The sequence below is a fragment of the Herpailurus yagouaroundi genome, unplaced genomic scaffold (assembly GCF_014898765.1).
Source record: "Herpailurus yagouaroundi ecotype Mexico unplaced genomic scaffold, PumYag 100, whole genome shotgun sequence".
NCBI classification, from domain to species: domain Eukaryota; kingdom Metazoa; phylum Chordata; class Mammalia; order Carnivora; family Felidae; genus Herpailurus; species Herpailurus yagouaroundi.
This window is the reverse complement of record NW_024412391.1, coordinates 16,971,609-17,042,998: the sequence shown is the minus strand read 5'-3', so window position 1 is coordinate 17,042,998 and position 71,390 is coordinate 16,971,609. Positions and strand designations below refer to the sequence as shown.

The following is a 71,390-nucleotide window of genomic DNA, read 5'->3' as shown; positions in this document are numbered from 1 at the left end:
TAATTATATTTTAGAGGAGGAAAATCAGAATATTTAAGAATGAAAATATATTTGTACCCTCAGGGTGAGATGGGGGCAGAGAAGAGGGACCATAAGAAACTGTTTTTGCTTCATATCAATCCCCTCATGTCTTTTTTTAATAGCTTTATTGAGATGTGATTCACATATCATACATTTCATCCATTTAAAGTGTATAATTCAGTATTTTCTAGCAAATTCACAGGGTCATACAACCATCACAACAATCTAATTTTTTTATTGAAATATAATTCATATACCATACAACTTACAGTTTTAAAGTATACAGTTCAGTGGGTTTTAGTGAAATTGTACAATATCTGATTCCAGAAACTTTTCATCACCCACAAAGAAACTCCACACCGTTAGCAGTCAGTGCTCATTCTTTCCTCTACCTCTGCCTGGCCCTAAGCAACCACTAATTTCCCTGTTTCTATAGATCTGGCTATGCTAGACATTTCATATCCATAGAATCCTACAGTATGTGGTCTTTTGTAACTGGCTTTTTTCACTTAGCATAGTGTTCTAAAGTTTCATCCATATGGTAATATGTGTTGATATTTCCTTCCTTTTTCTTGCTGAATTATATTTCATTTTAAGGATATAACACACTTTATTTATTGGTTGATGGACACTTGGGATGTTTTCGCTTTTTAGCTATTTTGAATAATGTTGCTATTGTGAACATTGTGCATAGTGTTTTTCTGTTAACATGTTTTCCGTCCTTATGAATATATATACCTGCCTACATATACCTTGGGATCGCTGGAATGTATGATAACTCTACTTTTAATATTTTGAGGAATTGCAAGCTTTTTCAAATAGACAGCACCATTTTACAATCCAGCAAGAATGTGTGGGGGTTGCGATTTCTCAACATCCTTGCCAATGCTATTATTGTCTATTGTTTTTATTATAGCTATCCTAGTGGGTGTGAAATGGTGTTTCGCTGTGGTTTTGGTTTTTAAAGATTTTTATTTCCAAGTAATCTCTACTCCCAATATGGCGCCCCAACTCACAACCCCAAGATCAAGAGTCACACGCTCCACTGACTGAACCAGCTAGGAGCCCCTCATTGTGGTTTTGATTTGCATTTCCCTAGTGACTAATAATGTTGAACATTTTTTTTTTTAATGTTTTATTTATTTTTGAGAGAGAGACAGAGCATGAGCAAGGGAGGGGCAGAGAGAGAGGGAGACATAGAAGCAGGCTCCAGGCTCTGAGCTGTCAGCACAGAGCCCAATGTGGGGCTCAAACTCACAAACTGTGAAATCACGATCTGAGCCAAAGTTGGACACTTAACCGACTGAGCCACCCAGGTGCCCCAATGTTGAACATCTTTTCATGTACACATTAGCACATCTTCTTTTGTACTTCTGCTTTTGAGAAATGTCTACTCCGGTCCTTTGCTCATTTAAAAATATTTTTTTTTATTATGTTTGTTTGTTTATTTATTTATTTATTTATTTAATTTTTTTTGAGAGAGAGAGAGAAAGCATGCCAGAGAGGGGCAGAGAGAGGAGAGAGAAATCCCAAGCAAGCTCCACACTGTCAGCACAGAGCCCAGTGCAGGGCTTGAACTCACATACTGTGAGATCATGACCTGAGCAGAAATCAGCAGTTGGACACTTAACTGACTGAGCCACCCAGGCACCTCCCTTTGCTCATTTTTAAATTGGGTTATTTGTCTTTTAAGTAAGGAGTTGTAAGGGTTCTTTATAAATTTTGGATACAAATCTCTTATCAGTTATATGATTTGTAAATATTTTGTTCCATTTATTTGTTTGTAAATAAATATCCCAAAATATGGGTTGTCTTTTCATTTTCTTGGTGGGGTTGTTTGCAGCACAAGTTTATTTTTTCTTTGGTTGCCTCTGCTTTAGGGGTTATAGCTAGGAAAACCATTGCCTAACCCAAGTTCACAAAGATGTATTCTTATGTTCTGCTAAGAGTTTTTTTTAATGTTTATGTATTTATTTTGAGAGAGAGAGGAGAGAGCTCACGCGCATGTATCAGCAGGGGGAGGGCAGGGAGGGAGATAGAGAATCCCAGGCAAGCTCCGTGCTATTGGTGCAGAGCCTGATGTGGGGCTCAATCTCACAAACTGTGAGATCATGACCTGAGATGAAATCAAGAGTCAGACGCTTAATCAACTGAGCCACCCAGGCGCTCCCTGCTAAGAGTTTTATAGTTTTAGCTGTTGTGTTTGGTCAGGTGAAATTTCACATATGGTGTGAGGTAGGGGTCCAACTTTATTTCTTTTCGTGTGGATCTCTCTTCTGTTTTTAAGGTAACAAGAATGTGGTAACCAGAGAGCACTTGGACCGTATGAAGAATAGCTGCATCGTTTGTAACATGGGACATTCCAACACAGAGATTGATGTGGTAAGATTAAGTAACTCATTATTGAGGCCTTTTTTTTTCTCTCCTTCCCAAGAAACGTAAACAGGAAGAAGAAAGGGAAGAGTCACCAGCCATCCTAAACATGACTGTCCTAGCAGAGCTGTCCACAGTCTGTTCACTTACTAGCCCTGTGACCTATGCTTGTGGATACTATAAAGCTTCTTCATCTCAATCATTTCAAATGATTATTTTCTTCCACCCCAGCTTGATACCTACTTACACTGTAAGCCATTTTGGTTCTCTAATTTGATTATATTCACCCTCAAATTATCCAATCCAACATAACACTTGGTCCTACCAAGTTGCCCAAGTAATAGTTAATAGAAGTGTTATTTATTTCTTTTCAGACTTACCAAAGTATCTCTCAGTGTGACTTTCACTCTGGTTTTAAATTTTTATGGCATTTTTCTGGCACAACTGTATTTCTCTCTGGGTAAATGGCTCAAGCAAAGCATGCTTTCATCTCCCCTGAGGGCTGCTCTGATTGAGCTCCAGCATTGCCAGGTAAGGATCAGTTGATATATTGAGAGCCTGTTGGATAATATCTATTTTAAATGATTTCTCTTTTTAACTTGTGCTGTATTCTTCTGTTATTAAAAATAGCTGGAAATACTGAAGCCTATTTCTGCCCTTAAGGTTTCTGAGTGGCATGGCTCCATTACTCTGTTTTATCATCGTAATATTTTGCTCATAAAGAGTCATTTCTTTTTTTCTTTTTTTTTTTTTTTTAACGTTCATTTATTATTGAGAGACAGAGAGAGACAGAGCATGAGCAGGAGAGGGGCAGAGAGAGGGAAGACACTGACCCAAGCTGTCAGTATGGAGCCCGATGCGGGGCTCAAACCCACAAACCGTGAGATTATGACCTGAGCTGTAGTCGGACGCTTAACCGACTGAGCCACCCAGGTGCCCCAAAAGAGTCATTTCTTTTTTCAATATTGAAATTTAAATATTGAATGGGTTTTTTTCTTTTGTTAAGTTTCACTTATATGCCATACTCCCTTTTACTAAATAGTCAAAGATATTAATATTTCTAAAACTGTCTAGCACATGATTGTCCTTTTCTGGATTAACCTGCTTATAGAGCCCCCAGATGGGAAAAGGCTTAAAGGAAGTAGTCATGCTCTGAACTCTAAAAAGAAATCTTCTGAGTAAGGGAAGGGGGAAGGAATTTTCTCTCCTAAACGCTCAAGTGCTTAAATAAAAACAATTCCAAATGCAATCATATAATTTTTACATTTTTACTTAATCTTATTTCATCCTCTTGACAATCTCACAAGGCATTATTCTAATCCCTGATTTTCATTTGGGAAACTAAGAACTTAAGTCCATTGTTGTCATATACATTGATTCAAAAATTAAATTGGAGCCCAAAATTCAGTTTTTTTTATTCTAGTCCAGTTTTTGTTTTATTTTGTTTTGTTTTCCTGTACATTGTATGTAGTATTACCTCCTCATGATTTCTAGGTTAACTTCAAAGTGTGATGGTAATCCCTCTTCTAAAGGCAATCCAGACATAAGTAATCTTGCAGGATAAACGCCAAGAAACTCTACCTTCAGTCATAAATATTTATTGTGTGATTGCTATATGCCAGGTGCTATTCTAGATGCTTGGAGTCAGTGAACAAAACAGGCAAAGATTCTTGCCCTCAGAGAGCTTATTACATTTTAAAGGATAAAAAAGACAATAAACATAGTTCATGTAGTATGTTAGAAGACAAAAGCACATGGAAAAAAGAAAAAGTGGCGTATAGTAAGAGGAATCAGGAGTGCCAGATTGTAATTTTAAAGAGTGGGATCGGGGGGCGCCTGGGTGGCGCAGTCGGTTAAGCGTCCGACTTCAGCCAGGTCACGATCTAGCGGTCCGTGAGTTCGAGCCCCGCGTCAGGCTCTGGGCTGATGGCTCAGAGCCTGGAGCCTGTTTCCGATTCTGTGTCTCCCTCTCTCTCTGCCCCTACCCCGTTCATGCTCTGTCTCTCTCTGTCCCAAGAATAAATAAAAAAACGTTGAAAAAAAAAAATTAAAGAGTGGGATCAAGGTATAACCCTCATTAAAAAGGTGATGTTTGAGCAGACTTGAAGGAATTAGCAAGGTGGACTTTTAGGTGAAGAACATTTTAAGAACAGCCAGAGCAAACGCCCTGAGGCAGGAATATGCCTAGTCTGTTTGAGGATCAACAATGAGGCCAATGTGGTTGAGATAAATGAGCATGGGGCAGGGAAAAGTAGATGAGGTGAGAAAGAAGGGGCCGGATCTTACAGAGCCTCACAGGCCATTGTAAGAACTCCTGATTATATTCTGAGAGAAATAGGGTGCCATTATAGGATTTGTAATAATCTGACTTTTAAAAAAGGCTCACCCTGGCTGTTGTGTTGATACTGGACCTAGTTTTGTATGTATTGCTAGGTAGCCTCTAATATCTGGCACTGACACTAGCCAAGGGCCATGCCTCAATTCTCTTTGTGCTTTTCTTAGCAGAAGGTATATGACTAAACTGAATGGTCCAGAAAGGGACAGGCTCAGAAGGACTTTGGAAAAGTTAAATTACTCAACCTTTGATGGTAGTGTCCTGGGCATATAAAATGAAATTTAAGGAAATGGCAAACTCATCTAATTGAAATCAATGTTCATTCACAATTTAATTTGTATTGAATAATATGAATTGAATAATTTCTCTGCTCTGTGTTGAGTATTTACTGGCTGAAGAAACAGTGAACAATATTCCTGCTCTCGTGGTACTTATATTCTAGCGTGGGATACAGACAATCAACAGATAGTTTTGTCAGTTAGTGCCTCGTATGAAAGAAAAACAGCAAAGTGAGGCCATTGAGGATGCTATTTTAGTTAAGGTGATCAAGGAAGGTCTCTTTGAGGAGATAACATTTGAACAAAAACCTGAATGAATGGAAGGAACAAGGTATCTGAACATTCTATTCAGAGAGAATGGTGAGTAAAAAGATGCTGAGTTAGAAACGTGCTTTATGTTTGGGGAACAGGAAAAAGGCCATCATGGCAGGAACAGGATAGGCAAAGGATGAGAATAAGAGGCAGCTGAAGGAGGGCAGTGGGTTATGTAGGCCTTTGTAGGCCACAGTAAGGACCTCAGATTTTATTCTGGGTATAGTGGAAGCCATTGGAAGCCATTCCAGCGGCACCTAGCTGGCTCCGTCAGTAGAGCGTGTGAGTCTTGATCTTGGGGTTGTGAGTTCAAGCCCCATGTTAGACGTAAAGGTTACTTAAAAAAAAGGTGGGGGTGGAAGCATTCCAATTGGAAAGTTTTAACCAGGTAACTGAAAAAAATATGACTTGTTTTAACAGAATACTCTGACTGTGGTATAAAGAAAACACTTCTGGGGCGCCTGGATGGTTCAGTCGGTTAAGCATCCAACTTCGGCTCAGGTCATGATCTCACGGTTCGTGGGTTCGAGCCCTGCGTCGGGCTCTGTGCTGACAGCTCGGAGCCTGGAGCCTGCTTCGGATTCTGTGTCTCCCTCTCTGTCTGCCCCTCCCCTGCCCATGCTCTGTCTCTCTCTGTCTCTCAAAAATAAATAAATGTAAAAAAAAATTTTTTAAAGAAAACACTTCTGGAGCTTGAGTAGTGGTAGGGACAATAGAGGCTCTTTCAGTATTTCCAGTTATGAGAGAAAGTGGGAGCTCAGATGACATGGGTAAGCAATGAAGGTAATATATTGTGAACGTAGGACCAGTGGGACTTGCTAAGTGGCTTGGGTGCAGAGAGTGGAAAAAAGAGGAGAATCTGTATAAGTAATCTCAGTGAAACTGCAAAGGAGAATGATTCAGTAAATTTTACCCAGATATTTTTAGCAATCAAAAATGTAAGTGTTTTGTTTTGTTTTGTTTTGTTTTGTTTGTAGGAATTTATAGTTTTACCTAACCTAGAGATGTTGACTGCTGTGTTTCTTGGAAGGAATAGCTCATCAAAAGAGTTGGACATTTAGAAAACTGCATTTTTTTTTCCTGTATATTAATGCTGTGAAAACTTAGGGAACCTGTGACTGGATTGCGCTCCTAGCTGCCTTTTGGCCATGTCTTTCTTTAATGTGTTTCCTTTTCTCTTGAAAACAGACCTCCTTACCCATATACATCACATAGATGGCCTTTATGACTGTAACCTTCACACTTCAAGTGGCTAAACCATTATGTACACATGCTTTAAAAGTTTCCACCAGCCAAAGAATTAGAACCTGAGACTTGCTATTTTTGCAGCACTAGAACCACAGTTGTTTCCCTAAAAACAAATTGATGTGTACTATCCAAAATCACATAATACCAGTTTGTGCAAGCATGGTCATTCACAGTGAGATATACACCTTGTTTGGGAACATAGTCTCTGTAAGGAACCTTTTTCCTGGTAGGTTGCTAAATGACTGTAAATCAACAGAAAAGACAATTTGATGCCTTTAAGAGAAATTCATATAAAACTATGCTGGCCATAGGAAATCCTTCTTTCAAGGACTGTCACTGTCAGATAAACTTACTAGGTTGTTGGAGCTGCCCGGGCAGTGTTAGAGATCATTTAACTTCGTGTCTCTTTGAACCCTGTTTTAAACTGACCCTCAGGTCTTTTTCTTGCACCATAGCCATTCCAGTGCTCCAGCACACTGCCTCAACAAAGCATTGATCATTTTATGATGTTCATAAGAAGTGTCTCTTCCTTGATTCCACCATATCCTAAGACAGGAGACTCCTTTTATCATGGTGTCACCTCTTTACTGCCCATCCAAGATTGCTTGTCCTCTGGAAAATTATGACTGTGAGACACTAAGAACCTAAAATACTTTAAAGTTCCAACATCTCAACAAAAAAATGCTCGTGTTACCAAGGAGTATCTTTTGTCTCTTGCCCTCTATGTTGTTATTTCTAAAGGCTAATGGATTTACTTTGTATATCCTTAACTTCCCAAAGTGGTCTGTTTGCTTAAATTCTTTTTAACTCTATTTACAGTGTTGATTTATTTAAAAAATTAATTCTAACTGTAAAGTAATACTTCCTTTTTTTTTTAATTTTAGAGAGAGAGAGAGAGAGCAAGAGCATAAGTGGGGGAGAGGGACAGAGAGAGACAGAGACGGAGACAGAGACAGAAAATCTTAAGCAGACTCCACACTCAGCATGGAGCCAGATGCAGGGCTTGATCTCACGCCTCTAAGATCATGACCTCAGCCAAAATCAAGAGTTGGACTTGAGTCACTTGGCTGACTGAGCCACCCAGGTGCCCCAATAGTTGCTTGTTTTAAAAATTCAAGCAACATAAATATGTTTAAGAAGTAAAACATTTACAAAATTGAGGTTATAGTATATTGTTCTGCAACTCTGTGTTGTCACTTAACAATAATGAGTGGTTTTCATGTTAACACATATAGATCTACTTTTTTATATAATATTTGCATAACATTCCATTGTATGAAATTATCCAGACTTACTTAGCTATTCCTTTGTTAAATTAAATTTTTTGCTAATACAGATAATACTGGATTGAACATTCTTGGCACTTATATTTATGAACTTGAGCAAGTGTTTCTATAGAGCCCTAAAGGTGAAACTGATTGGTCAGAGATTAGGTACATATAAAATTTTGTTAGCTACTACCAAATTGCTCTTTCTGTTGAACCAAATTATGAAACTTGGTATTTCAAGACTTTTTGTTTCCCATGTACCTAATAAATGGTACATTCATTCATTAATACAGTCCTGAATATACTGAAACAGAATTATGTTTGTCTTTCCCACTAGATTGGTAATTAAAAGATGATATAGTCCCTGTCCATAAATAGCTCACAATCTAGCAGAGGAGCCCACAGTCTTGTCTATAATAGTGTCATTTACTACATCGCCTAGAATGTAGAATGTACCCAGCAAATGAGTACTGTATAACTGAAGTGTTTCTCTGTTTGTCTGAAAACTACTGTTTGGCAGATCTTCTTAATTTTACCAGCTGAGCCATAGGGTGGTTTTAGAATATGGACTCCCTTTCTATTTTAGGAATGGCCTATTGGAAGAAGGAAGTTGTTGTCTTAAGTCTAAACCCTGTGACTGTTATTTATTTGATTGCTGCTATTAATAAACTTAACATTTCTTCTCTTGTTCTCCGAATACACAATATACAGAAATGGAAGGAGGGTGAGCTGTTGGGAGCTTTACTCTACCATTAAGCATTTCTCTAAAGGCTACCTCACATTTGCACTTAGGTCACAAAGCTTCTGTAACTTTAAGGTGAACCACCATCATTGAGAAGGTGGAACCTGGGATATGAGGATGTGAAGGCAGAACTTCGGGCCCCAGCATGCTATATTTAGGACAACCAGCTTTCTCTAACAAATCTCACTTAGCTCCGACCCTCCTTTTTTCTGTTTCTCTTCAGCATTTGTGTATTCAGTTTGCTTTGTATCAATTTGCACTTGTTTGCATGTTGCTTTATAAGTAATTTTAGAGGCTTTTTCCTCCTCACGTATGCATCGTTTTGTGTCCCCACCTAAAGTATGAGCTTTTTGAAGGCAGAAACCATGTCTTTGGTTTCTTTTGTATTTCCCATAGCACCTTTTACTGTGCTCAGCAGAGAGTAGGCATACAGTGTATGTTGTGGAATGACATCCTGAGTGATCCCTCCCTGGCTGGGCCTAAGATTAAATACCTTGAAATGGAACAGTCCTAACCAACCTGGGAAAGGTATTCTCCATCTGGCATGTTGGTTGCTCCTTTCAACTTGCTATTTGAAATGGCTCCCTTCAACATCTTTCCATAAAGTGGGACAAGTCGTGGCCGATGATGTACTTGCTGTGTGTGTGTTCCAGGCGAGTCTGCGGACACCAGAACTGACCTGGGAGCGAGTGAGATCCCAAGTTGACCATGTAATATGGCCTGATGGCAAGAGGATAGTATTGCTGGCAGAGGTAAGACCTAAGACTGATAAGAGAAATTCACCCCTGACAGGAAAGACTGCAATATCCACGTCCCCTCCTCCACATGTTCTCTCATTTTTTGAGCACAAGCTTAACTACTTTACCAGTGGATTTTACATCTGATTGTGAAAGGTCTTTTCATTCAGCAATTAAGAAACTATTTTGGTTCCTTACTTTTCCGCAATTATCCTGTCTCTCTGTGTCAATCTACAGGTAGCGTCAGATAATGACTCTTACTGTGGAAGAATTAGCAGATAGAGTCAATGCCACTTTGAGCGATGCCTACAAAGAGATAATGTCATTTGCGGGATGGCTTAATCAGTAAGCACAAAGCAGATATTCCTGACTGTACCTAAGACTATTGTAGGCAAGCTCTAGGACAGTCTTTGCTGATAGATCATGTTTTTGAGTGACATTCCTCTGAGTTGAACCAGATGTGTAGTAGGCACCCAGCTGTCTATTGGTCGTATGATTAATATTTCCCTGTCCTGACTTCTTCTGGCTCAGACTTACTCTTCACTTTCATCCCACTTAGCCTTCCGTGTCAATTTTGGCTACTTTTCCTTTCTTGAAAGCTCCTCTTCCCTAGTCTTAGATTCCTGACGGCAATATCGATGCCCGCTGTTCTTACCTTGACAGTTTCTCTTCTTCAGAAGAAAGATACCAAAATAACAAGAACGATAATAATACGTTTCTTGAGGTTTGATTTTCTGTCAGTTTTCCTTCCTTTTTTTAAAATTAAGGAAACTTTTAATATGAAGATGTAAAAGATACACCATCTTCACGGAGGGACCCTTAAATTTATGCTGGAGTACCCTTACTGTTCTCTTTACCTTTTTCCACCTTATCTCACCTTCTCACATACTTTAGGGCATCTGTAAAGGGACTGGATTACTCCTTCACGAGAAAGGAGCTTGTACAGGGAAGGGATGAGCAGGTTGTTAAATATTCATTAATTGCTTTTATATCAGCCAGCTGTCTGGTGACTTATTTCTAGTTGCCCTGGGAGGTCCCATCTAGTGATTTTGGTGACAAAAGCAAGCACCATGGTTTTTGGCTACTATGTTTCAGAAAAAAAAAAAAGGTGGTCAAGCTTCCTAGGGAACAAAATAGGAAAGAATAGCAATCTCCAGTAGCCTCCAGCCCTTGTATTCTCTGAATCATCCACTAGAAATACAAGAATACCCTTGCATTCAGGAGAACCAAACTGCAGAAGAAGCACAGAAATCATCACAGCTTACTAAGTCCAAAGATACCTCCCCTCACAACCTGGAGAGGTTGCCCCTGGACTTGACTACATCCTTGCTTACAACAGTCTTTCAAAAGAATGCCAATGCCTCTGAAGGAGGATATTCTGTTGCAGAAAGTATGAAATTCAAGAGAAGCATACCCTTCCTTGGCATAAGCCTCAGTATCACGTGACCGTCTCTATTCCTTTTTACATAATCCCAGAGATCTTTTATCCATTACCTTCATCAAATTTTCCAGAAGTTTTTAATTCCACTTAAATGTCGACCAATTCATTTCTATTTATCGAACACCTACTTTTTGTCCAGCAATGTTAGTTGGAAGTATTTGGAAAATTGCAGTTGTGTGCGTCCTTCGCTCCTCAAAGGCTAGAGACTTTGTCCTAACTCATCTGTGTCTTAACCCTTCTCTCCAGGGCCGTCTGCTGAACCTAAGCTGCTCCACAGTGCCTACATTTGTGCTCTCAATCACCGCCACTACTCAGGTAGGGCCATCAGAGCGGAAAGCAGTGGGCTGGAACGGGTCATCAGACCATCAGGGTTTCACTTGATATGGCACATCAGCATCCATCTCTCTGCTTTTCTAGGCTCTTGCCTTGATAGAGCTTTACAATGCTCCTGAGGGTCGCTATAAGCAGGATGTCTACCTGTTGCCCAAGAAAATGGGTAAGCATGCGCTCCTCCATCCCAGTCCGTTCCCAAGTAGTTCAGAGTGAGACGCTAAATGAAGTTTGGGGCACTAAATTTCTTATGGAAAGGGGGTGGGGAAGATATCTGTGCCTTCTAAAGTAGGAGCTAGGATTCCTAGGTTTCATTACTGATTGATTTATCACATTTTCCACATGAGTTGTCCTAGTGAAGTCATTACATTTTGCTATGATTTGCCTACCTGTGAATTTCAAGGATTTTTTTCTCTTAAAGTATCTTATATGCAAGAATCTCAAAGGAGAAAAAAATCTTCCCCTAAGAAAGAGGACTCATCTTCCACCTCGTGACATCTGACTTATTCCAACTCTAGGCTGCTGCATAGCCCCTTCCAGACTTTCCTCAGACTGAGAAGACTTTTCATACTACATCTTCTAACTCTGGCCTCATTGTCAGGGCCAAAGGAAAGACTGAATAGCTTCTGTTAAGACTAGTCATGCGGGTGTTTCATATAAGGGAAACATTAAACTCTTGAAAATTTAAAGAACCCGCCTCAAGCACCTGAACTGATACAGCGTGTTTACAAACTCCTGAGGCAAAGATCAGGGAATAAATCAGCTTCTGGTTTTGTTTTGCTTTAGCACTTGATGCATAGCAACTGTTAGGTGTTGACATATTTTCCCTTTAATATATCCTTTGGAAGGATATAAAAGAAATAGAACAGTCTATATTTTGGCTGAATATATAATGAAGTTAGGAAGACCAAACAAATAGTTAGAAAAATTACATAAAATTCTGAATAATATGTATTCAGGCAATGGAATATAGACAGAGCCCATAACTAAGGATACTAAAAGCAAAGCAAACAGTGTAGTATCATTCTTAGACATTCCTTTCCAGTTTCCTCGGGTGTTAGTTTTTCTGAGTCGCCCAAAGTACAGAGTTTCCCATCTTTTATTCCCTTGCTATCCCATCCTTTCTTTTAGACCCTAAGAACTATTGCTTCTTTCACGTCTCCCTTACCTTTCTGGGGAGAAGGAAAGATTCAAGGATGAAACAGCTGGTAAGAAGGAAGTGTTACAGTTTTGAAAAACACTGGGCTTGAAGCTCAAGCAACCACTCCTTAGAATTCTGGGCCGGTGAGCCAAAGTTGAGCATTTTTCTTTCGGCTCCGAGAATTAGAAGGTGTCTCCCAACTTTTTAAGGCCTAGCCTGGCGAGCACAGCCAGACAAGAGGCATGAATGTTTATACCAGGGCTTCTGTGGTCTGTTCCAGATGAGTATGTGGCGAGCCTACACCTGCCCACCTTTGATGCCCACCTGACGGAGCTGACAGACGAACAGGCCAAGTATCTGGGACTCAACAAGAATGGGCCTTTCAAGCCTAATTACTACAGGTGCCTTGGCCCCCCCCCCCGCCCCCCGCCCCCCAGAAAACAGGGAAACCCGGGTAGTAAAGAGCTTTCTGCACTGAAATTGGTCTTTACAACTTTTACTACATTTACATGAACTCAGAAAAATAAACCCACTCCCCCCTCAGTACCACCCCCAAAGGACTCTTTGAGGCTTTCTCCAGACATTAAATAGTGTTCCCTTTTCTGAATTTGCCTTTCTCCATTTCATCTTAATATTATTTTTACCTCTTTATAGAGAAATACTGGGCATTTTCACTCATGTGAAAAAGCACCACAAGTATTTACCCTCACCATCCACTCCAGAAAAGTCCCTGTCTACCTGCTGTACCTTTAGGTGGGCTCTTCATGTCCCAGCATCCTCATAAGCTGATAACATCATAGTCTCATCTTTCTTTCTCCCTCTAGGTATTAAGTTCCTGTAATTCAAGCCAGAAGAAGTTCTAAGGAATAGAACTCCAAGTCTTTTCTCCACTCCTATACAGGAAAGAACCCAGCAAGCTGCTTCTCCAATCAGCTGCTCGCCGTGCTCACCCTATATGTTAGGTTATTTATTTATTAAAACCTAGAATCCTGTGCCTGTTGCCTTGGCCCAAAGTGTGGTTACTGCCCGGAAGGCTGTGAGAGCCACAAGGGACAGGCTGAGGAAGGAAAGAAATGGGGTAATCCTTCCCAGTGCATTTTTTGCATCATTCCCCGTTGACTTGGAATCCTCAGCAATGGTCATATGTCTCTTGTCCAGGTTCAGGAGTTAGTCCAGGGATTCCAGACTCCTTGTTCCCTGGGTTTTTTAGAATAAATTTCCTGCAGCTGCCTTTCTCAGCTTTGGCCCTTCCCTAGGTTAGGCCTTTTGGAAGCTACCGAGTCAACATGGCCTAAGTTCCCAGCCTTGACCATCACTATCACTGCCTTCTTGATAGAATGACTGGGAAGGAAGGAGTACATGTTATGGCTTTGGCAAGCTACACCAAAAACTTAGCTATGCCTGTGCTAACTTGGAGTCTTCTTCCTTACCCAGGACTCCTTTCTTCCTTGAATAGTCATGTCTATTTTAACACTTTCTGGGTCCAAGAGGGATGTGCCTCCATTATTTCCTCAGCAGCTCTGGTGTTTGTCAGATATTTGTCTTGCCATCTTTCTAACCCAGCTAACCCCTGCTCAGGAAGTGGGGGCTAGCCCCAGTGGGGCCCATAGTTTTACTTGTCATTTAACTGGACAGTTTCCCGGGAAGTTCCCTCTAGACTGGCACTGTCTCAGAAAAGGAGAGAAACTCTGCTTCCTGAAATTTCCTCTTACTGCCTAAAACTGCTTTTGAAACTGAGCAAGGAAAGATGAACTTTCCAATGGATCTGGGGGGTGTAGGGCTCTGGAAGTGGGACAGGTCACTCACGCCCGCAGCTTGTCACTCTAAAGAAGCAGAATGTATTTATTTGTCTCCTGGGAAGGGCTCTGCAGCTAAACTGGGTAAGCTATACAGAGTTGACACTGTAAACTGTGTCCAAATAATTAAAGCTAGTTTGACTAGTTTCAACTTCATCAGACATTTCATTTCTTTGGCCATTGCCATTGATGAAACTGGGATCTGATGTCTCTACGATTTAGTCTGTGGTTTTTCTTCTCTGCTGGGATATATTTTTATGTTCTTGCCTCTTCCATCTTAAGACTCTATAATTCAGAGGTAGTTTCTTGAGTAACTCCAACATTACAAAAAACTAGTAATGCAAGCAGCCTGAAATTTTATGTCCCACGTAAGAGTTGGATACCTTTTGGAGACTGACATGTTGGTCTTAAGGGTTTCACTGGGACCAGACTTGTTCTAAGAGTTAAAGTCTGGAGTGGCCCTAGAAATCTTGAATGAAATGAGTCCCTTTCCCCCGCTGACAACTTTCTTTAACACTCTCATGTTTGTTGGTTTGTTTCCCCCCCCCCCCTTTTTTTTCCTACCCTGGTCTGCCTCATAGTCTCAAGACCAAGGTAACTCAAGGAAACACCACCAGACCACCCAGGATCACTATAACCTTCCCACCCTGATTCTCCTCACCTACCTCCACTTTGTTCAACTTCCCCTGGCGTTCATATATACTTTCAGAGCTAGTCTGGAAGAGACCTTCCTTTTGGAGGTAGAGAGGTGGCCTTTGGATAAATGGCTGTTTGCTTCATTAAATAGTATGCAGTCTCAGCCTAGAGAGTCTGGTTCCTCAGAGGCTTTATGTCTTAGCACATACCGGAAAAGTGCCACATATATGGCTATATTCTTTCATGAGGAAGATTGTAAATGCTGAAAATTCTACTAGACCTCTCAGTTCTTCCTTTTGCCTACCCAGTTCTGAGTTTTGTATTAATTGCATCTCTTTTGTATTAGTTAACTGGATACAGGTCTTTGTAACTTTTACCAAGGGCAGATTCCATTAGGTAGATATCTGGACTCTAGCCTGTTATGTTCATAAGCCAAAAACCATAACTTGCTGTTTCTCAGTAAAGCCGAGTTCTCTAGGGAGCAGTATTACTTAGTTACTGATCCTGACAGAGCACACCCTGCCTTGTTATAGTGAAGAGACCCATTCCAAATAAAAAAGGAGCCACCTTTGGGCCTCTAAGTTTGATTGCCAGTGTTGCTGCCCATGGTGAGATATTTGCCTCTGAGTTTCAGATGACCCCCTTTCCTTTCTCTCTAGGGACCCCATGTCATCAACCATTAAGAAGAAGGAGGCCCAGGCCTCCTGAGTATTTGGGTTCTACCTTAGTGTTGGAATTTGGTCATTATTCCCTCTACCCTTGGAATCAGAGAACAAAATGTGTCTTCTTCCCTCAAGCTCTCACCTTAGATGCATTCAGGTATCTGGAAGCATAGGAAAGAAGACGAATTATCTGTTTGTATATGGCCCTGGCTGGTGGAGATACTTAGCATTTTTTCTGCAATGAATTTCTGCTAGTTTTCAAGGTCTCATTTGCCTTCTTAATGGAAATTCAGGGTTTTTGTTTTTTGTTTTTTGTTTTCCTCGTTAAAAAAAGAAAAAAGGTATCTGGTCTACCTTCTGTCTGCCCTCCTACCTCCTCAACCTACCCTCCCATATGAGCACGGCTTCCCATGGCCACATACTCCTGCAAAGCTTTTTTGCTGCTTGGCTTTTCTCTGAACAGATCTGAAATTGCTGCTCCTGTGGTTTTCTCAAAATTAACTTTGTCATGGTTTTAAAAAAAAGAAATCAAAATGCATTGTTGCATTAAGCTTTTTTAATAAAGGAAATTATGGAAAGAAAATAGGCAACACCAGCAAATTATATGTAGAGAATAAACTAAACTATATATATATAATATATATATATTATATATATAATCATCTAGTTCTTATTGTCATCTTACTGAAAGGAAATAAAACCTCTAAGGATCACCGTTTCTGAGAGGATCTTGGAAATCTTTATGTCTAAGTGATTGTATTAGATCAGCAATAATGACTATGTAATCTCAAAACATAAATAAAATATTCTTAAAATGGATTCTTATCTTGAGAGTATTGCTTGCTTCTGTGAACTAGGAATTCAAGAGATGAGTGACGTTTCTTGGCAACAGGCTGGAGAGCCTACTGCAGGGCAAAGATGTGAAAAGTTGAAGTGGTTAACAATAGCATATTTGAATGGCCTTAGCCTTGGGTCCCTTATTCCATGGTAGGCCATTCCACTAATATCTTTCCCCCAACCCACCCCCTGCTATGTGTGTAAAGAACCTGCTTTCTCAGAACCATCACCCCCGGGAGTTGAAAAGTATAGAGAAACTAGAGTGTGGTTCTAGGTCCCCCAAGCCCTCTGTGTTCTGCCCTTAGCTGGACAACACAAGATGCCAGCATCCATGGTTTGGGATTAAAGGGTCCTGACACCCAGAACTTGACTACATCCAGCCAAAGGGAAGAAATAAATTACTCTGACAGAGATTTGTTTCCAGATCAGCTTTTGCTTGACTAAATCGGAAACTAAAGGGCGAATCCAACTTCCTCTTCTTCCTCAACTACCAGTAGAGTGGCCATTTTTGAGCCAGTTTTCTAATAGCCACCTCTCTTAGTTGACAAATTAAACTAGTTCTTCCTGTATTCAAGATGTTTTCTTCCCCCTAAGAATCTTCTGCTACTTTGACTTGTCTTTACCTAAACTAAGGGCTAAAACAGTTTGGGTAGTTGGTAATGGCTCAAAGCTGGTGCCACTCCAGTTGCGAAGGAGAATGCAGGGGCCAGCAATGAAACCTATGAGCCACTGGCAGGTTTCACCCCCCTACAGCAGGGCTTGGCTCCTCTTCTGTGAAAGATGGGAGCATGGGTGCCTGGGTCTTAGTTTCAGACTCACAGGGTAAGCCCTGACTATGCACTGCTGTGCAATTTCTCTAGCCTGTGGTCCTGTGGAAAGAGACTGGACCTCTTAAGTCAGGCTCACTTGACTAGCTCTTCCATTTACAAGTTGTATAATTTGACCAATATTATATAATGACTCAGAGCCTTGGTTTTCTTGCCTTTGAAATGGGTAATGCTTTGTCTCCTGGGGTAAGGACTTAAAGATCTGATTTAATTTTTAAAATGCTGCTTAAAAATCTGGCACACACTGTGCTACACAAACATCAGTTTCTTATCTCAGTCTAAGGGTCCTAAATCCCCTGTTGCCTCATTACACCTACATGTGCAGCATTGATGGGAGAGGAAGATATTCTGTCTTTTTTCTACCGCATCATTCCGGCTGCCCAATGCCCTAAAAAATTAGATACTGTAAGACTTTCTGCACCTTATGTTTTTTGAAGTGTTTGTTTATTTTTGAGAGAGAGACAGAGCGTGAGCAGGGGGAGGGCCAGAGAGAGAGGGACACAGAATCCAAAGCAGGCTCCAGGCTCTGAGCTGTTAGCACAGAGCCAGACACAGGGCTCGAACCCACGAACCATGGGATTGTGACCTGAGCCGAAGTCAGATGCTTAACTGACTGAGCCACCCAGGCACCCCTCTACATCTTATTTTTAAGTTCTATAACAGGTGCTGTCTATTTAGTCAAGTATCTGACCTCCATGCTTACATGGGGAAAGGAATATGTTCAGTCCTTGTAATTATACCTATTTATACCTCTGCCAGGAGCCCCCAAATGCCTGAGTTTGGGAACAAGGAAAAGTGGTAGTATTGATTTAAAAATAATTCAGCACGGGAGCCATCTCTGCAAGATAGAAAAACTTGTAGACTAGCCCCTGACTGATTAGCCCTCAGGTGTATGTATGGATGCCTCCGTGGTCAATGGTATTGACGGCTAGCACATCTTTGCTGACAAATAAGCTAAAAGAAGTTCAGTGTGTACCAAGTCCATGGCCTATAATTTCAAAGTTTTCAGTTCATCCGTGGTTTCTTGTCGACTTCTTCCAGGAGTTGTTTCCAGATACCTTCTTCCTTATGACCAGTTCTGAAAGTGGGACTATAATGAGCAGACAGATGTCCGATCTTCACTGTCTCCCATTCCACAGGGTGTAGAGAAGATAATGGATTGAGGTCTCTTGTGTTGATCCTTTGCAATCTCCATAACACCCGTTTTTCAAACCCCTTCTCTGAAAGTGAAGCCAGATGGAGCTCTAGGCTTAGCAATTAGCTTTGCATAGAGGCCAGAGAGGACTTGAGAGATACCCTCAGTCCTCCCCATTGAAGCCAGCTTGAGGCTTTGTTCTTTCGCCCAAGGTATACACTGGAAAAGGAAGAAAGCCTCAAAACTGGCCACCACTGACTGTTTGGGGATCCTGATGATTGACTAAGCTCACAAAAGAAACGATGAAGCTCTGGGCCTATCAATCCTAGAACTCTGACTGCTTAGGAGGACAGGAATTGGGAGTAGGAAGATAGAATAATTAATTCTTTTATTAAGAAACCCTAATGGGTTGTGCAGTGGCGGGTTTACCACACTGCAGCAGTGATGAGCTAGGCGTGGGTTGTGAATTTTAAAGCCGAGTGTGACTCTTTTAGAGTTTAACAAATTATACCCAAAAAGAAAATTCCAAAATCAAATAGCTGAGGCCTCGAGCCATGAACTTTCTTGGAAATTCGGGTCATTTCAATTCTGTTAAGCCAGTAGGTCTCAACTGCAGAAGATATTGCCCCTCAGGAAACATTTTTGCCACATCTGGAGACACTTTTGGTTGTCACAACTTGGGGGAGGGTACTACAGGCATCTACTATGGAGAGGCCAGGGATTCTGCTAAACATCCTACAATGCATGGAACAGCTCCCCACCACAAGTTTTTCAGTCCCTATTACAGAAATCTTGTGTTAAACGTACATATATGAGGTATACAAAATGAACAAAACTTGGCCCTACTCTCAAGAAACTTCTATCCACGTTGGTGGGAATGGGAGAGGAAAGGGAAGTACAGTACATGAGTACGGTAAGGAGATGTTGGGGACAGAAGAGAAAGTAACTGAGAAAGCTCCAAGGAGTTCTCGCTCTCAACTCTGCCTTCATCCATCACCTACTGACTAGCAGAGTAAATTCTGAGGGAGACATACGGTTAAGAAAGGGACAGCGCTGTCCATAAGACACAGGAAGGGGGAGCAGTCATTCCTTTGAGCCTCTTACTTTGGGGAGACAGTAGAAAATATAAGAGGGGCGCCTGGGTGGCTCAGTTGGCTAAGCATTCGGCTTCGGCTCAGGTCATGACTTCACAGTTTGTGAGTTCGAACCCCGCCGTCCGGCTCTGTGTTGACAGCTCAGAGCCTGGAGCCTGTTTCAGATTCTGTGTCTCCCTCTCCCTCTGCTCCTCCCCCCACTCGCACTCTGTCTCTCTCTCAAAATAAAATAAAGACATAAAAAATTTTTAAAAAGAAAGAAAATAGAAGAGTTTTGAATCCAAGCAGACTTGGCATGACACACACCCAGCCGGAGCGGGTTGGGAACGGTCAAAAGGATGGCTCTCTGGAAGAGGAGGTAATAATGAAATAGAATCTTTATGGAACAATAGAAGCTAGCCAAGAAGAAGAGCAGAAAGTTTTTTCCAGAAAGAACAGCAAATACATTTAGACACGATGGAACACCTTGGGAACTGCGAGGAGTAATCTCTGAGTCCTGGTTTTCTCAACAGTAATACAGGATTAGTGGAAACAACCTGTCAGAAGTAGCATAAGATATCTGGAGAGTTTCAAGTGCAAGGCCTAGAACAAAGTGGCAGTTCAACAATTCCCTCAATCCCATCCTTTTGATCCCACCCATTCCCCTCAGGCTGCTTTTTGGGGACTATTTACTGTCAACAGCGTTTCAGATAAATTGGCTGACCAGAGAGCTTCCTTTGTATCAAGCCCTCAGGAGGGATCTTAGAGGAAGGAAGGAAAGTGCTAGGGAGCATACGGGGGTTTGCTCTCCATTCAACGTTTCTCCCTAGCTCACACTTGAGGAAGGTGCCCTACTTCACAAGAGAAAGGCAGATGACCAGAAGCAGCCCTGAAGGGCACCAGCGATTTCACTGAAGTGAAAATGCCCCATCCCACCCCTCAACCCACCATCTCCCAGTCGAGCCCTCACTCCAGGCGGGATAAGTTCTCGAGAAATCTGAGAAGGCGAAATCTCTCGTTGCCTTCGGTGTGCCTGACCACCCGGCGGTGCCATGCCTCCCCTGCGATTGAATCGGGCCTAGGGGCGTCATGCGGGAGCTAGGATAGGACATCTGTGGTAATGGGGAAACCGAGACTGCAGTGGAGCAGGAGGCGGAGACTAGAGCTCCCCGAAAAGGTCGCTATTTGGGAGCGGGTGAGTGCTGAGCGAGAAGCAAAAAGATAACCCGCCAAACTCCTAGGCCCAGAATTGGGGAAGTAATGCCGGCAGCCTACCCCCGAGCCTAATGCTACCAGCAACGCGGCAGGACTTAAAAAAAATAGGAGGGGGGACGTCCCGTAAATGAGCCCCCTCCGAGTCCCGCTCGGAACGGCCGAACAGCCAATCGCGATGCGGGGCGGGGCTGCGGAGCGCGGCCGCAGCCAATAGCTGTGGAGAGGGCGGAGCCTGGATCCCAGCGCGCGGCGGCGGGGTCGCCCCGGGCAGAGATCGCGGAGGGGCTGAGGTAGCCGCTGAGTAGGGTGGCATGGAGGACCCCGCGGTGCCCGGGGCCGGAAGCGCGTCCACCAATGGCAACGGCAACGGCGGCGGCAAAGGGAAGCAGACGGCACCCAAGGGCCGGGAAGCGTTCAGAAGCCAGCGGCGGGAGTCGGAGGTGAGAAGCCGGGAGAGCTTCAGTTGGGGCCGGGAGACGCCCGCGGGCGGGAAGCCGTGGCTGAGGTGATTGGGCCCGGTCCCCCTGCCCTTCCGGAGCCCCCGGAGCGTTCGGGGCCGCCCCTCGGAGCGGGCGTCTGCGGGGTCTGCCGCAGCCTGGGCTCTGCAGCCCCTGACCCCTCTCTGCCTGTCTCCTGGTCGGGGGCTTCTTAGCCTTCTGGCCTTTCCTCCGGGGACGTGAAGATGTAGCGCGATCGAGACCATACCTGATACTTTTCAAATATTTATCGCACTTAGTCTCTGCAGCCCCTTGAAGTGGGGATTCGTGTTTTAGATTTACGGGAAGAAACGGGCGCGGAGAGGTTCAGCGACTGGCCTGAAGGGGTGAGGGGCCAGAGCTCCGCCGCAGTGGAGACGGGCCGGCGTGGGGGGCAGCCGCGCTCCCACCCCTGGGCCAGCGAGCAGATCCAGATGTGCCGAGTGACTTCTGCGCGGCCCCTTCCCCCGTGTGTTAGCAGGCGGTTTAGGGAGTGCCTTCCACGGACATCAGGACCCCTACCCGTAAGGGTCAACGAGAGGCTTCAGGCCGGGGCTATACCGGAGGGAGTGGATGGAACTGCTCAGGATACAAACCCACAGATAGGAATATGAATGTTTGGGCTACCTCCTCGTCTTCTGAAAAGGAATCCTAACTGGGAGGATGAAAGGAGTGAATTATTGGTCTCTGACTGCCTCATGCAGCCAGTGTCCATTAACTAGCCAAGAGTAGAATTGGATCTGAGTGGGGATCAGGAGGATAGACCCCAAAACGTCAGGTGTGAAAGGGACTGTAGAGATCATCTGCTTTAGCCATTTCTCTTCCAGAAGTAAGAGAAGTCACTTGCCCAAGATCACGCATCTGGCATAGTGGCCAGGAGCACCGAGCTTTGGGGTCATCCAGACCAGGTTTTCAATCCTAGCCCTATCACTTACTCTCTGTGTGACTTTTGGCAAATTGCCAAGCCTCTCTGAGCTCCAGTTCCTTCTTCTGTAAATGAGGTTAATGCTACCTACCTCAGAAGGTTGAGATAAAGTCAAATGAGATAATTGAATGTCAGATGTTTAATTCAGTGCAGGCACAGGCCATGTAATTGGTCAGTACATAGTAGCTCATAGGGCCAGACCTGGTACTAGAAGCCAGGTCTTTCTTGTCCCAGTCGGTTTACCATTTGAATAGTACCTCGCAGCTTCCAGAGGGATTTCATGTAGGTTTTTCGTTTTGATACAGAAAAGTAGGAATCCCTCCCATTTTTTAAAAGAGAGAAGTGGAGATGAAAAGACTAGTCCAAAATCACACCCCCTTTCAGAGACAGAGCTCAGCTCTGCTGTCTGGCTAGATGAGGGTTCTGTCCACATCATCTCCCTCCCTGCCTCACTATGAATCTGGCCTTTTAGAACACCCTGTGCCTCCTTCCCCCAAGGCGACATTGTTTTTGCTTAAATGTTTTTTTTTTTTGGGGGGGGGGGGGGGGGCCCCATTCATTATTTCAAAAATTATTGAGTCCTTTCTACATACCCAGCACTGTTTAGGTGCTAGGGATACAATAGTGAACAAGACAAGGTCTTTTTCTGTGGCGCAAACATTCTAGCCAGGGTGGAGAGACAATATGCAAGTAAATAAAATAATCAGTTTCAGAATGATATGTTCTTTGGGAGAATTAAAACTCCTGACGTAGGAGGGCTTTTCCCTGCCTATCAAGTCTCCCATCAGGGAAAGGACTCTGATAGTACTTTCCTTTTGCCACTGAGTCCAGTATCCAGAGACTCAGAGCTTTCCACCTGCCCCACAGTTTTACCTCCTGGTTGTCTGCAGCTGTACTTTTTATGCACGGAAACGGACAACTGCAGTGATCCTCTCCATCTGGGCTCATTGCCTGCCAAAAGGCTGGCTGGAAAGATTAGCTTTCCTCCACCTTCCACTGCAGCAGGAAAGCTGCTTTTTACCTGTCAGTACATTCCCAGACTCAGATGACTATCTGCCTTTCCTTCCTTCCCTCCTTTTGCTTTCCTGTGAGAGACAGTCCTCGGGGGAGATGGTTTATCCGCCGCCCCCCCCCCCCCAAACCACCACCTTGGGCTTCTAAAGGATTACTGGAAGAGAATTACTGTTGGCACAATTCAAGAGAGCCTCCTCATCCATCACTGTGCCTGTAGGGGACACTGGTTGACCTACCCTCTCCCAACGGTCCCAACGAAAATAGGAAGCTAGAGAATAATTGTTTGCTTAATAAGAAGATTCTTCGGGTGCCTGGGTGGCTCAGTCAGTTAAGCGTCTGACTCTTGATATCCACTCATGTCATGATCTCATGGTTTGAGAGATTGAGCCCAGCCTCTACACTGACAGAAAGGAGCCTGCTTGGGATTCTGTCCCTCTCTCTGCCCCTCTCCCTCTCTCTCTGTCCCTCCCCACCTGTGCCCAAGCTTTCTCTCAAAATAAATAAGTAAATAAATAAACATTTTTAAAAATTTAAAAGAAAAAGAAAGCTCTTAACCAAATGAGTCACCTCAGGCCTCTTTCAGCCAGATTCCCTGGTTTAATTGGTTCCCAAATTCCTTGACAAAATGTTACTGGTTTGTGGCAAGAGGAGGAAAATTCAGGGCATTGAAGTAAGTTTTTCACAAAATGTAGTTCAATGCAATAAATTTAAAGAGTGTGTTCAATTTGGGGCATCTGGCAAGCTCTGTTGGTAGAACATGCAAATCTTGATCTCAGAGTCATGAGTTTAAGCCACATGTTGGGTAAAGAGCTTACTAAATAAATAAAATAAGGATGTATGTGATTTATGTATTTATTTAGACTAAACTTTTTACTTTGGAGGGATTTTAGGTTTATAGAAAAGTTGCAGAGGTGGTATAGAGGGTTCCTGTACCCCTCGCTCAGTTTCCCCTGATGCCAGCCTTTCAGGTTTCCACGGTGCCTTAGCCAAACCATGGAAGCAGCACTGGTCCATTGACTCATGCAAGGCTCTGTTCCTTGGAGTTCTTCTCAGGCCTGGTCTGGCCTGGCCAGCCCCCACCTCACCCATAGCAGTTCTTCTGAACCTCCTCTGGGCTATGAGAATTTCTCAGTGAACCTCCTCCAGAGTCTGTCTGACGTAAGGCAAGGTTTTGGGCTTTCAGGTGGAAGACCAGAGTGGTGACTGCCCTTCTTATCACATCATAGCAGGGGACATGCAACATCTTGTCATTGGGATGCTGGCCCTGGGCCCCACCGCAGGATGTATGCAATTTAAAACAGTATTTTTCAAACTGTGAGTTGAGACCAACATTTTTTAAAAGAAATAGAATAATAAAATCTAAATCACATAGTAATGGTATTATTTTTAAAAACTTTTGTTCTGGTTTTGTGCGTGTGTTGGAACATGTAAAATTTATTCTTTGATTTACAAGCAAAAAACTTTGAAAAGCATTACTTTTAATAACTCTTTTATTCTAAAATTGTGTCCTCATTTTGGGATATTAAACTGTTCTTTTTTGAAATACATATTTTAAAAAGGTTTTTAAGTCTCTGTTAATCAGAATAAAACCTCAACTACCTAATGTCATTCCCACCCTCCACCTTTTTTTTTTCTGACTGGTTTCTGTAACCCAGAAGTATTTGGAAATATTTGCAATAATGGATTTAAAACATGATTTGCATTGTTGGCAGTGTAAATTGATAAAGTGGTTTTGGAAAACAAAAAACGAATCTATCCTTAGGAAAGATCCTAAATATGAAAAAATTTATAGGTGTATTACAACTTTATGTTTATAGTAAAGAAAAATTAAAAACAACTTATATTATCAACAATAGAGAACTGGTTGGGGCGCCTGGGTGGCTCAGTTGGTTGAGCCTCCAACTTCGGCTCAGGTCATGATCTCATGGTCTGTGAGTTCGAGCCCCATGTCGGGCTCTGTGGTAACAGCTCAGAGCCTGGAGCCTGCTTCGGATTCTGTGTCTCCCTCTCTCTGACCCTCCCCTGTTCTTGCTCTGTCTGTCTCTGTCTCAAAAATAAATGAACATTAAAAAAAAAATTTAAAAAAACAAACAATAGAGAACTGGTTAAGTAAACTGGTTAGTTATCTGCCCACTTTGCTGTACACTTAGCTGTTTAAAATGATAGTCATAATATGAGAAAATGCCTTTTAATATAATATTAATATTATATTATTATATATTATATATTATTTATATATGTAATATAAAAATGCCCAATACTATAATATTAATATTGTAAGTACAGTAAATAAAATCCTAAGTAGTATAACCACCCACATAGTGCTACCAAGTGCTGGGTAGTGTGCTAAGTGCTTTTTCCTCTATTAATTCATCTAGTGCTTATAATGACCCTATGAATTATCCATCCTCATTTTACAGATGAGAAAATGAGCATGTCATTTTCCAATAATTCCCTGACACCAGTTCAGTTCTGATACTATCTGTAGTTAGCACAAACCTCACAAGTTAAAGGCTCGGTTCTGGTTCCGTAAGACTGTCCCTACTTCAGATGCCAGCCACACCTGGGGCCCCCGGGCTACAAGCACTATACCTGGCCAACTGCAAACTCAGAGGTTCCATGACCACCCCCACCCAACCCACCCGCCGCCATCTCCTGATTCCATAATTTGCAACAATGACTCACAGAATTAAAAAAAAAACAAAAAAAACTGCTCTGCTTATGATTACAATTTTAATATAAAGGATGCAATTCAAGAATGAGGAGAGGCAAAGACAAGATGTAGGGGTAGGATGGTGCAGAGCTTCCACGCCCTCTGGGTATCACCCTCCTAGCACTTTGGTGTGCCCAAACCCCATTGTTTCAGGGCTTTTACATGGGGTTTCATTACCTAGGCATGGTTGTTTAAACCACTGGCATAGGGGCTGGCTCAGTTGGTTGATTAAACCATTGGTCGGTAGTTGAACTTAATCTTCAGCCTCCTCCCCTCTCTGGAGGTGGGGCCAGTCCTTTCTTTGAAACTCTGAAAGGCTCACCAACAATCACCTCACTAGCATAAACTCTTAGTATTGTTGACAGGGGCTTTTAAATTATAGACACTCCTATCAGGAGGTTTTAGGAGGATTTAGGAGCTCTGTGCCTGGAACTGGGGGCAAAAACCAAATACGTTTTTTATACCACACTGAGGCACAGGGAGATTAAGTAACTTGTTTAAGATTGCCATATGTGATGGATGAGATTCAAAATAATATTTTTTTTGAGATTCAAAAAATTTTAACTTATATATATTAATGTATACTGGTAGGAAATACTCCAAAATGCTTAGAGAGGTTAGGGTATGGGATTACATTAAAATATTTTTTATATAGGATTATAATATTATACCTACAGCAGCATATGAAATCTAGCTTTAATATAACGTGGAGTAGAAATACTACCTTATTTGAAAATCCTGAAGTTGTGGAACATACAGCTGAGGGACCTCCTTTTATAAATGAGGAACTATGATCCAAAGAACGAGATCTGCCAAAATCATACAGTGGGCTAATGACAGTGGGCTAAAATTAGAATCCAGCTCACCTCTTTTGTTTTTGTCCATCTCATTTTTCTAGAGATCAGCTAGATGCTCTTCTGCTCTGTGTTTATGTAGGTCAGATACAGGCACAGATTTCAGAGCTTTCATATCTATCTGTTGACGATCCTAGCCCTTTACTCAGAGTTTCTGATTCTATGTAGGAATCTTCAGCCCCACCCTGCACTGAGCCTAGTATTTTGGCTTGGAGGAGGGTACTTCTTGGATTAGAGGCCCAGAAGGGACTCTTCTCTCTGCCTCCCTGATCTAATGTTGGACTTCAGGAGAGGAAGAAGATTAAATGAGAGTATAATTTCCTTGTTCATCTCTCTTCCCAAGTTACTGCAAAGACTTCTCCATTACAGGGCTCTGTGGACTGCCCCACTCTGGAATTTGAGTATGGAGATGCAGATGGGCACGCAGCAGAGTTGTCAGGTACGAGGTAGAGATGGGCTGTGGAGAGGGGAAGGATGGCCACGAGGAGAGGGCCTGGGTCTGTGATCTCTCCTGGCAGCTTATCTGTTTTCCACATTCCCGTCTGTCTCCAACCTCCAGCAGTAAATATCTTTGCTTTTACATTTCTTCCTGTGATTTCTCCTTTGGCTACAGTATTCTCCACTTTCATTCTATCACTCTTTTCTGCTTACCCTTCTTTATTCTCTTTTGGTGCACTCTCAAATCCTTTTTCTTTCCGTCTTTTCCCCACTCCTCTTGTTTCTCGTATCTTTGCATGCGTGCCCCCTTCTTTCTGCCACCCTCTCCCTTTCTGTCTCTCTGAATTTTTAGCTTAGGCTAAGTGTGATCCCCTCACATTAAGAGCCTCCACGTTACACGTGCTATTAATACCAGTTATTAATAAACGAGCTTTGGGTGGAGATGGTATGAAAATTAAATATTCTGTCACATGGAAGTGACACTTTGAGACATGCTTTTTCAGAGAAAAGAGACAGACAATTTTAAAGAAGTTCTTGTGAATAAGCACAGGGAATAAATTTTGTGATGAGTGACAGAAATAGCTGAGTTTAATAACCGACAAAGGATGAACATTCCTAATAATATATATAAATAAATACATTTCATATATGTATGCATGTGTATGTGTGTGTATCGAGAGAGAAGAGAGGAAAAGACAAGTAGTCAAGGAATATGAATAGGAATTCAGAGAATAGAAAACCATATGGTCAATAAATATATGAAAAGATGTTCAACTACATTAGTAAATGAGGAAAAGGAAATTAAAATAATGAGATATTTCACATTCATCAGATTGCAAAACTTAAAAGCCTGAAGTTGGCGAGGGTGCAGAGAAATGAGTACTTTTATACACTGACTGGCATGAGAGAGCAGAGCATAAAATTGGAAAGCACTTTGGTCATATCTAGCAAAGTTGAAAATGCGCACATCTTATGACCCAGTGATTCTAGATGTACACTTGGGCACAAGAAAACACATATGAAGATGTTTATTGTAGCCATTGTGAAAACATTTAAAACAACTTAGGGGAATGGATGAACTGTAGTATATCAATATAGTAGGTTGCTGCATAGATGTTAAAATAGTTGATCTATGTCAATATGTTTCGATATCAATAAATTAAAAAAAATTTTAATGTTTTATTTATTCTTGAGAGAGAGAAAGACAGAGCATGAGCAAGGGAGGGGCAGAGAGAGAGAAGACACATACTGAAGCAGACTCCAGGCTCTGAGCTGTCAACACAGCACCCAACGTGGGGCTCGAACTCACAAGCTGTGAGATCATGACCTGAGCCAAAGTCAGACGCTCAACCGACAGAGCCACCCAGGCGCCCCATCAATATCAATAAATTAAAAGCACATTGTTGAGTGGGGAAAGAAACAGTGACAAAATAACTTACCCATGCATCCAGAAAACAGCTTAAACACACAAACCTAAAAGATGTTTCTGGGAAGTCCAGTTGCACACTTGATTGAGAACACTGTCAGTTAAGTAAACAGATGTGTTCATCATACTGTCATGTAAAAAACTATTGAAAAATATACTAAATAGTGATTAAAAAAATAATACATATAATACCCTGTTTGGATAAAAACTTTCAAAACAACATATCATGTTGTTTACAGGTATATATGTGTGTAGTAAAAGTAGAAAAATAGGCATGTGAAGCATACATACCAATTTCATTAAAATGGTTATCTCTAGAGAGGGGAATAAGATAGAATGGGAGGAGAGGGGGGCTTTAGATGTCGGAAGCAAATATGACAGGTATAAACATTTGTTTAATCTGGGTAGAAGACACAAAGGTATCTTGTATGTATTCTATATCTGTATATGAACGTTCACGATCTAAAATTTAAAAATAAACAAAAAGTTTAGTACCTAACAGCCTTGCTCCCTTTTCTGACTGGGTTTATGCTGCGCTCTTTAAAAACATCTATGCCCACTACCCACTGAGCACTGAAGAATATCAGAGTCAGGGCTGGAATTTGCTTCTGGTCAGTCCAGGATTCTGGAACTCAGGACTCAAAAGCCCTGCTTCCCAGATAAGGTGTTTCTCAACCATTAGACCGAGAACATACGTGAATTTCTCTTTGTGAATTATCTGTGACCTAGTTAAATTTCCAGCAAGGATCTCAGGCCACAGAATTTTGAGGAAATCTGTTCTGTCACCTATTGACTTCTCAGCCTCAATTCTTCATCCTCTGTAAGATGAAGGTACTGGTATAATGTCCCAGAGTGTGTGTGTAGGAGACGGCATTTTTATTTCTCAAGCTCTCTGCATTTTGTATTCAGAGGCTATTGTTAATAAAGTTAGATTTCCTTGGGCATAAGCAGCCCTTTGGCGACAGTAGCTACTTCTAAGTGGTTTGATGCTGTCTCTACCTGCGTGGCCTTGGGCAGGAACCTAAACTTCTGTACCCTTTGGGGAATCTCAGTAGGGAGAGAATGAACTGGCTTTAACCCCAAAGGGCCATCTAACACGTACTCTCCAGCCTTTGCTCTGGCTCCTTGAATAGCGCAAGGAGCTTGCCTCTAAATTTCAGGCACTGTGTTACCCTTCTCTTCCCTAGAGACAGGATAGCCTCAGTCTGGGTTGACAAGCAGAAGGGGCTGCAGCCCTAAGAAGCAGGAGTGATGACATTTAGCCCTCTCTGCTCCAACCCTCCTGGCCCTCACCAAGTGTTGAAGACTGCCTTCTTTGCTATAGCAGCCAGCTGGCAGGAGGAGGACAGGTTTGATGGTTTAATCACCCAGGGACACAAGTGGCTATTTTTAACTGCTCCGAAAGGGAGGAAGTTGGCTCTGGATTGAATTGGACGCAGGAATGTGTTGGAAGCTTTAGCTCTTTCATGCCACCCTCTCCACCTCAGGCCCCTTTTATAAGGGTCTGCCGAATGTTTGTGACTCTGTCCTATCTTTTCTGCCACAGAATTATATAGCTACACTGAAAACCTGGAATTTACCACTAACAGGAGGTGCTTTGAAGAAGATTTCAAGACTCAAGGTGATCCCAGATTCTTATTAATAGAAACCTGGTTTTCCCTCCATGATATCCCAGCCTGATCTAGAAAAGCCCAAAACAAAGTATGACCCTTCTTCATCCTCTCCATAACCATATAATTTCTCTATTCCTCCTTTCATACGGGACACAGAGTTTCCTATATCTCAATTGGGAAGGCCATGGATGGAAGCAAGAGAAGCCTGAGCTGGGTCCCTTTCACTGATGTAAAGGGCCCAGAGAGCCGAGGGATGGGGACTGGGCAGGTACCCTGCTACCTGGTAAAACCCTGTGCCTAGTGTAGTCCTTGACCTTGACATTCAACCCCTGCCTCCAACTCTGCCTCACTCCTAATAACATCTAATAATATTTCATGTGCCCACACTGCAATCCTCTCAGACCTCCATTTCCTTACTTGGTCAGTGAATTCAATTTGCAATTCAATAGATGTGTGGTGAGTACTTTTTTGTGCCAGAGATGCAGGGGGCAGGGGTGAAGGTGAATTTGCAGTATCTTCAAAGAGATTATAGTCCAGTGGCAGAGTGGAGGTGTGTACATCACAAAACTGAGGCCAAGAGGAAAAATGGTAAGTATCATAAGAGAAGTAAAAAGTTTCTTGGGGGACAGAGCTGGCTGGAGCATTAGTGGAAAAGAGGTAATTTAGTATTGAACCTATAATGATGAATAGGAATTGGATAGGTAGGGAGAGAGAGAGAATTCCTTGAAAAGGCAGAGATAGGATGGAATAGACTGTGTGTGGAGAATAGAGGGAATATGAAGGAAGATAAGGCTGCAGAGTGGGTTCAGCCAGAACTTTTTGGGTCCTTTACTTTGCCAATCTCTTAGTGGAATCTTCTCAGCTAAATAAGGAAAGCTTTTGGAGAGAAGAATTTGTTGGGGGCTGGGATCAGAGATGGATATGCTATCAGGAGCCTTTCCAGGAAGGGGAAGCAGAAGCTGACACTGGATCTGTATGGTTTTCTGTCCTCAGTGCAGGGCAAGGAGTGGCTGGAATTGGAGGAAGATGCTCAGAAGGCCTATGTGATGGGACTCCTAGACCGACTGGAGGTGGTCAGTAGGGAACGGCGACTGAAGGTGGCCCGGGCTGTTCTCTACCTGGCCCAAGGCAAGTGACCACCTTTGCCAGCTTGAAATGGCTGAAAACCAGGGAGAGAAATGTTGTTATCAGGACTAGGATGAGGCAAGCCAGGCTGAAAAAGCACGTTCCCTGCCTCTCAAAGACAGATCTTATCAAGTGCTAGAAGTAATCTGGTGCTTATGAGGAGGTTAAGGAGATGGTGGTGGGTACTATTCCGGATCCCTTGGAATTGGCCTTTATCTTACCGGGCATGCCAAGATTTCTTATAGGGTTGTTTATTTCTTCATGTGGGCTGTGATCACATGTGGCGATTTAGCAAGCGAATCAGTGTGGCTAGAGTTGATGATGCACCACCAGCCGAGCACGGAGGCTTCTTTCATCAGCTATGGCGCAGGCTTCCACTGAGGGGAGGCAGTGGAGTACCTCAGAGTCACAGATGGTGGACCCTCTGCATTATTTCTTATTTGCATTTAGAAGGTTCAAGCCAGCATAGCAGCAGGAGTGGATACAGTGGGTAATTGGGAGATGATCAGAACTTGGTGGGATTAATTGAGGAAATCTTCTCAGAAGAGACCTATTAGCCAAGTGTTGGAAAGAGAAATGAGATAGCCTAGCTGGAATAGTAAAAATAAGCCCTGAGATCATAATAAGAGGACTGTTGGCGGAACCAACTAGCTGGGAACTTAAAAAACTATAAAAGAAAATAATAAATGGAGAGGGAAGAGAATGGTGAAGGGAAGACTGTAGCAAAAAAAGCGGTGCCTAACCATCTCTCTTGGGTCTGGTGCTCTGGCCAACTTCCAACTGCCAGTACCTTCAACTTTTTACCTGAAAGCTTTGTCTGCAGCCTATATGGGGTAACCAGAAAGTGCTAGGGAATTCATGTAGCACTGATCACTGACTGACAGGAGTTAGTGGGTAAATAGCCCAACTACCTCACTCTTCTTGGGTGGGAGGATTCTGAGGTGTGTAAAATACATACTGTTTCCCAGAGCTTCCCCCAACCTGGGTTTCAGCTCTTGGCTGCCTTCTCTTCCCTATCTCATTTCCCCACGTCTCAACTAGGATCATCTCCTAAATAAACTACTTGCATTTTAATCGTTCTCTCTGGATCTGCTTCTCAGGGAACTCAAACTTAAGACAGACCAGTGATAAGCACATTGGACCTGACTCTGGAGACTGCTTCTCCTCTTTTGAAACTGGCTCATTCAAAGTTCTGGAGGTTCTGGCTCTGGAAGTCCTGGAGGGCCTTGCCCTACCTTTGTCAGCCTAATTGTTGGGCTAGGTGTTGAAAGATAGTCTTAAGATCATGGGGAAGAGTGGAAAGAACTGGGATACCACTCTCACGTACAATTCCATGGCACTGTCTGGTCCTTTAGGCACTTTTGGGGAATGTGATTCAGAGATCGATGTGCTACACTGGTCCAGGTACAACTGCTTCCTGCTCTATCAGATGGGGACCTTCTCGGCCTTCCTGGAGCTGCTCCACATGGAAATCGAGTGAGAAGCCTAGGGGAGGGCTGGCCTAGACAACCCCCTTCCTTGAAGGGTGCCTCATGTCCTGTGCTGATTCCCTCCCTATAGAGACCTCTGTGGGAGCAGGGTCTATTCATACTTCAGTCCAAAGCTTACTGATAGTTCCCCTCTCCAGCCATGCTCTCTGATATTCTGTCTTCCTCCCTGAGATTGGGCTCATCAACCGCTTCTGCCCTACTTACAGCTTCGATCCTGGGCTTCAGGGCCCTATCCTGGGTGGGTTCCCTTTGTATCTAAACACCTTCTCAACTCAGCCTAAGTGGAATCCATGAAGGAGACTGTTCTACCTGAGAACATGACCCAAGAGGAACAGGACCCAATTTCTGTTGCTGTGCCCAGTTCTTTCCTTGTGGGTCATAGCTCTAAAGGTGGCCTTGGTTGCTGCTGCCACTATAGTGATCCCTCATTTTATCTCAAGCCCATCACCCAGGAGTTTAAATAGGGCAAATTTAAAGGGTTGCTTAGCACCTACTTTGTGTCCAGCACAGTACTAGGCACAATGTGGATTATAGGAGGGATTGTCACAGACCTTGCCCTTGCCCATCTTTACCACAGACAAGCATTTACTGAGATGGCAGAGGAATTCTGTGGGCTCATTTACCTTAGACCAGTTTCTTTTAGCTACATAGCCAGGGAATAGCAGGTACTCAGGTTTGGGTATATGATAAGTGGGGACGCAGGATGTAAAGAGGATATCTGAGTTCTGCTTCTCTCTCTCCTCCCCACGGCAGCAACAGCCAGGCCTGTAGCAGTGCTCTTCGGAAACCAGCCATCTCCATTGCTGATAGCACAGAGCTCAGGTGAGTGGAGCTGGTCCTGGGATTGGAACAGGGGGTGGTCAGCAATGGGTTACCCTTTGCCCAAGTTCCCCAGATACACCCAGATTACTAATAGTTGCTAATTCCACTGGGTTGAGCTCCCACACGAATCCTCCCTGAGGTCTCTGACTACAGGTTAGGAGCTGCTTTGGGAACCTTTTGTAACCCTTCTATAACCCCAGGGTGCTGCTGAGTGTCATGTACCTATTGGTGGAAAATATCCGCCTGGAGCGAGAGACAGACTCCTGCCGGTGGAGGACAGCACGAGAGACCTTCCGCACTGAATTGAGTAAGAAGTGGCATTTGAGGAAGGAAGGGGATGAGGTGCTGGTAGTGGAGGGGCATCTGCATAGTGGAAACAGAAAGCTCCCCTTCCTGCCAGCCTGCCTGCCTTCCTTCCTTCCTCACTTCCTCCCTCCCTCCCTCCCTGCCTCCCATTCTTCCTTCCTTCCTTTTTCAGAATTGGCATCCATTCTTTTATTCTTACTTTTTAAAAAATGTTTATTTTGAGAGAGAGAAAGAGAGAGTACACAGAGGGGAAGGGCAGAGAGAGTGGGGGAGAGAGAATCCACGCTGTTAGCACAGAGCCCAATGTGGGGCTTGATCTCATGAACTCCAAGATCATGATCTGAGCTGAAACCAAGAGTCAGGCACTTAACCAACTGAGCCATTTGTTGCTCCTATTTTTTTTTTTTTTTTTAAGTAGGCTCCTCACAGGGAGCAGAGCCTAACGCAGAGCTTGAACTCACAACCCTGAGATCAAGACTTGAACTGAGATCAAAAGTTGGAAGCTTAACCAACTGAGCCACCCAGGCGTCCCTAGCATCCATTCTTTTAGGGCAGAGATACTGTGTGGCAGGCATGAAGACCTGGCTTGACTGCCCTTGTGTCTATGAATTAGGACCAATTACGTGTCATTTCTGTGCCTTGGTTTCCTTGGTTATAAATGGGGATAGCCATCCATCATCTCACATTTCATCATCAATCTCACATGAAAAAATAAGTTGAATCAACTTGAAAATGTTAGTTGTTAATGTCATCAGACAGGGATAAGATACGAAGGCCTGCAGGATTTTTAAAATATATTCACTAGGGGCGCCTGGGTGGCTCAGTCGGTTAAGCGTCCGACTTCAGCTCAGGTCACGATCTCACAGTCCGTGAGTTCGAGCCCCGCGTCAGGCTCTGGGCTGATGGCTCAGAGCCTGGAGCCTGCTTCCAATTCTGTCTCCCTCTCTCTCTGCCCCTCCCCCGTTCACGCTCTGTCTCTCTCTGTCTCAAAAATAAATAAAAATTAAAAAAAAATATATATATATATATATTCACTAAAGGACACCTGGGTGGCTCCGTTGGTTAAGCATCTGACTTCAGCTCAGGTCATCATCTCATGGTTTGTGAGTTCAAACCCCATATCGAGCTCTCCACTCTCAGCAAGGAGCCCGCTTTGAATCCTCTGTCTCCCTCTCTCTCTCTCTGCCCCTCCCCTGGTCACTTGCTCTCTTTCTCAATAAATAAATAAAATAAAATAGAATAGAATAGAATAAAATAAAATAAAATAAAATAAAATAAAATAAAATAAAAGAATAAAATAAAAGAATAAAAATTCCACTGATGTGGAAAAGTGAGTTGTGATCCATGAAACACATTGAACTCTTTGACCAGAAAGCAACATCTTTATATTACTGTTACTTCTAGTTTGGTATCTATCCCCAAGCTTGGGAGCTAAGCCATTTTACCTCCATGGCCTTCCTCCTTGCCCCTTCCCTCTGGGAACTCTGTAAGCCTCCTTCTAAGGAGCAAATACTCGAATTTTTGGGGGGAGCTAAGAGCCTTCCTCTGTGCTTCCAGACTCAGGATCACAGGGGCAGGGTTACAGCTACCCCATCCTCACTTCCTCACTCTTCTCCCTCCTCTCCCCCAGGCTTCTCCATGCATAATGAGGAGCCTTTTGCCCTTCTGCTTTTCTCCATGGTTACCAAGTTCTGCAGCGGCCTGGCTCCCCACTTCCCCATAAAGAAGGTCCTGCTTTTGCTCTGGAAGGTAGTCATGGTGAGTGACTGATTCCCTTGCCCCCACTCCCATCTCATCAAACCAGCAGTGCCCTCTGCCACTACCTCAGTTTCTTCTAGTCCGATCCCAGGAGGCTGGAGCTAGGCAGAATAAGGCAGCTGTTAGCCAATGGAGGGGAATCAGATGCTCTGTGTCAGAGCAGGTTACCTATTTCTGTTGGACTGACAGGAGATGTCACTCTATGAATTGGGGTGTCATTGTACCTTCCCATGATAGAGCTAACATTTCATGCAAAGAACACTGGTTGAGAGTTGGGAGATCTAGCCTCTGCTGATACTGAGGAACCTCGGGCAACTGTCTGTGCCTCTATTTTCCTAGCTATAAAATGTGGGACTTAGTGCCTGCCCTCCATCCAGATAAACAGAGGATTTGTTTTTTAAAAAATGAAGTCCTTATAAATGTGTGGTACAGCTTTGTTGCTAATTATTAAATCTGATCCTTCATCTCTGGCACCCACTCCACAGGACTGGTTGAACAACATACCCTCCAGGGCAAGCTCCATAGGGGGGAACTACCTTTTGACTGCAGAAAAAATTGAGTGACTCTGGGGCTTTATAGCATCTGGATGTGCTCCTTTAAAAAAGGGAACATAGTTCCCTGCTCCCCCCCCCCCACCCTTTTTTTCAGTGGAAGGCCCTAGGAGTCCTTTTCCTAATTTCTGGTGATGTTTCCAGCCCTGAGTCAGTGTCAGTAAATAAATAATGCTTCATCCTGACCCCTGAGCTCCTAAGACTGGGGATGGTAACTCCATTTGCCCCTTACTGTTTTATTACTTGCTAATTCAGAAGGGAGTCTAAGGGGACTGGAGATTGTGGTTCTTCCCTGATTTTTCTCCTGCTGACTTCCCTCTGTTCCTTTCCTCTGGCCCTTTCCTGTTTATACCTTAGTTTACCCTCGGTGGATTTGAGCATCTACAGGTTCTCAAAGTACAGAAGCGGGCAGAACTGGGGCTGCCTCCACTGGCTGAAGATAGCATCCAGGTGGTGAAGAGCATGCGTGCCGCCTCCCCGCCCTCTTATACCCTCGACCTGGGGGAGTCTCAACTGGCACCACCACCCTCTAAGCTGCGAGGCCGTCGTGGTTCTCGAAGGGTATGAACTAAAGCAGACAGTGGTGCTGTGATACTAGTTGTCTAGAAATTAAGATTTTGAGCTACTCTGGATGTGGAAGGAAAGGGCAGTAAATGACCCAGCTTATCCTGCCTCTGGTTGGCCCTGTGACTAACCTGAAACTAACATTGAGTCTAACCTTGGAGTCTGTACTTTAGCCTCTGTCTCCCAGCTGCAGCAGGTTTCTGGGCTATCATGATGTGACATTATGGTATCACATCATAGATCCATGTCTTGGTACAGAGTCATTGGCCTAGACCTAGTGTGCCTGGAGTTCCCTAGCATCCTGGACAACAATTAGGGTATAATCCTGGAGTAGGGACCCATATCACCTGAACAGAGCTCCCAGCAAACCATGTGCCCGGGGTGAGGCACTTTATCATTTTCTTGACAGCAAGAAGGTTTACTCTGAGCCAGCCATGCTCTTGTCTGGCCCTGGAACTAGAGGCTTACATTTAGGAGGTGATTGATTAGTGTTCTAGCTATAATCTGCATCCCTGGAAAGGTCAGAATGACAAGTTGCACTGACACTTGACCATGTACCCATGAACTCACCTCCCTGAAATACCTGAGCTCACCAATAATAGGTGACAGGACCAGACAATCATGTTCAGTAGTCTAGTCTACATAATCTATAATGTGATTTTTTTTAGGCTTTATTTTTTTTGTTTTATAAAGTAATGCTTACTCATTGTACAAAATTTGGAACAAACATAAAAATGTGAAGAAGGGAGGAAAAAAGAAAATCACCCACAAGCTTAACAAACCAAAGGCAGTCACTGTTAACTTTTTGGCCTATTTCTGTCCAACCTTTTTTTCTTTCTGCAACAAGATTTAAAATTCCAAACTTGCTTCCCTCTGCCTAGCAGCAAGCCTCTGTCCTCCTCTTCCTCAGTCAGCCAGCTGGTGTATACTCACAGAAGGCAAACTAATTGAATGTTCACCTAAGCAGAGCATAATTAGGAAGGAAAGTGCTGGGGGGCGGGGGGGTAGAAAAAAAGCATCCATGCTTTCTGAAAGCTAAGTAACTGACTTTGGGATTATCTATGCTTTGTTCCCCAGCTTGGTTGCCTGAGAGGTACTTATCCTGGAATAGGGCCTGGTGGGGATACTAGGGTTGAGGTAGGGAAGGGGATATTCTCAGAAGAGCTGGGTTGTTACTCCACGTATCCTGAAGTCTAGCAGCCTGTGGGTAGAGGGTGACTTCAGACAAGGATGCTCAGAGTGAGGTCTCTGTATACCTTCTCTCTACCCTCCCAACCCCCGCCCAGCAACTCCTCACTAAGCAAGATAGCCTGGACATCTACAATGAAAGAGATCTCTTTAAGACTGAGGAACCAGCCACAGAGGAGGAAGAGGAGTCTTCTGGTGATGGAGAACGAACCTTAGATGGAGAGTTAGACCTGCTAGAGCAAGACCCGCTGGTGCCACCTCCACCTTCACAGGCACCCCTTTCTGCTGAGCGGGTGGCTTTTCCCAAGGGCCTACCTTGGGCCCCAAAGGTCAGGTAGGTTTGATACCTCCAGGACCCTGAGTTTGGGGATTAGAATCACTGAAGGCCCAGAGTGCAGTAGTCTAGCATTCAAGTCTCAAGCCTGGCTAGAAGTCAGAACTCCCAGGTTTGAAGTTTTCTCTGTTAGCGGCGATCTTCCCCCACTGCTCTAGTCATCCTATTGACGGGTTAGTAGCCCAGAAAGGGTCTGTCTCTCAAGGTTTGTTTGTTTGTTTTTTTCCTTTTCTGGGGTTTGCCTCTCCACTGTCCTCTCAGACAGAAGGACATTGAGCACTTCTTGGAGATGAGCAGGAACAAATTCATCGGATTCACTCTGGGGCAGTAAGTGACTAGATGGTCAGAACTGGCTATAGAGTGGTTTTTAGGGGGCCAGAGGAATGGGTGGCTGGAATGAGAGATGTTGCCCTGTAGTCATAGTGTAACCTAGAGCTACTGGGTCATGGGTATCTCCTAGTGACTACTTTGGGCTTGTGCCATGGAATTTTTTTCCTTCTAGTTTCTTAGAAGAACTCTTATGTTCTTAGCCAGGTGTAGGACTTAACAAGTCATTGCCTCTTGGGCTTCAGTGTCCTCATGAGAGTGTTGGATTAGATGATCCCTAGGAAACCTTCCTGTTTTAATGGGCCAGAATTCTCTGAACAAGCAACATGGTCAGAACAGACCCAGTCTTTCCCCATTTCTCCTCCCTCATGAATTCCTCACACTGGCTGGCCCCTATAAAACTGAGAAAGTATTATTACTAGTGTTTTACTGTAGTTGGGCTACATTCCCTTTTAGGGAACCTACTGCTCCCTGACAAAATAAATCCCCAAAAAACTATATAAAAATCCAAATTTTCACAAGCACTTCTGTGTGGCATTGTTCTTTTTGTGTCTGGAATGGGGGTACTGGAAGCTTATAGAGAAAGATCCAGGATACAGCATGTTGAAAGTGGCATGGTCCATGTAACTCTAGGGAATATCAGTAGTTCTGTATACTTTTGATGCTTATCATCTGGTATATCTCTCATTTCACAGGGACACAGACACCTTGGTTGGATTACCCAGGCCCATCCATGAGAGTGTGAAGACTTTAAAGCAGGTGACCAGAGTGGGCTCTCAGTCTCCAGCGATAGGGAGCCATCAAAACAAGTTGGATTACCCGAGTCCTGAGTATTGGCTCTTCTTCCAGACACATTCTGAACCAATTATTCTATGTTTCCCCTGCAAGCATTTTGGCCAAAGAGGAAAAAATTAGGCCTCTCCCTACTTAAGCATTTTCCTACATTCAGATAGGGGGAAAGTTATCCTTCCTTCCTCTCATGGCTTTTTCCTCCTCCTGCCCCTTGCTTCCTTTCCTCTCACTTCTTTGTCCCTATAGGGCCACTAACTTCCAAAGGCCCAGGATTAGTAGCGGTCTGCTCTGCATCCAAAGTGTATGCGAGCACAAAGAGTAAGAATAGTCGTCTCTTGCCCAGACCTTAAATTCTCCCTTACCCCATCATCATCACTCCATACACATGCACACACATATACTCACATGCAGCGAAACTCACCAGGCAGTGGTCCAGGGGCATGGGCCTATTCTTTACTTCCCCTTGCCCTTGGTTGAAGGTAAATACTTAGGGATTTGCTGCTCTTCAACAAATACGGAAACAGAATAAACAGAAACACTGTATATGAAGCACTTGGCTCAATTATTAAGGGTACAAAGGTGAATAAGACTCCTGCCTTCAAAGAGTTCGTGTCCTATTTGGGGTAACAACCCATATACAGGACATTTCCTTATCATTGAGGAAGTTAAGCAAGAGGCTGGTACATATGTGATCAAGGCCCTCAGTATCTTTCTTCTTTTTTTTTTTAAGTAATCTCTACACCCAGCATCTCAACAACCCCAAGATCTAGAGTTGCACGCTGTTCAGACTGAGCCAGCCAGGTGTCCCCCACCCTTTGTTTGTTTGTTTGTTTGTTTATTTATCTATCTTATTTTTTTAGTGGCCTCAGCCTCTTAATTGATGTCTTTTCTTCCCCAGCACAAGTACATCTCCATTGCAGATGTTCAGATCAAGAATGAGGAGGACCTGGAGAAGTGCCCCATGTCTTTGGTGAGTCAAGGGGGTCCTACACAGGAGGAGGAGGGCAAGAGGAAATCTGTCTGCAGTGCTGTCACAGAACATGTGTGCATGCTGTTGGGCTCTTACTGTGTGTACCATGCAAGGCAAGGTCCCTACTTTTTATTTTTTGTGTTTTAGGTCCCTACTTTCATGATACATTCAAGTTAGAGAAAAAAGAAAATAAGTAATTAAGGAAACAAGAAGACTATCAGAGAATGGAAGATAATGAAGAAAATTTAAATAGGATGACATGGTAGAGGCATCTAACATGCAGTAGACTAGTTTCAATTAGGCAGTCAGGATAGGTGGACCTCTGAGAAGGCGACAGCTAAGCTAAAATGTGAGGTACAAGAAGGAGTTGGCCATAGGAACATCAGGGGAAAGAGAATTCTAAGCAGAGGATACAGCCTTAACAAAGTGAGAGCAAGCTCGGAGTATTAGGGGTAGCGAACGAAGGCCTGTGGCAAGAGCACAGGGGTGAGGGGTGAGGTTGTGTGTGACAAAGTCAGGGAGTGGCCTGGGGCTACTTTACACAGGACTCCTAAGCAAAGATAGGGAGTGTGAAGTTGTTTCACAGTACAAAAGTAAGTCCTTGGAGATTTTAAGCAGGGGAGTGGCATGATCTAATTTATCTTTTCAGAACAATATGCTCCTGTGTATAGACTTTACCAGAAAAGAGTGGAAGCAGGGTGATCAGTTAGAGAGCTCTTACAATAGTCAAGGTGAGAAATGATGGTGATATGGAGTGGGGTAGTAATTACAGAAATAGGGAAAAGTGGAACAAATTTAGGTTTTATTTTGGAGGTGTAGCTGACAAGACTTGCTGGTCAGTTGGATGTGATTAGAAAGGCACGGAGGAATCAAGAATAAGAATCATTTGCCAACATGGGGAGTTCTGTTTCATCAAGAGTTCTATTTTGGTCATACTCAGTTTTAGATATCCATTAGGCAGCCATGCACATGAGCAGTCATGCAAATTGAATGTATAAATCTAGAGTTCTAAGAGAGAGGACTGGCTTAGAGAGATAAATTCGGGAGCTGTTGACTTACTGGACAGTGTTAAAACCATAGAATTGGCTGAGATAACCCAAGGAGGGAATGGAAATAGAGGAAGGAACCCAGGACAAAGCCCTGGGCACACCAGTATGTTGAGGGTAGGATAAGTCAGGAAAGGAGCCAGAAAAGAACAGTAAGAGAAACACTCAGTGAGGTGGGAGAGAATGTAGGAGATTGTGATACTATAAAAACTAAGAAAATTTTTTTCTAGAAGGGAGTGATCAGCTGTGTCAAATGCTGCTGATAAATGGATAAGACTATAGGTGCCCATTGGATAGGACACCATGAAGATAACTGGTGACCTTGTTAAGAGCAATCTCAAGTGAAAAGGTGGGGCTAGTAGCCTGGTTGGAGTATGTTAAAAAAGGAATGTAAAGAAAGGAGGTAGACAGTCAACACAGACAGCATAGTTTTATTATAAAGAGGATAGAAATGGGATGGTAGCTGAAGGAGGATGTGGGGTCAAGGGAAGGTGTTTTATAGCTAGGAGATTCTAGAGTATGTTTATGTCCTAAAAGAGATGATCTTGCAGAGAGGAGACGATTGCAGAACTGATGTACTTGACAGAGCAAAAGGGTGAGAGATCCCCAGCACAAGTGGAGGGTTGGCCTTTAATAGAGCAGAGGCGGTTCATCCTTCATGTCAAGAAGGAAGGTAGAGAACCTGGTAGATTTGGTGTTGAGAAGACAAGGGTGTGCCTGTCTGATTGCTTCTGTTTTCTCCATGAAGTATGAGGCCAGGTTAGCAACTATTGAGGGGTTGTGGGGTGAGGGGATTGGTTTGAGGACAAGGGAAAAGGGAAGGTATGACATAGATCTTTTGGAGAGCAGGAAGGCAACCTTAGAGGATTGCCTGAGTTTATTGAATGCCCATTTAAGCAGCAGCTGAGTTATTTGGGATGGCAAGGGCCAGGTTATCCCTCCCTGCCTCAGGGTAGACCTCAGGCAGTGCCTCAGGTGCCTCAAGGCAGTGAACCTTGCCCTGGAATAGAGGTACCTTGTGAGAGGAAGGACTGCATTGGCCAAAGAGGACAATGGCCTGAGTAACCCCTTGAGCACTGGAGGCCCCTGTCCTCCCACTCTTATAAAAGGCTTAGATAGGGTCATCAAAGGACAAAGAGAGTTGTGCATAAGGGGCCTTGTCATTAAGGAGGAAGGGATGTAGTAGGGGCTGTTGGAAAAGGAAAGAAAATAGCTTCTACCCAAAAGCTTCCCTGCTAATACTCCTTCCTGCCTCTCTGGGCCATGGGTTACCCAACTCCCTTATCAACTTTCTCTACTGAGTTACCTACCTCTCACTTAAGAGCATTCGAGAGCTCTTGGATGGCCTCAGACTGACACCATAGGAAGTGCTTCTGTGTGGGGTATCTGTTCTAGTGTCCCAGGCATACATGCACCCTGACTTAAGTTCCTGTGTGACCAGCAAAGCAGTGGTCTGAGCCAATTCCTAGGTAGGTGGTCTGATTCCTGATCTAACATGTGATGTGGAAAGAAGAATTCTGGATTGATTCCAGATAATGGGAAAACCAGAATCAGATTATCAGGGCTAGAAGAGCCCTCAGAGGACATCAGACCAGCCCAGTGATCCTAAAGAAGAGGAAACTAAGACCCAAAAAGGAAAAGTAGCTTACCCAAAGTGATACAATGAGTCATTAACACAGCTGGAATAAGAACCTAGATCTGACTCCCAGCTCAGTGCTCTTTTCATGCCACCCTTCACAACCAAGAAAACATAGCCTTTGGTCAACTGGAAAACGGCCTGGGCAAACTGTGTGTTTTCCTGCCATAGGGGGAAGAGGTGGTACCAGAGACACCATGTGAAATCCTCTACCAAGGCATGCTCTACAGCCTCCCCCAGTACATGGTAAGGAGATTGCTGGGCTGAGCTGCCCTTCTCTGCTGCAAGGAACAGACAGTTGAGAGCCATTTCAAGCTGAGCCATCCATCATTTGAGCTTATTTCCTGAGCATTCAACCCTGAGGCAAGGCATTGTCTAACACATGAGAATTCTGAGCTTTCCTCGGGGCTTCTCCAAGAGGAAGGAGGACTTGGCTTTACTCCCAAGTTCTTCTTTGGGAGGAGTGGAGAATAAGGTGGGATCCATGCAGGATGCATTGGGGGCCCTCCTTCTAAGTAAATATCCTCGACCCTTTGAAGTCTGCCATGGTCTGTCATGTCCTGGATAGCCTCAGGCTGAGTGGTGAGGATGTTGATGGTCAGGGTTAGAGGGAGGAAAGGGATAGAGGAGGTGAGATCATGCTTATACCTCTCACCTTATTTCTAGACATTGCCCCCTCACTCTCTTCCTTCCATCCTCTTCTTTAGAAAGAACAATCTTGAAGCAGAATAGCCTATAAGCTCCCTTCTGGGTCCATAGCCTCATAGGCAGGCCTCTCAGGATTAGGCACCTGTTTGCCCTTCTGGAGGCTGAGAAGATTTGGTTATTGAGGAATGGACATAGAGGAAGCCTTACTTCTCATAGGGCTGTTGAGGTATGGAAAAATAGTCTGTTGAATGGAATGGACAGAGATGGATCTCCTCATTCTCTACTTCCTAGATTGCTCTGCTTAAGATTCTACTGGCTGCAGCCCCCACCTCCAAGGCTAAGACAGACTCTATCAATATCCTGGCTGATGTCCTGCCTGAGGAGATGCCGTGAGTGCTTCAACTGGGTTGGCTGCTGAATGCTAGCTGTTTCGTCTACAGTGTCTCTCTAGTCCCCACCCCACCTTGATAACCCTTATAGGGATTGTCTCCAAAGATGCCTCCCCTCCCTTACTAGTAACCACTTTCCACTGGTGCTCTCTGCTAGGTTCTTTTTAGCTCAGAATTGAGGGCAACATCAGTGCCAGACACTGACTGCGCAGGTATATGGGTAGAGAAGGGCTGAACTTTGCCAAGGGCTGAACTTGCCAAAGGAAAGAGAAAAACAAAGAGAGCAGAGGAGCTTTTCTCCAGACAGGCTGGTAAGGGGTAGCTCTGGAGGTTTCCTAGCATAGAAGTTCAGATCTGCCAAGTTCTGGTTCTCTTGTATATGTTGTCTCTGACCCAAATACCTGGGTCCTTGTAGGCCTCTCTCTACGGCTACTCTCTGCACTGACTCCTCCTCTCCTCATTATAGCATCACTGTTCTTCAGAGCATGAAGTTGGGAATCGATGTGAACAGGCACAAGGAGATCATCGTAAAGAGTATCTCTGCTCTGCTCCTGCTACTCCTCAAACACTTCAAACTGAATCATATCTACCAGGTGAGCAGCTAGCAGTGCTCCTCCACAGGTCTCAGGTGTCCCCCAGGCCCTGCTTCCCAAAGAGAGGATGCAGGGGCCTTTGTAGTCCAGTTGAACATCTTTCAGCCTTTTCTATGTCTTCCTCAGGGAATCTCTATACCTGTTGCATAGGCTTGCATGGGGCTGGGGCGGGGGGGAGAGGGGGGTTTGAAGTGGGATGTGAGGTGCAGACATCTGTGTCCTTTGAATATTATCCAAGGGTTGTAGGTAAGAATTCTTCGCTTCTTGGGAATGTGCCCAGCCAGCTTTGAAGCAGTAGAAGACAGGATTCAAGCATTCCATTAAAAAAAAAAAAAAAAAAAAAGGAAAAAGTATGTTGAGCATACCTTTCTATATGTGAAGCACTTTTCTAATGTTTGAGATAGAATTCTGAATAATGCACAGTTTTGGCTCTTAAGGGCTTTGAAGTCTTATACAAGGTATGGATATATAAATAGCTAATTATGGAATGGTAAGTGCAGGATACAGGTAAGTATTAGCTGGTAATCCAACCTGAGATGGGGTAGAGGTGACTTCTAACCTGAGTCCTAAAGAAACAGATGTTAGCCAAGATATGGGAGTTGTCAGGGAAGGAAGATGGGAAGCCTTTCAAGCAGAAATGTTAATTTGTGAAAGTCCAGAGGAGAGAGAGCGAGAGCAAAGTACCTTTGGAAACTGATTAAATGTTGCTGGAGTTCTGCCTGGGGTGGGGGGAGATGGGGAGGGCTGGTGATACATGAAGCTAGAGACGATGGCAGGGAGCAAATCACACAGTTGATAGCACACGGTTATTGAGTACTTCTAATGTGCCCGGCACTCTATTAAGTTCCTATGGGTTCTCATTTAATTCTCTTAACCCTATGAGGTAGGTCTTATTTTATCACTGTTTTATAGATAAAGAAACCGAGATTTCCTAAGAAACCTTTCCTAAGAAAGGTTAAGAAGCCTTTTCCCCATGAAGGCATTGTTTGCCATGCTAAGGAGTTTGGACTTGATTCTGTGGGCTTTGCCAAGATATGGGGGAACCTGGGAGCAGAGAATGGATGGTCTCTGTGATGAGAACATGGGGAGGAGAGGGAGACTTCTCATGACTGCTCAGTGTCTCTGCTCCATTGTCCTCCTAAGAAGTCAGAACCAAGCTTGTTGCTAGAACAGCAGGTTCTCGGAGTACACAGAGGCTCCTGCAGGCTCTGTGTCCTTGAGGTTTGACTATATAATCAGGGTATTTCTCCACATTAGTACATCCAGAGACATCTTTGGGTGTGTTACGGGTGTCCTGGGTGCTCACACTTCTTCTGCCAATGTTTGCTGAGCAACAGCAGGGCTGGGAGGAGAAGGGGTGGGTGGGAGATGGTGTTCCTAGTAGAAAGAACAGAGAACCGTGGATATGTTTTTCTGTCTGCTTCTCTTGGTGGGCAGTATGTGGATCAACAGCCAGACAGGTGGGTGGCTTGATGGGCCTTGCCAGTGTGTGTCAGTGTCAGTGAATCCCAACAAGTCTACAGATACATCTCTAACTGAAAAACATTTTCCATAACTTCATAGTGGGTATGTATTGGCTGCTCCATCTGGAGCTTTGGAAAATACCCTGGGTCAGCTGCCAGGGAGAAAATATTTGAGCAGAAGAAAGAAATGGGCAGCCCAAGCTGACTCCCCACCTCTAACCACACGCCCAGGGGCAGAGGGCAGCTTGGTTTGTTTCCATGGCTACTTCTTGGTGACCAGGAAAAGCTAAGGGATTTAAAACACCACAATTTTCTGCTTTTTCAACACAGTTTCTGTACTGTCCCAGTAGTCTGGGTTCTGGATCTGGAGCACACTGTATCTGATGCTCCTCAGTGTATCACAGGCAAAACCTAGGTGATGCAACTCCATGACACTGCCCACTAGGTTTTCCCAGACACAAACCCCATCCAAATTCAAGCGAGCAAAATGGAACCCCTATGTTCGGGTGTTTAGCCATCAAAGAGATCTTGGACTTATTCTCAGTGCAGGGCTTTTATTGATCCATTCGTTAATATACTGATATTGTAAGTACAGGGATAATACAGTGAACCACATAGACTCATGCTGGAGCCCACATTCCAGTGGTTCTCTTGGTTACTGTGTGCCATATCCATCCTGACTGAGTGATGCCAGCAGTTGCTGGGAGTAAGCTACACCTGTTTCTGCTATATCAATCACTGTGGAAACACTATGAGCCAGAGGTTTGGTATGGAAGACAACTCCCTCAGGGAGCCTTCCTTTCTTGTTGAGCTTAGGAACAAATTTCACAGCGATTCCTTCTATTTACCTGGAGTGGGATTTTCTTTCTGGCTTGCTTGTGTTTTGTGCTTTTGGTCAGCTTCTTGCAACAATGTACACACACTGAAGATCGTCCTCCATGTAGGATGAGCTGGCTGATGATGCTTCTCCCATTTCTCAGGATGGCTGATAACATAAGTGGACACTGGATATTCTTAGGAATGGATATTAGAGTTGTACTTGCCTATCTTTTTCATACACACTTTCTATTCTCTCCCAAATAAGCAACCTTTCTGTTTGGATCTTTTAATTCAGTTTGAATATGTATCACAACATTTGGTATTTGCCAACTGCATTCCTTTGATCCTGAAGTTCTTCAATCAAAATATCTTGTCCTACATCACTGCCAAAAACAGGTATGGACTCTGGACAGATTTATTTCAAAGGTCTTTTTTGGAATGGATTGAGAAATATACATCTCTGAGCCTTTCAGTTCTCCTTGTGTCCCTAGTCCCTTCAATGTTAGAGCTGTCACTCTTAAATTTAATTTCCTTAAAGTGTAAGTTGATGATGGGGTGTGTGGTTTGGCCTCTTCACAGAGGTATTTGTATTTTAACAGTTTTGAAAACTGAAACATGATTCAAATAAATAAAACTGTAACACTGAAATTTTAGCCCTATGGCAGAAGGATCCAGAAGATATTTTTTTGTGAAACAGACTTCTTATTTGGCCAGCCCTGATTTTAGTATAAATCATAAGTTGGATCAATTATGCTTCTTTGTAAATTGTAGTCTTATACCGAATTTGTAACTGAAGGTAAATAATAGATCCTTACTTAGATCAGTTTGTAATAAGACAAATATAGGGTATTTTATTTAATCTCCTCGGCACTAAGAGGTATTACAAATTTTATTCCCATTTCACCAAGTAGGAAACAAATTCAGAGAGCTTCATTGACTTGCTCAAGATTAACATGCTAGTGAGACCACTTAAGTAAGCATTAGAGGCAGGATCAAAACACAAAATTGTTTTCTGGTCAGAATCGCTATGAATACAAATTGCTTTCCACTCCTCCAGCCAAATGGGGACTTGGGGGTTACAGAGTAAATCCTTGTTCTTTAGTTTGCTACTTCCCCAATAACTGGAAGCATGCTAATTAAAGTTTACCAGAAATGCTTTTACCAGAGGCAGAGCTCCTAAAGTAGAAGTAAGAAGGCTGATGTGATTACTTGGGTTGACTGGAGAGCACCAGGAGATGGTGCCTCACCAGTCTTGTCAGTACTGCCTGAAAATCCACCATAGAGAGGCAGCCTACTTATACGTAGTTTAAAATAAAACATACACATGGAACCCAGAGTCATGAGACCTGCCATTTGCTAGCTATGTAATCTAAGTAAGGACATTTTTTTTTTTGAGCCACAGTATTTTCATTTTATGATGAAAATAATACATCCTCTCACTATATCATAGAGATTTTATATAAGCATTAATTAAGAGAAACATACAAGAGTCCTGTTCCACATTTCCGGGGTTGGAGATCCATCCTTGCTTGGATCAATCAAGTATGGCTGGGGTTCAGGAACTAAATACCTACCCTGCACCATGGGCCTAGACGGGAGAGGCAGACAATCTGATAGGTGTCTATTGGGTTCCATTTGGAATTGGAAGAGTGGTAGTGCCAGCCTACATCATTTACTAAGATTGGCTTGGATAAGATGGTCCTCTTTTGCATCACCTGTAAGCTTTACTGTTGCATGATCCCTGAAAACTTGGAGCACTCCTACATCCTTATTGCATAGTTTTATCATGGCTTTTACAATCCAGATAGATATTCCAGAAACTTGTAACTTTATTTTTGGCCCCCTTTAGGCTAGAATTCCGTTCGCTGAGACTGCGACACATCCATCTTTGATTTCCCACCCCCATTTCCTGGTTGCCAGCACCTACATAGCCATGGGGCTTTGTCTGTGGGAGGTGGGTAGATAAGTGGATACGCCAGCCAAGAAAGTTTATCCTAATGGAGCAGTACAGAACTGGCAACCCTGGGAGAATCCAGTAGAGTGAATTAAGATGATGAGCAACGTTATAGGTTGTTCCACTGCCCTCTCTTCTTCTATCTTGGTTCCCCTAGGTTATCGTTGAGTTTCTTGGACAAAGGTAAATATTTCTAGGTAAACAAATTGTTGCTTTTTGTTTGGATAGAGTTTTGGTTTGTTTTTTGTTTGTTTGTTTGTTTTTTCAGCATCTATTTATTTTGAGAGAAAGAGACACAGCAGGAAAGGGGCAGAGAGAGAGGGAGACACAGAATCCTAAGGAGGCTCCAGGCTCTGAGCTGTCAGCACAGAGCCCAACGTGGGGCTTGAACTCACGAGCCATGAGATCACGACCTGAGCCGAAGTCGGACATTTACCCGACTGAGCCACCCAGGCACCCCTGCTTGGATAGAGTTTTGACTTTTGAAATGTAGGGTCAGGTCCAAGAAACCCCATACTCCTCTTTATAGCCCCTGCTTTGACAACATCCTTTATCCATTTCCAACTGCACTAGTTCAGATGGATTGGTTATAAACCTTATGGAATGTCAGAACCAGAGGAAGCATTAGAGATGAGCTAAATTCTGCATTGTACCAACAAAGAAAGGAGAAAAGGAAAGCAAGAACTGTAATTTTGAGTAATTCTGTCTCTGTCGTCATGCAGTGCCTCATTTCCCCTGCCTACTCATGCCTGCTTCTCTGGGCTCACTGCAGAGCCTCCAGCTCCCTTGCAGTCCCCCACTGTGGGTTTTGGGGACAGATGCCATTACCATTCTTGAACTACTAGATCGGCCCTGCTGTAGGAAGCTGCCTCTGTCTTAAGCTTCCTTCAGGAGTGGCTTCTGTGATATTTCCCAGAGCTTCTGGCTTCCAGAAACATTTGGTAAAGGACACAGGAGAGAGCTTCATTTCATCCTCACATCACAGATTGTTAGTAATTGGGCAGCAAGTTTGAAGGTTGGGCAGCATCTCTGGGAACTCAGTTCACACATACACACAAGCATACACTTAAATGCAAAAACACAAATGCACACAATTGTCCATGCATTTTAAAGAAGGGAGGAGAAAGGTGGCTATCCTACAGGCTCTCTTGCTGGTCTCTTTTGCATCTGCCAGATGGGGGGCCAGCCTGAAGGAACTCTGTTTGTTCCTCTCATGACTGAGGAGAGGAGACTGGAGCTGGAGTTTCCTGGCACCGCAGCCCTCAGTTTCAGCTGAGTTCACTAAGCGCTTTGGGAAATAGATGGGGCCTGCTGGAGAGAAATAACTCCTGCCATTTCAGATACTGCCATGTTTTGCCATCGCTATTTCCCTAAAGCCTGTCCCTTTCTCTGTGTCCTGCAGCATCTCAGTCCTGGATTACCCTTGCTGTACCATCCAGGATTTGCCGGAGCTTACTACAGAGAGTCTGGTAAGCAGAGGGGAATTTGGTAGCTTTTGAAATTGCCAGGCTGGTATTTACTCTCCATTTCTTCTCCAGCCTCCTCATGCCCCTGGTTTGAGAGTCTCAGATCAATAAAGGCATATTGGCAAGAGCACAGAGGCAGTGGGGGCTTAGAGCTGCTGACCCAGTTGAGCAAAATTGGGAAAAGCTGCGCATCATAATTTGCAGAGAAGAGAAAAGGGTCAGTGACAAACACTAAGGAGGAGAGGGAATTTAGAAAGATAATGGGACTGAAATTGAATGTGAACATCTGTGCTAAATGACAGGACAATCTCTACTGGTCTATTCCAAACAATGATCTGTCTCCTTTCTGCTATGTCACAGGCTATTCACTTTTCATTTTCATATAGATTGTAAAAAGTAGAAGTGTACCTTGCTTAGGTCCCTCTAAGCCAAAAGTTGGTAATAGCCACAGAAGATTGACCCAGAAATGTCTTCATCCTGGAAACAACTTTAAGCAAATCAGAAAGTTCTTCAGCATTATTTTGAATTTCATGAAATGGACTAATCAACAGCATATTGAAGATCAATTGTCTGCCATGTAGATATACCCCCTAAGATATACTGAGTTCACACCCTCACCCTGTTGCATTTACTTGGTTATCTATATTTGTTTCTCCATTTAACTGAAAACTCCTTGAAGGAAGAGTTTCCTTCCAGGAAGGAATGAAGAGCATCATCTTCATTTTTATATCCCCAGAGTGTAGCACTATGGTACATGGAAGGAGCTCAAATGCTGAATGACTGGATAATAGCACCCACGTGTCCCCCAACTTTAATACCTGCAAAACATGTTACCCGAAAAGTATATTATACACAAATAGAATGATACCTTCTGTGGTACAGGTTTTAAAGAACCATAGGATTCTTCGCTGGAGGGGAACTGAGAGCCATTTAGCCCAACCCCCTGTTTCAAAGATGAAAAACCAGAAGGCCCAGTGGATGAAGTGACTTATCATAGTCCACTCCTCATAGATGACAGATCCTGAATTAGAAAATGACCCGTGTCCTAAGATATTAAATCTAGCACCCTTTTTAGCATCAGGGCAGAGATTTCCTGTCTTACTTAGATGTGGTCTCAGCAGCCAAGGAAGCTGGGAGCTTCTTATGCCTATAGAGAGAGGTAATAAGTTGTCTAACAACCCTGTTTATGTACATGATGTTATTCAGTCTATAAAATACTGTAAGGGGTGCCTAGATGGCTCAGTCAGTTGAGCATCTGACTCTTGATTTCAGCTCAGGTCATGATCTCACAGTTCGTGAGTTCAAGCCCTGTGTCAGGCTCTGCACTGACAGTGCGGAGCCTGCTTGGGATTCTCTCCTCTCTCTTCCTCTCCTCCGCTCACATGTGCACTCCACATGCTGTCTCTCTCAAAATAAAGAAACAAACTTTAACTGTATAAAAAAATAAAATAAAATAAAATAACTGTATAAGCTTGATATTACTGTTTTATAGATGGAGAATTTAACTGCCAAAAGCTTACAGTTGAAAGTAGCAGAGCCAGGGTGGAGACTTACATCCCTACCATTCAGAGTTGGAATGAGGAAAGCACTTTCTCACAGGAAACAGTGGTATACAGCATTAAAGTGCTACTGTTAGTAGGGCATTTCAAAACATAAAGTCAGCTTTTAATGGCTGAAATCTATTTCTTAGTGCAATATGTTCTTTTTTCTCAATCCCACATATAGAAAATTGATGGAAATTATACCTTCAAATATCTTTTCATGGATCTTTGACGATATGAGCATAAAATTATTGAAATAATTGTCATGCCTCTGAGAAGATTTTATTGTTATCCATGAGCAGGTGAAAGCACGTATCTATTCTAAATAAAACAGTTCATGCTAGGTAGTCCTCTCCTTTCTGTGAAGCAACAGTGGCACCTGGTGGTTTCATTTGGTAACCACAGATTTTTCTCGCTTGAATTCATGGTACTAGTACTCCCCCTGAGCCCAATCATGGGCTTAAGTAACTAGCAAGTTTACTCCACGTAGGTCCTCGACATAATGGTTTGTGTATCTAAACTGATGGCTTCTGTACTCAGAAAAGACTAATGTTGGGGCGCCTGGGTGGCGCAGTCGGTTAAGCGTCCGACTTCAGCCAGGTCACGATCTCGCGGTCCGTGAGTTCGAGCCCCGTGTTGGGCTCTGGGCTGACAGCTCAGAGCCTGGAGCCTGTTTCGGATTCTGTGTCTCCCTCTCTCTCTGCCCCTCCCCCGTTCATGCTCTGTCTCTCTCTGTCCCAAAAATAAATAAATGTTGAAAAAAAAAATTAAAAAAAAAAAAGAAAAGACTAATGTTCATATGAGTAAGATTTATCTCTTTTCCAGGCTCAATAAATTCATTGTAAACAGAAAATGAACTGGGTTTTTATAAATGTGTAGGATTTTCTTTAAATAATATTGCAATTTTTTTTCCTGGGTATAAAATCAGTATATACCATTGTAGAAAATTGGCTAAATACAGAAAAATAATGGGAAGAAAACAAAAATACCTTAATTACACTGCCTACATGTAACTACTGTTAATGTTTTGCTGCAATCACCATATATGTACATATTCACTCATATATATACACACACATTATTTAAGAGAATAAGGACTTTGGGTTATGTTTCAATTTACATGATAAAATTTAAATCACAATGTGACTTTAAACATATTTGAGAACATAATTTTTTTTTAAGTTTGTTTTTTTACTTTGAGAGAAAGAGCAAGCTGGGGAGGGGCAGAGAGAGAGAATCCTAAGCAGACTTCACACTGCAAGCATGGAGCCCGATGTAGGGCTCAAACCCACAAACCATGAGACTGAGCTAAAACCTAGAGTCAGACACTCAACTGAGCCGCCCAGGCACCCAAGAACATAATTTTTAATAGCTACACATAATATTCCTCTTCTTAATTTTCTTAATTGATTGTTTTCTACTACTGTTGGGGTTTTCTGTGTAACTCCAAAATGAACATCCTCACACATGAATCTTTGACTTTGTCTCTGATTATCTAAGATAGATTCCTAGAAATAGAATTACTCAGCTGAAGTAGTCTTGGTTCATATTTTCTCAGTTTTCTGAATTCGAACTGAGTTCAACTTCATCTAGAACTCCAGTTGCACATTTAATGGACATGAAATAAGGTCAAAGTTAAAGGCACTTTCTAAAGTCTTCCCATTTTGTCAACATGTTTAGCTCTACAATAAGACATCCTTACCCATGTACTGAGAAGCTTCCCTACATACCTGGTATAGGAAGGCTTACAATTTTTGGATCTCCAAATGTCTATATTCAAATTCAATCCATTAAAGTAGGAAAAAATTAAATTCCAAACATAGAAGGGTAATGAATGCATGATTGTGTGGAAGATAGGTTGCTAGAAAAGTCAGTGATATGGCTTCAGCAAGTATTGTAGAATACTCATCATTTGAATGGTTATTTGGGGCAGTGGTATAAAAAGTAGAGTGAGCAAGATGATGCTTTGGGGGATGGAATATTTTGATCTTTTATGTATTAACATCTTTTTCCATATTTATGTATATATTAGAACATACATAATGTTATTACAATAATGTATTTCTAACTTATAAGCAAACATGTATATTTAGGATTGCACACAAAAATTATTTACTGAGAGATATGTGCAATAAAAAGTTTAGAAACATCACTGCTTTAGAGTATGTTGAAACGATGGTAAGTTTGTAGGTCAGCTTTCTTTGTGGTCTGTTGGCCCTAAAGAGAATTCATACAGATCACACCCCTTCCTCCTTTCCTCTCCTTTTTGACAGATATTTGGGCCCCCAAAATGTGGCAAGTTCTGTGTAAATCCATTGTCACTGCTGCCAAGCCAACTCAGTTCAAAATGGTTGTTGTTTTTCTACAGAAAGTGATTTAATAACACCAGCATCACATACAAAGAAGGGCATATTTTGAACAATGTAGATGTTCAGGTAGGCCTATAGATTAAGGATGGAGGAATGAGAAGTAGTATATGTGGAATCTCTGAGTATCAGAGCTAGAGGTTTCTCAATATCTTGCCGAATCACATCCTTTACTGATGAGAAAATGGGTAGAGTGATGAAGTATTGTCCGGGTAGAGCCAAAATAGTGGGTCAGAATTTACGTGACTTAGCCATTTGCAAAGAAACATTTGGCATTTCCTTTTAAATATATGTAAATAAAATTATTAAGTTAATTTTTAAAAGGTAGTTCATTGCAAATTCCTCAAATTTGGGTTTGACTTACATTCAGAAAGATCTATAAAATTATGTTCATATCACTTAAATTTATGTACCTGATCCTTTCATCTATCCTTATTAAATTTTGTTTTTATAACTTCCTAATCCAGATATTTTTAGATATCCCAGAAGATTTTTGTTGTTGTGTTTTTAGTTTTTATTTTCTTATTGGAATATAATCATGTTCAAGTATTAAGGTCTCTAACATTCATTCCAGACATTATTTAACCAATGATTTGTGACCATCACTATTTAAAACCACAATTGCCTTTAGCATTATTGTTTCTCTGTTCTAGATATAATGCAAACACATCATAAGGTAAATATCCAATTTTCTATGAAGTATATTTATATAGAGGATAGAGGAAGAACCATGGATAAATGTTTTTTTTACCATGTTATCATTTTTCTTGTTAAAACATCATTTCTGTTATGGGTATGAGATTAGAATCTATGGAATGAGTTTTCAAATTCAAATGTGCAGATCCCTCTCCAGGGTGCAAATAATAGTTTGTTTTGCTAAAGCTCCCCAAATGATTTTGACATTTTCTCTTCTCCTTCCTCCTTTTTTTACTCATACCACTTAAGAATTACAGCTCTCTTTTATGATATCCAGGTCCTTAATCCAGCAGTGCCTTAACTGTCAGAAATCCATATGATAAGGGAATTCTTCTATAGTGATTGGGAAAAGAAATTCCTTTTTTGGGGGGGAGGGGTAGGGAAGAAATTCTAAGCTAGAAATATGAATTCATTTTCAGTTGTGTGAACCACAATAACGGAATGAATAAAAAAATCATTTCCCGAGAAATGGTTATTATTGTGAATTTACAATAATTAAGTGTTAAAACCTAGCAAATGTTTTTTTTTTTTTTCAAATAGGTTCAAATAAATGCAAGACTGACATGGCGTGGAACACCTGAAGCCCAAAGCAAAGAAATAGACTAGTTTGTAATATAGAAAAGGCAGACAGAACTACAGCTCTAAGTTACCTTGATCAAGTAGGTTGTAGGTTGTAGAAGTTCTATCTGTAAAAGGAAGAGATTGGGCCATTAGGTGAACATAAACTTTTCCTGGACTATGAAACTCCCATGGAGTCATTACATAACAACCAAGTTAATATTAGAAACTCTGATTTTCACTGAAAAGCTGGATATCAATCTGAAAATAAGAATCATCACAGGGTCGCCTGGGTGGTGCAGTCAGTTAAGCGTCCGACTTCAGCCAGGTCATGATCTCGCGGTCCGTGAGTTCGAGCCCCGCGTCGGGCTCTGGGCTGATGGCTCAGAGCCTGGAGCCTGTTTCCGATTCTGTGTCTCCCTCTCTCTCTGACCCTCCCCCGTTCATGCTCTGTCTCTCTCTGTCCCAAAAATAAATAAATGTTGAAAAAAAATTAAAAAAAAAAAAAAGAATCATCACTAGGGACTTTAATAAGCTGAGAAGGTTTGTGATGTATTAGATTTAACACTTAGCAGTACTTCTTTGTTTTTTTTGTTTTTTTAAGTTTTTATTTATTTATTTATTTAAGTAATCTCTACCCCCAACATGGGGCTCGAACTCACAACCCTGAGATCAAGAGTTGCATGCTCTTTGGACTGAGCCAGCCAGGTGCCCCTAGCAGTACTTCAAAGGTTCAATCTGATCATAGACTGACCGAACTCAGTCAGATGTTCCCCTTTACAACTGGAAACCTAATTATTGTCGTTATTGTTGTTGTTGCTGTTGTTGTTGTTTCTGGAAACTATTAGGCTTGTTTGAAATAACGATTATAAGAGGACTTAAGAAAGTTTCTTTACCATTAGGTTTTGAAGAAGCTGAGAAAGCAGGGGATCAAATCAAATTTTCTCTCAGGAATCATCTTCTGTGTCTAGGATTCCAGAAGGGCGACCAGAAGATGAACAGTAAATAAAGAACAGTAAATAAAGATGAACCGTAAATAGTGTTATAATTCAATCAGTTACCGGAGATAGAGGTTCAAGCTCTGGTTGGGGCACTTATGTGAACTTAAGCAAGCCCTTCCTTTCCCTGAGCCTCAGGTTTTGCTTCTGTGGATGACAGAATTGGACTAGACTTAGCCAAGTCTAAAAGCTGAGTCTCTTTTAGTGCTCAAATTCCAACCAATTTGATTTCCTCAGTACAAAAGGAAGAAACACTCTGTTCTTTCAGCAGTCTTTTGAGTTAATTATCCACATAACTGGCGTAAGCCTCTGTTTTTATTTGGCTTGGCTCAGTCAGCTGGGCTAAGATGGATCTTGAGAACAGAATCTTTGTAGTGCCTTCGAGATGCTATGAAAGGGTAGGATGTGATCCCTGAACTGAATTTTTAGACCTCAGGTGTATGTAAGTAAAATTTTTTAATTGTTTTTGGTTTTAATTCCAGTGTAATTAATATTCAGTATTACATTAATTTCAGGTGTACAATATAGTGATTTAGTAATTCTACGCATTACTCAGTGTTAATCATGATAAGTGTACTCTTAATCTCCATCATCTATTTCACCCATTTCCCCCACCACCTCCCCTCTGGTAACTTTCAGTTTGTTCTCTATACTTAAGAGTCTCTTAGTTTGTCTTTCTCTTTTTTCCTTTGCTCATTCATTTTGTTTCTTAAATTCCACTTATGAGTGAAATCATATGGTATTTGTCTTTCTCTAATTTATTTCACTTAGCATTATACTGTCTAACTCCATCCATGTTGTTTCAAATGGCAAGATTTCATTCTTTTTTATGGCTGAAAAATAATCCATTATATATATATATATATATATATATATACCCCATCTTCTTTATCCATTTATCTATGGATGGACACTTGTGCTGCTTCTATATCTTGGCTATTGTAAGTAATGCTTCAGTAAACATAGGGGTGCATGTATCCCTTTGAATTAGTGTTTTTGTATTTTGGGGGCAAATACCACATAGTATGATTACTGGATCATAGGGTAGTTCTGTTTCTAACTTTTTGAGGAACCAGTTTGCATTCTTACCAACAGTGTAAGAGAGTTCCTTTTTCTACACATCCTTGCCAACATTCGTTGTTTCTTATGTTTTTTGTTTTGGCCATTCTGACAGGTATGAGGTGATCTCTCATTTTAGTTTTGATTTACATTTCCCTGATGATAAGTGATATTGAGCATCTTTTCATGTGTCTGTTGCCAGCTATATGTCTTCTTTGAAGAAATGTCTGTTCATGTCTTTAGCCCATTTTTTAATTGTATTATTTGTCTTTTGGGGGTTGAGTTGTATCAGTTCTTTATATATTTGGGGTACTAACCCTTTATCAGACATGTCATTTGCAAATATCTTCTCCCATTCCATAGGTTGCCTTTTAGTTTTGTTGATTGTTTTCTTCGCTGTGCAGAAGCTTTTTATTTTAATGTAGTCCCAATAGTTTATTTTTGCTTCTGTTGCTCTTGCCTCAGAAGACAGATCTTGAAAAATAGTGCTACCGCCAGTGTCAGAGAAATTACTGCCTGTCCTCTCTTCTAGGATTCTTATGGCGTCAGGTCTCACATGTAGGTCTTTTATCCATTTTGAGCCTATTTTTCTGTATGGTAAAAGAAAGTGGTCCAGTTTTATTTTTTTGCCTGTTGCTGTCCAGTTTTCCCAGCACCATTTGTTGAAGAAACTGTCTTTTTCTCAATGTATATTCTTTCCTCCTTTGTCAAAAATTAATTGACCAAAAAAAAATTAATTGACCATTTAATTGTGGGTTTATTTCTGGATTTTCTATTCTGTTCTATTGATCTGTGCTTTTGTGCCAGTACCATACTGTTTTGATGACTACCACTTTGTAATATAACTTGAAGTCTGGAATTGTGATACCTCCAGTTTTTTCTCTTTCAAGATTGCTTTGCTATTCAGGGTCTTCTGCGGTTCCATACAAGTTTTAGGGTTGTTTGTTCTAGTTCTGTGAAAAATGCTGTTGGTATTTTGTTGGGGATTGCATTGCATCCGTAGATTGCTTTGGGTAGTATGGCCATTTTAATAATACTTTTTTTTTTTTCAATCCATGAGCATGGAATGCCTTTCCATTTCTTTGGTCCTCTTTAGTTTCTTTCATCCGTGTTCTATAGTTTTCAGAGTACAGGTCTTTCACTTCTTTGGTTAGGTTTGTTCCTAGGCATTTTATTATTTTGGGTACAATTCTAAATGGAATTATTTTTGTAAACATATGCTTATGCTACCGAAACATGGGCAAATGTTTTCTTTTTTAACTTTCGCTGGTAGAAGGTGAGTTAAGGTCTTGCTTTGGATAGTGTGAAGTATCAGAAACAAGAGAATATGACCAAGTGCTGCTGTTCACAATATATATCTCCCCACAAAAGTATACATCTTAATCAACATGCTGAGTCCTGCCCTCCCCAAAAAAGAGAAAGAAGGTGATTTGCCTTGAGTGAACATAAATAAATAAAAAATCCCTCATGTCTGGCAAATCTGAAAAGACACCCCATGGAACTAAAGGTCTGCTGGAAAATTATTGTCTGTTAGGTTGGAACAAGGCAGAAGGCTTGAGCAGGGCTTCATGTAGAGCCTGCTGCTGCCAACAGACACCAAGCCTGGGAGCGGCTGTCCTGAGAGAGCCTTTGACTAGCATGTGTTCTTTCAGTGCCCACTTCAGGCAGCATCTGGTGATGCAGGAAGTGAGGCTGGTTTTAGTCAGTGGGGAAGTATTATCAGAAAGAAAAGAGCAAGGCCCTGGGCAGATGAGACTATCTTCAGGAGGGAACTGAGATGTCTTTCCTGGGACTCTTGAGAGTGAGCTTTGAGGAAAAGGCAGCCACGATCAGCTTACTTTCATTTAAAACTTCACTTTTGAGCCAAGTGGAGAAAGTCAGAGTAAATCACAGGATTATTGAATGATCAGAGGTGAAAGAATCTTTTTTTTTTTTTTTTTTTAATGTTTTCATTTACTTGAGAGACAGAGCATGAGCAGGGGAGGGGCAGAGAGAGAGGGAGACACAAAAGCTGAAGCAGGCTTCAGGCTCTGAGCTGTCAGCACAGAGCCTGATGTGGGGCTTGAACCACGAACTCTGTGATCATGACCTGAGCCGAAGTCGGATGCTTAACCGACTGAGTCACCCAGGCGCCCCAGAGGTGGAAGAATCTTAAAGATGATCTAGTTCAGCCTCTTACAAGAAGCAGGGAAATGATTTATCTACCGTCATACAGCCAAGGCCAAAGCCATAATCCGGGTGTCCTAGTGTGTCTATTCCAATGCTGCTTCTACGAGGCCACTCCCCTACTCCCATACTTTTGTTTTATTTTGTTTTAACATGAGCTCTATGTCCAATGTGCGACTTGAACTCAGACCCCAAGATCAAGAGTCACATGCTCTACTGACTGAGCCAGTCAAGCACCCCCCGTATTATATTTTGAGGTGCTAAGGAATGCAAGGCTTTTTATGCTAGCGTATTAGAAATCAAGATAAAGGAAGCTTACAGTGGAGATATACTTAATCTCTCCCATATGTTCTCTGTTTCCCTTGCTTCTTTAAAAAAATAAATAAACATTTAAGAGTCCATTCCTCTGTTAACCACACAAGATGGAACATCTGTAGAACCTATCTGTTTTGGGCAAGCTGACTAGCTGATGCACTAGAATGGAAACTCCCATAGAAGTTTCTCTTAGAAGGAAACAGATGGTTCTCCAGGGACTAGTTCGAAACACAATATTGAACATTTACTACAGAAAAGAGAACATTATTTTTAAATAATATTTCTAAAAAGTTTCTATGAAACTTTTTGACCCTTAGTCTTATTTATTAGAATCTAGTATTAGATTCTAATACTCTCAAAATTCCTGGAGGTTTGTTCCACATTGGATGTATGCCTGTCTTGCTTGCTTCAGATTAATTTGGGAAAGCAGCAGAGGATAATTTTCCATTCTTCAGACGACAGCTCACTTCTACACATCATCTCCTACTCCTATTTTCTCCTATCAATTTGTAGACATGAATAATTTCCAAGATGTTAGTTTGGCCACCATGCATACTCATTGATTTATATAACTTCTGACACCAGTATATTTACAGCCCCCAAATCCAGAAGCACTCTTATTTTTGTCCCTGAAAGATGTTTCTGTGAGTAGATACCTGTTTCTAATCTGACATCCATCTGTTATCTCTGGTTGGGTGCTCACAAGCTATCAATAAACATGTTAAGAGAAACACCTGGTTAGAATTAACCATCTGCCATTTTTGCTTCCGTGCTGGAGAATCAAGCTATTTACTGCAATGGGGTTTGATAAAGGAGGGTGGGGTGATTAAAGAAATTCAATTATAATGAATATCAGATCCATCCAAAAATAGTTTGAAATCTACCAGAATAGGGGCACCTGGCTGGTTCAGTTAATAGAGCATGTGACTCTTGATATTGGCATCATGAGTTCTAACCCCGTGTTGGGCAGAGAGCCTACTTAAAAAAAGAGAAAGAGAGAAAGAAATCTACCAGAATAAGTCCTAGCAGTTACAAATACAGCTTATATAAGTGCAAAGTATATGGAGGTAAAATTCTATCATCTCTTTTCTGATTCTAAAACAGAAAGTTACACAAGAAGGCTGGCTTGAGTGAAGTTCCTATGTTCATGTGTCCTCTTTCTAACCAATTCTTGCTCTAGGTACAGTCTTCCAGGATTGGCAGCCGTGTGTTTTCAGATGAAGGGTATTTCATGCTTTGAGGCCTTAGTGTGTGAAGAGCAGAATGATGAGGAGGTAGCATTTCATAAGGAAAGCCTCACCTAAACTGACCAACTGTGACTTCCAGGTTTCTGTGGGAATGAAAGCCTTGTAGGTGTTGACACATGGGGGGTCTGCCTTATTACAGGAAGCTGGAGACAACAACCAGTTCTGCTGGAGGAACCTCTTTTCCTGCATCAACCTTCTAAGGCTGCTCAATAAACTGACCAAATGGAAGCATTCCAGAACCATGGTGAGTGGGGCTTCAGATCATGGAGGTGCCTGTCTGACTGAATTTTTTAAATTGTAAATATTTATGGACTTCCTGCTTTGTGAACTCTATAGATAGGGAATAAATGCCACATAAGGTGAACACCTCCTAATTCTGGGCACTTATTCTATATGAGATAATTATTCACCAGTCTATTTCTTTATAAGGAGCTGAATATGGACCCTCCCCCAGAGCAGCTCTGGTTGGAAAGTTAACATTGTTATTTGGATTATAATCACACATCCCAAATGATGCAAGTCTTAAGATTATTCATTGCAGCATGAATTATGAAAGATTGGAAATGACCTAAAGCTTATTAATACAGGACCAACTGGTTAAATAGTGTTGGTACATCCTTATAATAAAATATTATATAACCATTAAAAAGAATGAGGCAGGAAAAAAGAACGAGGCAATTCTATACTGATGTGTAACAATTTTCAAGATATATTGTTAAATAAAAAGCAAGGTATGGAACAATATGACAGGTTATGTAGCTAGCTGTTGTTTTTGTTAATAAAAATAATATATGTGAACAAAGAATTATGTATCCAGAAGATTCTTGAGAAATTGTAACAGTAGAAATGGGACGTGTGGCTGACAGAATTATTTTGCTCTTTATATCATGTACTTTGAATATTAGGAACTTTGAATTGTGACTTATAAATGGAGTGATTCCTCTATATTCTTAAAGACTAAATGTAAAGAGAACCTGGACCATAGATTCCCAAAAGCTCCCTGGAGTATTGAGGCCAGCAGGCTTGGCTTAATTTGTGAGTTGGGGTGCCTGGGTGGCTCAGATGGTTAAATGCCCGACTTTGGCTCAGGGCATGATCTCGCAGTTCATGGGTTTGAGCCCCACATCAAGGTCTGTGCTGACAGCTCAGAGCCTGGAGCCTGCTTCAGATTCTGTGTCTCCCTCTCTGCTCTTTCCCCACTCATGCTCTGTCTCTCTCTCTCCATCCCAAAAATAAACATTAAAAAAAAAGGATTGTCTGTGAGTTGGAGCTCCAAGAAACTTTAGATCCTTATCTGCCTCTCTTCACTCCCACCCTTCTTTAAATTGGTAGATGCTGGTGGTATTCAAATCAGCTCCAATCTTAAAGCGGGCCCTCAAGGTCAAACAGGCCATGCTGCAACTTTATGTTCTGAAGCTGCTAAAAATACAGACCAAGTACTTGGGGCGCCAGTGGAGAAAAAGCAACATGAAAACCATGTCGGCCATCTACCAGAAAGTACGCCACCGCATGAATGATGACTGGGCTTATGGGAATGGTGAGTATTCTTAGAGCTTTTGACCTCCAGGAGTTTCCCAGAGTTTAAACAAAACTAAACAAATGTGTATCTGTACCCTTTTGGTATGAATTGTTACATATTTTGGATGAGAAAATATGTGATTATGGTCAGGGGCTGATATAACAAACTTTAAGGTACTGCCCCAAATAGCATGTACCCTGGTCCCATATTAACTATAAAAATCCATATTATAGGGGTGTCTGGCTGGGTCAGTCAGTGGAGCATGCAACTAGTGATCTTGGGGTTATGAGTTCAAGCCCCATGTTGGGGGTAGAGTTTACTTTAAAAAATTCCATTTTATGAAACAAGTAAATTAAGAGATAATTACCCCTTTTTAAAACATTCCTTTAAATGACAGGTTTCTCCACAAGATTTCTAAAATTAAAATAACCTTTTATTATTAAAAAGCAGTTAGAGTGACACCTGGCTGGCTTAGTCGGGAGAGCATGCAACTCTTGATTTCAGAGTTGTAGGTGTGAGCCCCGTGTTGGATGTAGAGAGTACTTAAATAAATAAACTTTTTTTTTTTTTAATTTTTTTTTTTCAACGTTTATTTATTTTTGGGACAGAGAGAGACAGAGCATGAACGGGGGAGGGGCAGAGAGAGAGGGAGACACAGAATCGGAAACAGGCTCCAGGTTCTGAGCCATCAGCCCAGAGCCTGACGCGGGGCTCGAACTCACGGACCGCGAGATCGTGACCTGGCTGAAGTCGGACGCTTAACCGACTGCGCCACCCAGGCGCCCCAATAAACTTTTTTTAAAAAGCAGTTTGACCACACTGAGATACCACCTCACGCCGGTGAGTGGCTAAATGAACAAATCAGGAGACTATAGATGCTGGAGAGGATGTGGAGAAATGGGAACCCTCTTGCACTGTTGGTGGGAATACAAACTGGTGCAGCCGCTCTGGAAAACAGTGTGGAGGTTCCTCAAAAAATTAAAAATAGAGCTACCCTATGACCCAGTAATAGCACTGCTAGGAATTTGCCCAAGGGATACAGGAGTGCTGATGCATAGGGGCACTTGTACCCCAATGTTTATAGCAGTACTTTCAACAATAGCCAAATTATGGAAAGAGCCTAAATGTCCATCAACTGACGAATGGATAAAGACGATGTGGTTTATATATACAATGGAATACTACTTGGCAATGAGAAAGAATGAAATCTGGCCATTTGTAGCAACGTGGATGGAACTGGAAAGTGTTATGCTAAGTGAAATAAGTCAGGCAGAGAAAGACAGATACCATATGTTTTCACTCATGTGGATCCTGAGAAACTCAACAGAAGACCAGGGGGTAGGGGAAGGGGGTTAGAAAAGTTACAGAGAGGGAAGGAGGCAAAACATAAGAGACTGTTAAATCCTGAGATCAAACAGAGTTGATGGGGAGTGGGGGAGAGGGGAAAGTGGGTGATGGGCATTGAGGGCACCTGTTGGGATGAGCACTGGGTGTTGTATGGAAACCAATTTGACAATAAATTACATACATACATACATGTATATATACATACATACATACATAAATAACAAAAAGCAGTTTGAAAGTACAAGTCAGAAAACTTTACTATATCACAATATTTATGCCCTATCTGTACCACCCAAAGATTGACACTGTTAACATCTTATTAGATATTCTTCCAGGTCTTTTTTTTTTTTTTACATACACACACACACACACACACACACACACACACACACATTTTACTCAAGTGAAAGCAATTTATACATGCTGTTTTATCATCTTTTTTCAGTTAACATTATCTACATCTTTCCATATCAGTATATTTTCATTTTATCCAATAAGTCCAATTTCAGAATTCTTCCTTTGCCCCAAAATATTATTTAAAGTTATTTTTTCCAAGTTATAATTCAACCCAGGGCCACAAATTCCATCTGGTTGTTCTATCTTTTTATTTGTTAAATTTAGCCGTGTTTTGTTTTCGGGTTTTTCTTCCCATAATGCTGACTAATTGAAGAACTAGGCCAGTTGTCCTGCAGAATATCCACCTTCTGGATTTATTTCTTGCTTCTTTGTGTCATCATTTACCTTATCTATCTGTCTCTGGTATCATCTGTAAACTGAAAGTTAGGTCTGAAGTTTCAATGGATTCAGTTTAAAGCTTTTAAGCCATAATATATTCTAGGTAACATTGGGAACTGCATATTCTCTCATGTTAGGAGACAGTATAACATCTGGTTTACTATCAAGATATGATAGATTGACTAGAGTTTGGAAGAATTTATTTTGGAGAGCTTTTTCATTCTTTTGACATTCGCTGTAGTGGGATTTGACCATTATTTGCCTAATTGTATTTAAGAGTTTTTGGTAAGATGACTATGACTTATATTTGCTGAGATTTGTAACCTGTCTGAATTTTAGAGAATGCTGCAGTAAAGAACCCAGAGAACTAAGGGAAATATATGATTAGTGGATAACAAGCCAGGATACAACTTCTATGAGACATAAAACACAATTAACTATTTAAATTTTTGTAGATTTTTAAAACACGAAAATGTTTTATCCTGCAAATGACATGTCTGTTGTTGCTGCCATCACGAGCCCAAACCCAATCTGTACTTCCTTTAAAGATAAACCATTAAGGGATGCCTGGCTGGCTCAGTCAGTAGAGTGTACAACTCTTGATCTTGAGGTTGTGTAAGTTCAAGCCCTACATTGGGTTTAGAGATTACTTAAAAAATAAAATCTTAAAAAAAAGAAAAAAGATAAGCCATTGAATGTGGGACATAAGAGATCTGAAAAAGATGTATCTCTAGCCCTGAAATAAGTGTCTGAGTGGGATAAATAGAGATAGCAGATTATCTGTTTTCTATTTTTATCTTCATGGAAGCTTTCACGTCATAATTTTAACAGAAGCTGGCACATACATTTATCATATGCTGGCAGAGGTCGCAGGGAATCAGGTAAAGTCTTCAATAATTGGTCCATTCTGATTCTCCTTGTTGTACCCCTTTCCTGCCTCTTTCCATTCCTTGAGAGCTGGTGATTCCGTTCAAATGCGAAACTCTCATCCCCCTAGGAAAGCTCCGTAAAAGGAACTGAATTGCTATTTTGGAAAATATAATACATATAACTGATGAGAAAGTAAAATAATGAAAAGGAAGTACAGTTAAAAAAAAAAAAAAGTTCACCTCCCTCAGGGGCCTTATTTCCTTCTCTATGGTAATCACTGTTACCAGTTTCTAGACTCTCCTTCCAAAGATAGTCTCTGCATGTACAAGAGTATCTTTTATTTTATTTTATTTTTTTAATGTTTATTTTATTTTTGAGAGAAAGAGACAGAGCATGAGTGGAGGAGGAGCAGAGAGAGAGGGAGACACAGAATCCTAACCAGGCTCCAGGCTCTGAGCTGCCAGCGCAGGGCTCGAACCCATAAACTGTGAGATCATGACCTGAGCCGAAGTTGGACACTTAACCGACTGAACCACCCAGGCGCCCCCCCAAGAGTATTTTTTAAACCAAAGTGGCAGAATGTTATATACTTACTTTGTATAATGCCTGCCCCCCATAAAAAGGAAATTCTGAGCAGTTTCATTGTTCTTATTCCATAGACCATGCTCTGTGATAAGAGAAGCAGTGTCCTGAGTTGTATACATGTTTTTCTTCCTCTCTTCCCAACACAGACATCGATGCCAGGCCATGGGACTTCCAAGCAGAAGAATGCACTTTGAGGGCCAACATTGAGGCTTTTAACAGCCGCCGGTATGACAAACCCCAGGACTCTGAATTTTCACCTGTGGATAACTGCTTGCAGAGTGTGCTGGGGCAGAGGTTAGATCTGCCTGAGGATTTCCACTATTCATATGAGCTCTGGCTGGAGAGAGAGGTGTTTTCACAGCCCATCTGTTGGGAGGAGCTGCTCCAGAATCACTGACTGAGCTCTTAAAAAGCATATGATAGATGGGGGTTGGCTCCAATAAATGGTGCTCTGCCTACCCTGCCCATTTGGCCTTTGTTTCCAGCCCTGGGAGTGTTTGTCTAGGGAAGAGCTGGCCTAGCCCAAGGACATCCAGTGTAGTGCAGGGCCATTCTTGGGGCTTTGGGCCTGGAGACAGTGCATGGGTAGGATCCTGAGTCACAACAAATTGGTCAACCTGCCCTGGGGTGAGTTGGGTGCCCAGGTAGCCTTGAAAATCTGCTGGATCAGTCCTGGACAGGCTCTTTTGTGGGACCGCTCCCTGCTTTAGTGTTGCCTAGAACCAGCCTAGCCTTTGCTGGCCCCAAGAATGAGAATAAGTTTATTATGGTATTTAACTCATGATATTCATCATAGGTAATGGGAGGTGCAAGTCATGAAATAGGGAGAACATTTCCTTCTTGCTCACGCTGGATTCCAAGGACTTATGAGAGGTTTGGCAAAACCAACTTTGAAATTAAGTCTGTATTTTAAATTTAAAATTTTGACACCTCTTTCTAAAATTATTATCTCAAAGATGATTTTAGAGCACCTGCACCTTCTTTGTGGAGGACGATGATTTACTATTACCTAAGTACTGCATGTTATAGTAAGGTATATTGTGTAAAGTGTTTTTTCTCTACTCCCAAAGAGATCTATGTTGAATCTGGAAATTATCTTTTTGTGTATTCCTGTATAGTGCATGGAGTGCTCTGCCACAGCCAATATGAAATAGGCCTCCTCTAAGGATGTATCATGTTTTTCTGAAACTACTTCAGTCTTCAAATGATGGAGTACACTGTAGAAAATTATCCTTTTCATCCAATTCACTTTTAAAATGACAAGTACTACAGGAGGTTTTATTTATTGAGATGGCATGTCCATTTGTGCTCGTGATCGATTTATTTTTTAATTGAATAGAATAGCAAGAGCATCACAGCTTACCATTTTTCATCTCCTATGTTGATTAATGATTTTTTTCCCTTTTTACTGCTAGTGGTTCCAAAGTGTCATGTGGAGATTTAGCAATACTGTTTCTATCTAAAAGTATTGCACATTTCTTTGAAAATATAGGGGTTGATGTACCAACCTCTTTAAACTTCTTTTACAGCAAAATCACATACTTCTCAACAGAAACAAGGTTTTTAGAAAAGCTTCTGATTCAATCAGGATCATTTTATTTCTCTTCTGTCCCCACAGTTATGTTATCTATATTTTCACGCTTTTTTATTTTAAATGCCCTCCCTATTGATATGGACACTACTGAATCTTTTTTATGATAGCACCAGGCCACTTAAATTGCACCGGAGGTCTAGTAAAAATATGATTATTTACTCTGTCAACCACAGTCTCATTTGGAAGTCATGATACAGTTACCAATGATATCCAAAGGAACTAAACCAGAATTCTAACCAAAACTTGGATTTTGCCTCTTTGTGCTGTAGGGTAGCAGCTTTCTGTTTTTATGGAAAGGTCATGAAGAATGTTTAAGTAATGGATGACACTTCTTAAAATAATTTGTAAAGTTTACCTAAATAGGACAGCTATCCTTACTGCAATCAAAATAATTTACTGAGCATATCATATATGAACCTTATTAATCTATTTTAGTGTGGTTCAACTGAAAAGACAATTTTCAAGGAAAGAGCAGTCATCAATCTATTTCTCTTAAAGCCATATAGTATTTAATTTGTGTCAAGAACATATAAGTTGCCCTTTTAAAAATATGCACATGAATGCTTTCTGAGGCATATAAGTATGCTAAGCTTTAACATTTCATACTTTTTTTTTTTTTTTTACAAATCTTCTCTAAGGGAAGATTAATTCTCAGTGCAGATGGAGAAACTGAGACACCAAGAAAAGTGATTAGTTTCCAATCACAACATTTTTTTCTCTGACTTGCTGGGATGGCATTCAGGGTATTGATAGCCAGCCCCATATGTTAAACTGATTTGAATCTTCTAATCTGAGAACCCTTGTGTGTGGTTAGGAATAAATTCAGATTAACTAGCCTCTAATGGTGATTACTGTTACTACTTAGAAGAACATTATTTGAGTGATTTATAGAGGATTTTTATTTGTGAGTGTTTCAGTAAAGTTGTGTTAATTGTTGTTAACATTGTTTATCTACTAAAGCACTTTAATAAAAAGAAATTGAACTGGAGTTAAAAATTGGTCTTTAATTCTTCAAGACAAAAGAACCTTAAATGGATATAAGAAAGGAATAATACATAAAGAGGATGAACATATAAAATCTTGTGTAGTATTCCCTGGGGGTAGACTAATACAAACAACTGCAAAATCTCAGTGACTTATGACAGACTCTTATTTCTTGTTCCTGGGTCTAGGGATCAGCTGCAGCTCTGCTTGACTCTTCTCATCCTGGCAGGAAGCTGGCATGGAATAGCTCCTACCTGGGAGTACTATTCTCATGCTAAAGGGCAGGAGGAAGCACCAAACCATACTATGCAAGGACCTGGAGGGTGCCTAAAGCTTGTGCTTGGATATGGCATAAGTCAAGTTGCTCACATTCCACTGGCAAAAAACAATTCACATGGACAAGCCTAACATTGGGCCAGAGAAGTATATTCTACCTACAAGAAGGCAGTTGCAACCAGACATATGGGTAGATAGTCACAGCAGCTTCTCAGTGAGCTCTTGAGATCGGTGGTAGGGCTTTCTCAGAGATTCTTGAGAATTTCAACAGCGTTCCAGTGAGCATTTGAAACCACCCATTTCAGTGCTTTATGCTGATGTTTTCAGTTGTGACTTTCTTGACGTTTTGTGTCCATAGTTCCCCCCGTTCTTCCACCTACCAATAATCTTTGTTATACAAAGACAGTTCTCTAAATGAGTGTTTTGATGGTTTCTGTTTCTCCCACATGTAGTTGTGGTGAGTTTAAATTCTTTCCTCGAGGCCTTAAGATGACCCACATTTACGATAAAACTAGCTGAGACTAAAAATGCAGCTATGGTTCTGGAACAAAAATGACACTGGTTCATACAACAGTCAGACTCAAGACCTTGATCTCATCAATACTATTAATTTTTTAAAATTTATTTTGAGAGAGAGAGAGCGCGTGCACAAGTCGGGGAGGGGCAGAGAGAGCCTGGCTCTACACTGTCAGTGTGGAACGCAGTGCATGGCTTGAACCCATGAACCATGAGATCATGACCTGAGCTGTACCAAGAGTTGAACGCTTAACAGCTGGCCCACCCAGGTGCCCCTCAATGCTATTATTGATGAGATAAGTAACCACCTTAACATTCAGGCCAGGTCAAGTATGAATTTTGCAGCACTTTGGCACTCTGAGAAGCTAGGTGCTAAGTGTGTTTAGGGTGATTTGCAGAGGCAAAGAAAGTCCTGTCACTGTTCCAGAAACACTGGGCATGGCCAATTAACATCTGCTCTACCTATAATTCCAAGCCAAACTTTTCTGTAATGGTATGATAAAATGTTTTGTGTAATAAAAATGTTTTGCAAAATATTATGAAATTTATAAACAACTTTTGTGAAAATTCCAGTAGGTTTTAGAGCAGCTACTACTCTTCTTACATGTATTTAATACTAATACATATTTTATAATGCATATTTTATATGATGCTTTTTAACATGAGAGACCTCAAAAATACATTTTAGAGTAAAAATGTCTACAGCATGATTTTATTATCTGTACATAAAGGAAATTTTTTGTCTGCCTTTGGGCCTCTTGTTTTCCCATTTTCTGTCAACCAAAAAAAAAAAAAAAAAAGAATATAGTAATAGTGAAGAAAATTAACTCCCTAATCTCACCACTCAACGATGAGCTATTTATTATGGTGGCAGTGTGCAAATACTTTTGGAAATGTTGGCATGGGGAAGTCCTAATTGGTGATTTTGGGAAAACATATGAGTAACCTTATTTTACTTGTTTTTTCCAACTAATGAGTTTTCAGTAGGCTTGTATTCCTTCAGAAGTCCTGGTGTGGAATGTTGATAGAAGGTAAGTCCTGAGTACCTTATATCTCCAGACACCTTTTCCAAGTGAATGCATTTTCTAAATGTTTGACTATTCTAATGTTATCCTTAAAATGTTAAGCCTCGGGGCACCTGGGTGGCTCAGTCGGTTAAGCGGCCGACTTCGGCTCAGGTCACGATCTCACACTCCGTGAGTTCGAGCCCCGCGTCGGGCTCTGTGCTGACCGCTCAGAGCCTGGAGCCTGTTTCAGATTCTGTGTCTCCCTCTCTCTCTGACCCTCCCCCGTTCATGCTCTGTCTCTCTCTGTCTCAAAAATAAATAAACGTTAAAAAAAAATTTTTTTTTTAAAATGTTAAGCCTCAATATTTGGAAAATTTTCTATGGAAATGTATTCTTTTTTTTTAATGTTTATTTATTTCTGAGATAGAGACAGTGAGAGCAGAGGAGGGGCAGAGAGAGGGGGAAACACAGAATTCGAAGCAGGTTCCATGCACTGAACTGTCAGCACAGAGCCCGTTGCAGGGCTCGAACTCACGCACCATGAGATAACCTGAGCTGAAGTCAGATGCTTAACCGATTGAGCCACCCAAGTGCCCCTGGAAATGTATTCTTAAGTAGAAAGGGATCAAAGATCATCTAGGACAATGTGCATCCAATGCAAGAATTTTGATTGGTATCCCCTATGCATTTCACGTTTATCTAGTCTCAATATTTTCACAAACAGGAATCTCACTACGTCATGGTTTCAGTAGCAATAACTGAAATGTCTACAACAGAATTAACTACCTCAATACAATCAACTTATGGTATTACATGAGCCAGAAGAAACATGAATACATCTGTGGAATCCATACTAACACTAGCTATTAATTGTACTTTTCTTCTCCCGTGTATTAGTTTCCTA

The 71,390-nt window shown here is 42.0% G+C and overlaps 2 protein-coding genes and 1 long non-coding RNA gene across 5 annotated transcripts in view; all 3 read left to right on the top strand.

Annotated features, from left to right (window-relative positions):
- The window catches only part of AHCYL2 (adenosylhomocysteinase like 2), a 171,925-nt gene extending 155,786 nt beyond the window's left edge, over positions 1–16,139 (top strand). The window contains 6 exon segments of the mRNA XM_040471999.1: positions 2,309–2,403; positions 9,231–9,329; positions 11,002–11,070; positions 11,173–11,251; positions 12,507–12,627; positions 13,051–16,139. Of these exon segments, the coding sequence (XP_040327933.1) occupies positions 2,309–2,403; positions 9,231–9,329; positions 11,002–11,070; positions 11,173–11,251; positions 12,507–12,627; positions 13,051–13,057 (470 nt within the window). The 3' untranslated portion in view covers positions 13,058–16,139.
- Positions 2,410–3,182, top strand: LOC121028355 (uncharacterized). Its single transcript, XR_005789193.1, has 2 exons — positions 2,410–2,644; positions 2,769–3,182. It is a non-coding gene; the product is annotated as an uncharacterized LOC121028355 (long non-coding RNA).
- Positions 16,140–20,689: 4,550 nt separating the features above from the next.
- STRIP2 (striatin interacting protein 2) lies at positions 20,690–68,691 on the top strand. 3 transcript variants are annotated; one of them, XM_040471996.1, is made up of 22 exons: positions 20,762–20,847; positions 26,759–26,828; positions 29,800–29,874; positions 30,316–30,454; positions 30,860–30,994; positions 32,347–32,467; positions 33,235–33,303; positions 33,504–33,610; positions 35,240–35,367; positions 36,276–36,479; positions 37,769–38,004; positions 38,266–38,331; positions 39,027–39,090; positions 40,022–40,093; positions 42,947–43,021; positions 43,715–43,812; positions 44,279–44,405; positions 46,983–47,083; positions 50,044–50,110; positions 61,193–61,297; positions 62,386–62,590; positions 66,256–68,691. In XM_040471996.1, the coding sequence occupies exons 1-22, from the start codon at positions 20,762–20,764 to the stop codon at positions 66,504–66,506; spliced, it is 2,601 nt and encodes an 866-aa protein (XP_040327930.1). In that variant the 3' UTR covers positions 66,507–68,691. The 3 variants fall into 3 exon arrangements, with proteins under 3 accessions (XP_040327931.1, XP_040327932.1, XP_040327930.1); XM_040471997.1 differs by lacking the exon at positions 30,316–30,454 and having other exon boundaries at positions 20,690–20,847; positions 66,256–66,506; XM_040471998.1 differs by lacking the exons at positions 61,193–61,297; positions 62,386–62,590; positions 66,256–68,691 and adding an exon at positions 50,180–51,227 and having other exon boundaries at positions 20,690–20,847.
- The last annotated feature ends 2,699 nt before the right edge of the window (positions 68,692–71,390 follow it).

Coding starts and splice junctions, on each gene's coding strand:
- STRIP2 (XM_040471996.1), top strand. CDS start 20,762: ATGGCAACGGCAACGGCGGCGGCAAAGGGAAGCAGACGGCACCCAAGG. Junction 32,468..33,234: donor CTGCTCCACATGGAAATCGA/GTGAGAAGCCTA, acceptor TCCCCACGGCAG/CAACAGCCAGGCCTGTAGCA. Junction 50,111..61,192: donor AGCTTACTACAGAGAGTCTG/GTAAGCAGAGGG, acceptor GCCTTATTACAG/GAAGCTGGAGACAACAACCA.